Source organism: Gobius niger (genome assembly GCF_951799975.1).
Source record: "Gobius niger genome assembly, chromosome: 11".
Taxonomy (NCBI): Eukaryota; Metazoa; Chordata; class Actinopteri; order Gobiiformes; family Gobiidae; genus Gobius; species Gobius niger.
The window spans coordinates 21377933-21440707 of record NC_136862.1 but is presented as its reverse complement, the minus strand read 5'-3'; the positions used below and the strand labels follow the sequence as shown (position 1 = coordinate 21440707).

The following is a 62775-nucleotide window of genomic DNA, read 5'->3' as shown; positions in this document are numbered from 1 at the left end:
GCGTTTGTGCCCTCTTCAGACCGACCTGGACAGTGATTTCTGCCTGTACAAACAGGAGATGAACACAGACTGATTGAAGTCTGACATAGATATTAATATTCAAAGGGAGCACCATGCAATGAAGGATTTACATACAGTGTACTGCAGGTAATGTCTCCGGTGCTTTGGATTGAACCAGAGCTGCACAATACTAGGAACTCATGCATTTCACAGTAAGGCCGTTGAATATTGTAAATACATAATCTATCACACACACACAGTAAAGACAATGATGTTACTGTGAGGAAAGAATGAAAAGGTTTTGGTACTAAAGCTCATTTTCTTCTTTCATTAACAGTGTGGGTGTCAACATTAAGCCTTTTAACATGGAGAGGGGAAAGGACATTCGATAAAACACACACACACAAATACAAAGGAAAATAAGCAATTTTGTTTTCCACAAATATAAAAAATTCATGTTGTTTTAGGGCAAGCCAAGTGTTAAAATGTGCTTTCCTGAAACTGTGCTCAATTCGTTTTCACTGGGCAGTTTTTACAGCAGAGTACATTTGGCCTTTTTTCCCCTCATCCCAATATATGCAAATACAATGTTTGTTTCTTTTGTAGCCTTTTGAGGACACATTATCAAAAAGATTGAGTTCAACTTTCATGTTTTTCTAATATTGTGCAGCTCCTCAGTAGCCGTGTCCTATTTTCTGTGTTTATGTGGAAAAAACAGCGTGTTAATCCCGCAGGTCTCCAAGACTTGTTCATCCCTGTAAAGCGCGGCTGCTCCCCGTGTCCCATAAACCCTCTCCTGCCTCAGACACATGAGGCTTCTCAGCAGTCACCTTCAGCCCACAGCTCTCTGACAGCTCTGTGAGTTATGACGCAGCAAAACAAATGCTTTCACATTTGTTTTGGTCGCTCATTGATCCTCAGCAAACCACCAAGCACACATCAAAGCCAGAGGCGACTTGAATACTCAGTACATCTACTTGAGCGATTATAAACAAACTGTACTTCTTAAAATTAAAGCAGTACTGAGTAACTTGTTTGCTTTAATAAATCCTTTAGTCCTTCTGGGGGTAATAGGGGTAAGTGTTAATGGGATGATTGGAGGGCCTTTCATCTCCCCCTGGTGTCTCTTGCCAGAAAACCACACTTGCAGTTTTCCCTGCACCGGGCCGGAGGCACAATACACACTAATGGAATCACGAAGAAGAAGCTAACAGGCTAACGGGCAAAGCTAACTGCGGGCTAGCGCCACTTAAACAGTATTTACATCCAAGTTTGAGTGAAAAATATAATCTTCATTGTGTAATTGGATGTACAATATCCCTCTCTCCCTTTGTCTTTTCTGTCAGTGTAGTATTTACTCTCACGGACAATTAATGAGTAAAAAAAAACGCAACATACTACAATACTTGTAGTGGCGCTTATGGCCTCTAGGGGCATGAGTTACTTAGTACTGCTTTAAGTAACAATTAGCTAAGTAAGATAACTTTTTAGTTACTTCATGAGTTAGAATTATGCACTTCATTGTCATCTTATAAAGTTAATATTTGAACACTAGAATTGTACATCAATAGCCTACTAAAATCAATCATTATCCGAACAAATACTTGAATTAAAATTTCATCAAAACATTTTTATCTGCTAAGTAAATATTCTTAGATTTATATTGATCTATTCGTGTATTTTATTTTAAGTGGTCTCTCGTCACATCTCCGCTCAAAGCTTTAAAGCTCGTGGGGGGGAAAAACAAATCATGTCAATACAATCATTTGAACTGCACTTCCTTTGGTGGCCACTAGACCGCGCTCTTCACCATTTCTGCACACCAACAGTCACAGCTCTACATTAGATCCCTGAAAATACTGTATCTCACTAGTTTCTACTCGTTATACATTCGCCCATAGAGAGGAGTAATACATCACACAGTAGGCTAAATAGTGCTATATTTACAATGGGGGTCCAGGAAAATGGTCTCGTTCGTATTGTCTTACTGTGGCAGTGTGTTCTCTGGCATGCTTGTGTGTGTGTGTGTGTGTGTGTGTGTGTGTGTGCGTGTGGCCTATATTCACCACATAAGGGCAGTATTGCAATGGAGATATAAATAAAACATACCCCCCACCGGTTCAAATGCAGTCATTTATCTCAGTCCATCGCCCCCCAAACCATTTCACACCATATCGCTGGAGTGTACTTCAACCTGATTGATATGGACGGCCCCTACAATAACACACATGGTGGATGCAGTATTGGGCAAAAGTATTCAGTGGATTTTTAAGAATTGTGTCAATGTACATCGTCCATCACTATACAGCACAGTAATAGCATGATGTCCTAGTCATTTACAGTCTGTGTACTGAGCTCATGAATAATCATGGAATAAAGTGTGTGCACGGTTTTCATGTGATTACCAGAATTAGCATTTTGTTGAAAAATTTGGCACACAATCATGCTGTACGGTGCTGTAAAGTAGTGCTACCCGTTTTATTTCTTCTATCACTTATGGACTGAAATAAAGCACCCGGCAGGACTTTGATCATAACTAAGTTCACCCACTCAAACTTTGGCGCAGTACTGCATTGTCTCTAAGCTATATCCGCTCTCGGGACATTTTGATTACTCTCCAGTGGTCCCCCCCCCCCCCCCCCCCTCCCACTCTGAGTGTTAACTTGTGCTCCTTGTACATAAAAAATTCATACGCCCCGAGATTATTAGAGGGCAGCTCCAAGGATGCAGACATTCAACAGATAAACGTGGGTGCGGTGGTTACAAATGCCTTACGTTGCTGTGTCCGACATTCAGAAGGAACTCACATTCACAGACGAGTTATGAAAGCGTTTGGAGCGGTTCGTCGTGTGCACGGTTTACCGTTGGAAATTAGCTCAAAGCACCTGATGTTACACACGTTTTAGGTAAAAATCAAGGTTAAAGGGTGGTCTCTGTCTTTGCAGCAAAAACAGCAAGTTATACCCCTTACAATAGATACAAAATGTCCCTTTTTTAAAGTTTTCTTTTTTTAGTCCAGATCACTACGTTAGACTGCCAAAGCTACATCAATGAGTTGCAGTACGGTGGAAGAGTCGAGGGAATGTGATGCCGCCACCAGGGGTCACGGGGTGCACACATCAGGAAGGCCATCTAGTACAAACCCTACATGAATGAGTTTCACTTCCATTTGTAAGACTTCTGTTCTGAACACACCAATGGACCAAATCAATATGGACTCATATGGATCAGCTCTGGACTATAGTTTTTTGGGGGAGGTCCTTGCAATCACTATGATATAAACAGATAAAAACACAATGACAACTACCATAATAAACATTCCCAAAGTAACAGCTTGCCTCATTCATTTCTACTGCGATTTTAGCAACAGTATGTCTGGTTCACCTCTGCTCATTTCTTGGACAATGTTGGGCAGACACTGACTGCAGAGAAGGAGCCTCCCACAGAGCTACAGCTTTAAACATGGTCTGACCAAGATGTCTAGCACCAATTTAGCTCTGAAATTGGCTACTTTCTCATCTGCTTCTAGTTTGTATAGATGTTCACCCGGCATGTAATAGACCCATGGCAAATACGATCCCTCCGCTCTTCCACCAACGTCTAACTCATTGACGCCCCCGCCTTGGAACAGTGACATCTTGGAACAAAAAACAGACTCACGTCACATGCCGCTAAAGTCCAAATGAAAGTGTTACACAAAGCAGTGGTGGCTGGACAAGTGCTCGGGCTTTGGCCTGTTTGAGAGTCAGGGTGAAAGTGAGGTTCATGGCTCCTGCAGGGTCCCGTCCCAGTTATATGCTCACAGTGCAAGTGGTTACTACGGCGACTACTCCATGCCGTTCCGGAGCATCTGATTGGCCGCGATGAGCATGACACTGATGATGAACGCCATGGCGAAGGCGCAGATCAGGCTCTTCCGCACGCACGTCTGACGGTTCTTCTTCTTGGGGTGAACTGAAAACGCACAAGAACAAGGCAAGAGTTTATTTAGGAAATGATATACAGTGTGAGCGATATATTAGCAATCGGGCATGCAAAGAGTGTCTCCCATGAGGCATTTGAAACAGATCCCCGCGTCATCCTAGCTGGAGATCTGTGGTCATGACCCAGAACTCATCGTTGTAGATAAGAAGGAGATTGTATTAAAAGGAGAGGAGTAATACACCCATGCACTGGTTCAAAGAATAACGATCCGAAGAAGGAAACTGGGGCGTTACCTAATAAAGTATCTCTGACATCTGCGATATGAGTGTGCAATGTTGATGATGAACCAGTAAATTAAGTGCTTCTTCTTCTTCTCCGCAACTACAGGCTAACAATCGAACAGAGACCAAAACCTGGCTCTAAATACAAATTGCAAACACAGAGTAAGTACTAGCCTCCTGTGTGGTTAATGGACCACATTTTTGAGAACGCTGTATCAACCAATCAAAACCGTCAAGTTATGCTTATTGTAGAGGGAGACAAATACTTATGCAGTACTTGGGTATGTAATGAATTATGAATGTACACGGAATGTAATGAACGTTTTAACAATTACAGACAGCGTAGAATACATTTATAATGATGAATACCACCCAGGATTTTATACAGTATCAGCTCTATGTCACGCTTGGGGCAATGTCGTGCAGGTGTAACATGGGGAGGACATGCAGATCCTACTCAGAGAGAACACAGACAATCCTTTCTTCAACCGGAAAATTCCCTCTGTGGGATAGAAGCGCCAATTTCATTTTTTGTCTTTAAGGCAGGTTTAAGATTTTGACGTTTTGGTTTTAGTTCAAAGTGTAATCCGCAATATTCCACATGAGTAAGCACTGGGCGCTGGTAAAAAGGGAAAAAAGAGAAAAGCTTTTAAACAGCTAGACCCCCAACTCCAAGTGAGTCACCATCTGCTTTCAACTGTTTGGTTCAAAGACACGACACCCATTCTTGTGTTTGTGTAGAAGTGAGCGCTGACTCTGACAGGTGATGCTAATGCTTTGTTCAAGCATTATATTGAAGATGAATCTTTAGCTTGTTAAATTACGCAACTCAATGAAAGTCTTGATTTTTTTCTCCCCACAGTCAATAATCTTTTTTTCTTTTTTGTCTCCTGTACAATGTGAGCTCAGGTAATTGACCCGAGTCCGGCTCTATCTACTCTTCTTTTGTTCAGAGGTGGGGTGTCAGTGTAATAATGTCAGCAGCACTTTTTGTTTCTGCTCTTTGACGCACTTTTTAAAAATCAGCGTGTATGTTATGATAGTTTCCTTCCCTAAATCCCCCTGCAGTGGATTCATATGTGTAAACTTTGCGGCTGTGAGCCCCTATAATCTCTGGAGAAGTGGATGTAGGAGGTGAGCCAGATGCGTCCTTCAGTAATCCTTGCTGCGAAGACAACAGCACAGCCTTCTCCTCTGCTGTCAACCCTCTCTGTCTCTCTGTTAAAATCACAGGACGCATCAATAAATCACGTCTGAGCTGCCAGGATCTGAAAGAAGAGAAGAAAAAAGGGAGAGAAGGTCCCACTGGAGGAGGAAAGGAGGAGGCATGAAAGGAGTGTGGGAAATTGCGGGACGGGGTTAACTGCAGGGAAGGGATGATCTGTATCTCCTGGTCCTCTCTGGTTTCTTTCATGTCTTTAAATATTTGGGGGAGGGCAAAGAGGAAGGAAGGTTTGTTCAAACGTTGGAGAGCTTAAAGAGTTTTTTTTATATATATATTTTTCTTAGCATGACTTAGTTTGATGGGTTAATGCCTGTAATAAGTATAAATGTGCGCAAATATTGGCTACAATCCGGCATGGCGTGTTTACATGCTTGTCTCATGTGTGTTCATCAATACTGTCCCATCCAAAGAAAAAAAATCAACACAATGAATAAATCTTTACACCACTGAAGAAGCATATTCATGAGGAAAGGTAAATCGAAAGAGAATTGTAAGAATGGAGCAGAACTAATACCAAGGGGGGCATTAAAAACAAATTAAACCAGGGCTAGCCCGCAGTTAGCTTTGCCCGTTAGCCTGTTAGCTTCTTCCTCGTGATTCCATTAGTATGCATTGCGCTATTCACCTTATTCCGCCCCGCCCACTTTTGCCACTTTTTGCTTTGTCTCGGCACTTCCATTGTGCACACACTTCCGGTCGAGCGCGAAGCCCGTTCATTTAAACGGAGAACGAGGGAAAATATTCTCCACTCAAATCTGATGTTTAGTAGATTGATTTGTGTAAAATGTCCAATGATTATTTGCACCAACATGTCAACACTGCAGCGTTTCTCAGCGCGGCCTAAAAACGGCTTTGTTTTTCGTGTAGTAGCTGATTTATCTGGACTTCTCCAGTCCTATGTTAACAGATAGGAGAAAAGGGGCGGGCACATTTCATGGCGGCGCCCACACCAACTTCCGGAATAAGGTGAATAGAGTTCGGGAATGTGACGTCATATCGCTAAGCATTATAGGATTAGCAGCAATTGTAAACTAAAGGAGATTTTATTGTTCACATTAAAACACTTGAACACTCCAGTGTGTGTAACTCAGCAGCTAACAGAGTTGTTCCATGGCTATTTTTCCTCCACTTTTTGTACTGTTTTTAGCTAATTGTAGTCAATGGAAATGTATGCTAACAGCTGCAAAGATGGCGGATCTCCATGGTAACTGTAGAATTTCCCGAACTCTATAGACTATGGTACGGAGGTCTGGATGGAGGGAGTTCCAGAGTTGGAGATGAGGGGCATTGCGTTAAAAAGAGGTCAAATAAGTGCTGGAGAATAAGCCTGAGGGGTCTTTAATTTGGATGTGTCCCATGTGAGGTGCTTTGGGAAGAGAGGGACGCCTCCACAGGGGCAAAGCTTCTCTGTATTTCCATGTATTAAGCGTCTGGGGAGAAGAAAGTGCGTAATCTGCAGCCTCCAAAACACAGCTATGTAGATAAGAGGATTCATCATTTTTACTTGATGGACTGGCAATAAACTGACATAAAACCTTTTAAATAAACATGCTAACGACACCAAACATGCAGCAGTGAGTTACCAAAAAATTAAGCATTTGGAAACAACACATAACTGGATTAAAGCTCTGCAGTCAAAGCAAAGCAGTTACATCTGCAAGGAGAGCGGTTAGTGAGGTTTTGCTCCCAGGTCTGAGGAGAGGGAGCCATGCAGCTCACGGTACAAATGCACTTTTTTGAAGTAATGTTTCACCAACAAAAACACACGCAATGTAACAGAGGCTTGCATTTGTTCTATTTTTAGGGTGAAATGTTATGCAGTGTCTTTAATGAAGGAATTTGTGAACAAACGATGCTGTAAACAACAGAGCTACTGAGCACTTAAAAGTTTTGGTCAGTCACATTAACATCTATTGAATATTAAAGTAAAAACACTCACATTGGCTTTTATATTTATTATCATAATCTGCACAAATCACCGAGGTGTGTTGCAAACTTCCCTGCCTAACCATCCCCACTTAAGACAAAATGCCCAACAAAACCAGGCAATCAAAACATCCAACAACAATCTCCCAAAGGTGTTGTGTGTGAAAAGGGAAAGATACTAATGCGTGTCCAGTCCATAGTGCTGGTCTCTTCCCTCTGGATTCATTATAAAGCACAAGTTTGGTCTCTTTTTTACCTCTGTCCTGTCACACCAGGGGAAAGATGTCCCGATATCCCTGACTCTATAGCTTTAGGTGTAGCTCTCGGTCTCAACTGGAGCAGCAGAGGTTCACAAACTTCAAATCCAAATGAAACAAGTATTGGATTTTCAAAGCACCGCATTTAATGAACTAACTGGATTTATAAATAACACGGTCTATCGCCAACCTTGAACTATTGGACTTGCACTAGGGATGTCAAAAAAAGTCAATATTCAGATTGAAACTCAACCTTGTATTGTATTGATCTTTCTCAGGAGGAGAGAAATTCTGTTTAATTTTGTAATGAAAATGAGCTGAAAAGAGATGGTAAAAGAAAGACCCACACTGTACAGGACTAATGTACTCTCATCACAAGCTCTGAAGTACTGCTGATGCGTTGTTGGGAAGTGGTGGTAGTGGTGAAATGTGCTTTGCTAGTGTGCTTTAATATGGGATACCTGTATTATTCCATATTAAAAACAGATATATCCTTTGCAAAAGTGGTGCCCGAATCTACGACTTTGAAGATAATAATTAAAATTGATTCACAACCTTGAAAAGAACAGACTCACGTGTTAAATTGTGTCTCTGCTACAAAGTTCTGATAAATATTCAACTTCATTTGCAGATGAAAGTCGAAGCAAAGTCCTTGGTCAGTCATGTTTAATGGGCTCTGATGGTGTCTATGATGATGCAGATTTGCTTTTCCATTTTACTAAAGTAAGAAAGATTATGGACGTTTGACTTTGTCAGGTCTAAGCCTCATCTTGGTCTAATAAAGAGGAAAGAAAAAAGAAAAACACTATACAAGGTCTAAATTAATTGCCGAAGTAAAATAGGACCAAATCTAAACCAAGCTAAAAAAAAAAAAACAACAACAACAAAAAACAACAAGAATCAAACAAGGTAGTGTCCAAACCAGAGCTATGTCTAAATCAAGTTAAATAAGGTGTCGACCTGGAGGTGCACATTTCGAGTTGAGCGTCCCACAATGCTAAACAATGGCCCCATTGAGTTGTTCCCTCGCCTGTCTCTCCATTCCTTCTTGATGCATTTAAACTTTTATTTTACGAAAACTCAATCAGGGGCTTTGTTGGACAGCCTCACTGTCATTGTTTAAATGTTTCAGCTTTTTGAAATATTGTGAATACAGGCATAACATAGAGTGTATTAGTAAAATACACAATAACAGAACACCACTCGGGTTCAGATCGGGGAGGCCGTTCCTCCCAATCACTCCCTCCCAGGTCTCACTGTCGTTACCCACGTGGGCGTTGAAGTCCCCCAGGAGAACAATGGAGTCCCCAGTCGGAGCACTATCTAGTACCCCTCCCAGGGACTCCAAGAAGGCCGGGTACTCTGCACCGATGTTGGGCCCGTAGGCCGAGACAACGGTGAGAGACCTGTCCCCGACCCGAAGGCGTAGGGACGCGACCCTCTCGTCCACCGGGGTGAACTCCAACACGTGACGGCTGAGCTGGGGGGATATGAGCAAACCCACCCCAGCCCGCCGTCTCTCCCCGCAGGCAACTCCAGAAAAATGGAGAGTCCAGCCTCTCTCCAGGAGTTGGGATCCGGAACCCAAGCTGTGTGTGGAGGTGAGCCCGACTATATCTAGTCGGTATCTCTCAACCTCCCGCACAAGCTCAGGCTCCTTCCCCCCCAGCGAGGTGACGTTCCATGTCCCGAACGCCAGAAGCTGTGCATGTGGACCAGGTCGTCGAGGCACCCGGCCTCGACTGCCACCCAGTCCTCTTAGCACCTGTGCTAGTCACGGTTTGTCCATAACGAACACCATGTTCGAGCACAAGGGTGTCCATAAGTGCACGTGGCACCAGGACACCCTAGGCAGGAGGTCGATGATCGACTTTGTAGTTGTGTCATCTGACCTCCGGCCGCGTGTCTCGGACACTCGGGTGAAGAGAGGGGCGGAGCTGTCAACCGATCACCACCTGGTGGTGAGCTGGATCCGCTGGCAGGGGAGGAAGCCGGTCAGACCTGGCAGGCCCAAGCGTGTTGTGAGGGTCTGCTGGGAACGACTGGCGGATCCCTCTGTCAGTGGGGTCTTCAACTCCCACCTCCGGAAGAGCTTCACCCAGATTCCGGGGGAGGCGGGGGACATGGAGTCCGAGTGGACTCTGTTCTCCTCCTCCATTGTTGATGCGGCTGCTCGTAGTTGTGGCCGTAAGGTCTCTGGTGCCTGTCGCGGCGGCAATCCCCGAACCCGGTGGTGGCGCCCGGAAGTAAGGGATGCCGTCAAGCTGAAGAAGGAGTCCTACCTGGCCTTGTTGGCTTGTGGGACTCCTGAGGCAGCTGAGAGGTACCGGCAGGCCAAGCGTGCTGCAGCTCGTGCGGTCGCAGAGGCAAAAACTCGTGTCTGGGAGGAGTTCGGGGAGGCCATGGAGGAAGACTATCGGTCGGCCTCGAAGAAATTCTGGCAAACCATCCGGCGCCTCAGGAGGGGGAAGCAGTGCTTCACCAACACTGTGTACAGTGCGGGTGGGGGGCTGCTGACCTCGACTGGGGATGTCGTCGGACGGTGGAAGGAGTACTTCGAGGACCTCCTCAATCCCGCCGTCACGTCTTCCGATGAGGAAGCAGAGGCTGGGGACTTGGGGGTGGGCTCGCCCATCACCGGGGCTGAAGTCACCGAGGTGGTGAGAAAGCTCCTCGGTGGCAAGGCTCCGGGGGTGGATGAGATTCGCCCTGAGTACCTTAAGTCTCTGGATGTTGTAGGACTGTCTTGGCTGACACGTCTCTGCAACATCGCGTGGCGGTCGGGGACAGTGCCCCTGGATTGGCAGACCGGGGTGGTGGTCCCTCTCTTTAAGAAGGGGGATCGGAGGGTGTGTTCCAACTACAGAGGAATCACCCTCCTTAGCCTCCCCGGTAAGGTCTACTCCAGGGTGCTGGAGAGGAGGATCCGGCCGATAGTTGAACCTCGGATTCAGGAGGAACAATGCGGTTTTCGTCCTGGTCGTGGCACACTGGACCAGCTCTATACCCTCCGTCGGGTGCTCGAGGGTTCGTGGGAGTTCGCCCAACCAGTCCACATGTGTTTTGTGGACTTGGAGAAAGCGTTCGACCGCGTCCCTCGTGGTGCCCTGTGGGGGGTGCTCCGGGAGTATGGGGTCCGGGGCCCTCTGCTAAGGGCTGTCCGCTCCCTGTATGACCGCAGCAGGAGCTTGGTTCGCATTGCCGGCAGTAAGTCAGACCTGTTCCCGGTGCGTGTTGGTCTCCGCCAGGGCTGCCCTTTGTCACCGGTTCTGTTCATTACTTTTATGGACAGAATTTCTCGGCGCAGCCAGGGGCCGGAGGGTGTCCGGTTTGGGAGCCTCAGAGTCTCATCTCTGCTGTTTGCAGATGATGTTGTTCTGATGGCTTCAACGAACCAGGACCTTCAGCACGCACTGGGGCGGTTTGCAGCCGAGTGTGTAGCGGCTGGGATGAGGATCAGCACCTCCAAATCCGAGGCCATGGTTCTCCACCGGAAAAAGGTGGTTTCCCCTCTCCAGGTCGGTGGGGAGTCCTTACCTCAAGTGAAGGAGTTCAAGTATCTCGGGGTCTTGTTCACGAGTGAGGGACGGATGGAGCGTGAGATCGACAGACGGATCGGTGCAGCGTCAGCAGTGATGCGGTCGCTGTATCGGTCTGTCGTGGTGAAGAGGGAGCTGAGTCGGAGGGCAAAGCTCTCGATTTACCGATCGATCTACGTTCCCACCCTCACCTATGGTCATGAGATTTGGGTAATGACCGAAAGGACAAGATCGCGAATACAAGCGGCCGAAATGAGTTTCCTTCGCAGGGTGGCTGGGCGCACCCTCCGAGATCGGGTGAGGAGCTCAGCTACCCGGGAGGAGCTCGGAGTAGAGTCGCTGCTCCTCCACGTCGAAAGGAGCCAGCTGAGGTGGCTCGGGCATCTGTTTCGGATGCCTCCTGGTCGCCTCCCGCGGGAGGTGTTCCAGGCATGTCCTAGTGGGACAAGGCCTCGTGGAAGACCCAGGACACGGTGGTGGGACTATGTCTCCGAGCTGGCCTGGTGTCGCCTCGGGGTCCCCCCAGAACAGCTGGAGGAAGTGTGTGTGGATCGGGAAGTTTGGGCATCTCTGCTGAGACTGCTGCCCCCGCGACCCGGCCCCGGATAAAGCGGAAGAAAATGGATGGATGGATGGATGGTATTAGTAAAATTATCAATGAAGGGTAGGATTTTTGGACGGTGCAGTATATATTCATTCAATTGTTTTCTGCTGCATAAAACATAATTTGAAAAGTCAACTTTATACTGCAAGAGTACTATATAAGAGTACAGTGCAAGTGTAAGATGCCTTTGATTGGGATGCTCAGTTTGATGGCTGAGGCATGTGCATGATGTGCTGTAGTGCTGCAAAGCTCCATAATGGTGCACGTTTCCATAGAACGCTGGACAAAACCAGCACAAAACCAAGACTACAAAGTCAGTCAACAAAGATAGGTTTAATACAGTTGAAAACCGGGCTAAACCATGATTGACTTATTACTGACCAGCGTCATGACCAAGACCAGATCTAAACCAGGACCAAACTTTGGTCTGAATCGGGGCAGGAGTGTTTATTAGACCATGATGTTGGTCTGAGCTAAAGATGTATTTAATCATTTCCGCTTTCACTAAAAGTGATTATAGCTCTTTCTCTTGTTGGAACATAGATCAATTTTACATTAGTCTGAGTATTTCCTTATGCACGGTGCCCTTATTAACTCAACTTATTTGATGAATCTTGCCGTTCTGCTGCATTTCACAGTCTCTCTCTCTACAGACAATGCCCTATTCAAACTGTGCTCCGACTCTGTCAACAGCTCGACCGCCATATCACGGTCTTAACAAAACATTTTAATTCTGTTAAAAGAAGCTGAATAAATGACGAGTCAAATGAAGAAACATTTGCCTTTGAGAGCTAATTGGTTTTTACAGTAGTCAGTGAAGCAAAGAGGCAAAACTAGATTGGAAAGTTTTTGTCTCGGCTTTAAGAGACAGAAGCCGATATATTTTACATGGATGTGATAGAGAAACACTCACAGGAGATAGAGAAAGTAACAAAACCCACTTCTACAAAACTGCTAATGGTGTTGCAACTCCTCCATATAATCACGAAGCTCATAAAAGTACTGTCAAACTTTTATTTAATCATACATTTGTTTAATTCAGTGGCATCATTGCTGAATGTGATCATAACAGATGGGGTGAAGCAAACAGGAAAACAAATGCTCAGCTGTTTGTAGACATTGTTTCAACTAAAATTTACAATATTTTATAGCAAGATAAACTATGACTGTTTGTGTTGCTTTGTGGAGAAATCAAATGGCTCTTCATTGTTATTCATTGTAAGCAGACATATAAGTTTTGGATAATGCTGTTGGATGCTGAGTGTTAAACATTTGAATTTGGTCCTGGAAGATTCATTATGCATTATTTAGTCTCATGATAATAGCCATCGCATTACACTTTAATGTTCAGATTGCGATAAATAATGATATCTGTGGCAGTTTGCGCGGCTGTAGCCACACAGCTATTATGCCAACGTGTCCATTTGGCCTAATGTGCTCTTTGTCTTTGCCTAAAGCTGATATTATCACCACACATTCATTTAGCTGAATACAGCAGTATTTCAGACGGTGGACAACTTTCCCAATATTCATTATTATGCAGCTTTTTCTATAGAATAATAGATTGATTTCACTTATGAGTGACTTCAGTAATAAATGTTTATTTAAATATCACAATTCACAACTGTGTGGGAGCCTCTCCCTGTCCCTGGAAAAGGCTGTTTGTTGACATAAAGTAAAACCCAGCGTGCAATGTTTTCAAAAGATTTCTTAATTAATTAGCCCCTTGATGAAATGCCTTTAAGAGAAAATGTTAATAACCCAGAGAATTTTGATACCTTGTTTTTTCTTTTCTGTCATAAAACACCAAAGAGCTCCTTTGTCAGAGAACAATTATTGGACGAAAACTCCAGAGCACTTTAAAATTTAACTTTTTTGACTGCTCCGTAATAACTTTGAGATAGTATATCTGTGTCCAATGGAGAATGGGCTCGCAATAGTGTTTCAAAAAACAATATCAAACTGCTATAAATCCTTTTAAAACTATTTAACTGTCAAAGCCAAACTGAGGTCTGTGAAAGTGCTTTGGAGACCGCATTGCAGTGGAGTTTGGGACAAACTGGAGATGCGTTAAAATGATTGTGGACGAGTTTCCGTTCAATGCACTGGGAAGTTTAATCGTGCTATAATGTGTGAAGTGAACGCACCTCCCTCGTACTCCGGGCAGTTCCCTGACTGCTCGTTGAGGCTCTCCTCCTCTGTGATGATGATGTTCTCGATGTCCTTCATAGTCAGGTGGTCTCTGAAGGCGTGGAACAGGACCTGCTTGAGCTCGTCCAGAGACAGCTGCTGCATGTCGAACTGCGGAGGGAAAACACACAGACACAACAACGGCGGAGTTTTATTCACAATGGGAGCATTATTGACACCATGATGAGTGGGAATGAGATCCTGAAGTCACTTTCACTCTGATGGATAGAGAGTACTACAGATCTGGGGGGATTGTTCTTTTTCTTTTCTTCTATCTTTTCTTATCCTCATAATATGCAGTCACAGCACTTGGCAGAACAGGACTGTCCAGACCTTTATAACTGGAGTGGTTCGGTGGGGGCACAACCTGCAGTGATTCAACAGTGGCATCAGAACAGGCCCACATCTTTATTTTTTACACATTTTTTTTGGTTTACAACAATGAAAGAGGGAGGGAAGTGTAAACGGTTAGATGCGTCTAAGCACTTTTCCAACATTACTTACTGCATCAACTAAACATGTTGATCGTACAAATAGGGAGATGTATTGCGCGTGTGTTTGCATATGCATCACGGCTATTTTTGGAGCTTGAATCAGTATGCCAGTCTGCTGCGTGCATCGATATAGGTCCTTAAACGTATGCATGAACAATGTGCAGTGAGGACTGGCCGCGTGAAAATGAGAATACCCTGAATATCCACTAGCCTGCACATGATGATATTGGGCTGTGTGTGATTGTTTTACATGATTTATTATGAAGCGAAGACCAATCAGCTGTTGAGGGCGCACTGTCCTCCTCTGTGCGCCCTTCCCAAACAACACGTCCTCCTTATGGCGCCACAGGACGTCCTTTTTAAGATGAAGACACACACACACCTCCACTTGTCCCCTGAATCTAATTACATTACTGACATGATTGTCCCTGGACTATCCCAGCAGTAAAGAGTCTCTGGCTGATGTCATGCGCTGAACAGGCTGAACAAAATGACCATCTTCGCCATAGTATTCATCACAAATAATTGTAATAATACTACTACTTTTACAGTATAGCTTTTCCAAGATACTCAAGGCTCTCTCTCTACTCACTCCTTAGTCGCGCTCATTGTTTCTATAGCAACAGCAACCCTAAAAGGCAGACGGACAGAAACGTGGCTGCCAATCCGAGCCAACGGCCTGTTCAACCAGCACCAATCGCTTGCTCAAACACTACATTCATGCGACAAATTGGTGAAACATCTTGCCCAAAAACATGAGAGTAGTACTATGTACTGGCTGGAACAAAGGTCTTTTGCCACCAACATTTTGGTTATGAGATGATCGCTGTGCCACCTGAGCTGTCGCCCTACAGCAAAGAGATGTATGTGTTCAGAAATCAACATGTTTTGTAAGCCAACCGGATCATGTGCTCAGAGTCCACAAGAACAGCAACAACAGCAAAGATTCACTGATGACAAATCGATCTTAAATGTTTTTTGTTGGTGGTACTTGGGATTTTCTCTGTTCTGCGAAGGATCCTGGTGTGAACTCATGATTTAAGCTAGACAGTGGTTTATCCTAATTCAAATGTTAATAGCACCACACAGGGTTTCTTAGACTATTTGTACAGGCCATTGCAAAACAGGAACACCCACAAGAGCAGCAGTTTTGTAAATACCACTTCGTCAAAGAGATGATCTCTTTGACGAAGTGGTATACGATTGTTGAGGAAGAAATTGAATGGTCAGCCTTATAATCAAAGCTTGAACCAACAGAAGAAGGAAATATTGTAAAAAACTTGAACCAACAGACGAAGGAAATATTGTATTTTGATATTGGATACATTATAACAGACTGAAAGTACACATTTTTTTTCCAGTAGAAGTCTAAATGATCTTATTTTGTCATGATATGCTATGCATGGGTTACAAAGCTACAACAGGTGACAATCACTTGTGTTCCATAAACTCACTCAAATCCTTTTTCTTTCACATTTCAACTGCTTTTCACACATCATTGGGAGTGAAATGTGGATCGCCCTGAAAAAGGCCCATGAAGAGGCAATCTGCATAATTCACTTCCTGGCAGTGGTCAAAATGTTCTGCCTGATTGGTGTATGACATCATAATAAAGCGACAGGTTGTCTCTCGCAGCATCTGCGTCTCTATAATGTCTCAAATACAGCGCGATGGTTGGCTTAGCACGGCAGATGGACATATTCTGAGCAAAATGGGGGCTTGATGTGGAGAGAAAGAGTGACGTCCTGGTGGGCAAGACGACATTATGGTGAGGTCGGGGGGAAAGGAGGAAGTAATGGAGGACACAGATGGGAAGACAAAGCTGACAGACGATGATGCTGAAGCTACGAGTCGTACGAGATGCTCATTTCAATAAGGGACAGGAATTCTCTTCATCCATTCTAATCATGGGCAATACTGTGTACAAAGAAATCACAGCCAAGTTCTTTCCTTTTTGAATATCAATTCTTTTTTACCCTGATTACAATATAGGTTTAGGGATATATACGTTTGCATGTAAAGGGCCTATGTTCTGTCAAACCTTTAACATTTTTCATCCTTTGTGTTTTTAAAAGTCCAGATACTTTCTACAGACTCGTTCTGATATTAGCCATTTGGACATTATCGGCCTGTGTTTTTAGTGCATTCAAAATTAGGTTCGTTTTTGCTGTGTTTCCAGATAAAGATTAGCACCCCCTCCTGGTGTTTTGTATAATTACATTTCCAATCACAGTCCCAGATTTGTTTTCTGGACACGTTAATACAGCTACGAATACAAAGGGTAACATTTTAAAAGCGCACATACAGTGATAATGAATACAGTGACAATACTTTTTTCCCCCACTGTACAACACAAAAGGCAGTTGAAACATTAAGAAAAATGCTTTGCTTCAGCTGCAGTCTCATTGCATGCTCCGTTCAGTAAAAAGCCAATTTTTTCTCTGTGGTGCCCGTGTTATGTATGTGTCCCCTGAAGGATGCTGGAAAATAAGACTCTTTGGACTGTGGGACAGACAACATGACAGCTCGGGACGGGAGCACCCAAAACCTACAATGTTCCTGTCAGTCTGCGCTAAAGTTGAAAGACACGAGGGAACTGCGACTTGTTAGGGACCCAGTGTGGCTCCTGAAGGGCGCCGGCTCAGAGGGAAGACATGGAGAGGTTTCCACATTTTTAAGTGCTTTTCAGCCATAACATTAGGACCACTTGAATATAGTGGAACCTAAAATGCAATCCAAAGCACAAAAACTTTGCATTGTGTCTGTTTCATCTGTGGCCTTCTGCTAAAAAAAAGAATTGTAGTGTGTTTTGAACAAATTTTGAACCCACACCGCAAAATCCAATGAGCCAGACACAGAGCCACAGACATTAGAAGCGCAGTATCTTCACTGCATGGCGCCATTTGGTCACGTTTTGGAGTTTTACATTTAGATGGTGTTGTGCCATGGTATCTTTTCAAGAAATAAAGTCTGCTTTGACTCAAAAAAGGTTCAAAATTGCAAAAATAATTCAGATCTGTGTTTCCCAAGCAGCTACCAAACCCAGATTTCAGTGGATTTATAATTATAACAGTTGCCGTACACTGTATCTATCTCTTGAATGCAAAAGTCCAAACAAATGGCTTCCATAACGGGGAAAAGTCATGTGACAGAAACCCATGATTAGACAGTGGAGTAAGATGCATAGGTCTATACAGGTTTAGTGGATCGAAAACAATAGAATGTGTGCGGGCTCTGTTTCAATCGAACAGCCCTATTAAACGCACAGAGGCAGCGAAGATGAAGTGAGACTCGGAGGGACACTAAGCTGCTTGACAATAAGGGGTAATGGGGAGAGGTGACCAATATGAGGATACTGGGCATAAAGGAACGAGCACAAAAGAGGGAGGGAGATTCATGAAGGTTATATAGACACTCAGTCTCCCCGCTGATTTAAAACCTCCCACAAAGAAACACAACACGCAGAGGCACACCACGACAATGCTTTCAGGGGGAAGAGGAACTGCTCCTGTGCGATCATAATGAGATAATGTGCTCTCTGCAGGGACAGTTTCAAGGAAATCAAAGGAAGCGGGAATTTGGAAACCGTTATATTGCGATAATGGTAATTCGAGGCGTGTAATTGATAGAAATCGAAAGTAAATTGGAATCTCAACTTCGGTCAGTCTCAATTATCGTCAGGGGATTTTTAATCATCAGGTCTACAGCTAACTCTGTGGCAGAAACAGCACCTTTGTAGTTTGGAGGACGACAATGGGAGATTTTGGGGGAGATGCAAGTTGGTCATTTTATGGTCATATGTATTGGTCATGTACCTTCTATATTAACCTTGTGCATGACGGCAATTCGGACCCGAAGTAACAACTTGACAGGATTTTAGAGGCAGCTGTGGTGAACAGGTCTGGGCTCATTCTACACAATAGGACATGGCTGAAACATGAAGGGGGAGGAAAATACTTAGTTTTAACATTTTTAAACTCTGTATAGTCCCTTTAAGTGTGGTCTTGAACACTTGACTGGTTATAATAAGGGTACAATATTTGGAAAATGAGAAGGATAATACAGAAGTGTCCTATAATGAAATGATCACATTGCTTCATAATGAAAAAAAATGATACCGTAATGGTCATTCATTGTTGAGTGAACGTAAAAAGTGCAAAAGAAGTCTTCAATGAAAAGAGAATTCATCTTTATTAAATGATCCCGCCCGCTCGGCAGGCACTGGCGTCCAGAACAACAAACCACAGTCACGTCGTATCATGAAATAACGTGATTTTTATATTGTACGAACATGAAATCATCTTGAAATAATGTGATACCAGCGAAGAAATAACATAAGTGAGACCAGGACACTTCCGAAAGAAAATTACAAAATTCTGAAGCAGTAAATGTTTTGGTGACTTACTTAATGTGAATCAAATATTAGGTTTTGTCAAAATGAATATTGTATTTTGCATTCTATAAAGATCTAGCCTTATACCAAATTCAAAAACATTTGGCATGGGATTCTACTGGCTAAGGATGCAAAATTAATATGACTGCTTTTTCATTTATTTTTTGTGACTAACTGAAAACAGAAATTGTTTTCAAGACATTTTGTTTTGTAAATTCACTGTCATAGGCGCGATAAGCTTTAGCTTCTGCCTATTCCATTTCAGACTTTATGCATTTAAATATTTCCTTTCTTCATCTGTTAAATGTTTAACTGCCTGAATAAATTAAATCTGAATCTAATTACATCAGAACAAGCAGGAGAATGAGCGTGGCCTTAGTTTTCACTCTCCACTGCTGTGCTTTGTTGTCAAAATAAGAAAAAATAGATTTAACCCCAGGCTAAGCTCTGACTAAGCCAGGACGTTTTAATTGGTCATTATCATGCAAGTCCTGCATGAATATTTCCAAATGCTGAAAACAATAGTCTGCAACATGGACAATTTCAACTGTTAGTGATGACACGAAGTGGACCACGCTATAACCCCAGTACATTTTATAAAATAGTAAACGACACATTGGAGAGAGGAAGAGGTTTGCAGAGCTTGATTTCAACACAAAAGAAAAAAGTGGCGCAAATGTATTCAGCACATTTACTTAATTGCTCTATTAATAATAATAATAATGCATTGGTTTTATATAGCGTTTTTTCTGGACACTCAAAGACACTTTACATTGCACTATTCATTCACTCCATACTTGGTGGTGGTAAACTACTATTGTAGCCACAGCTGCCCTGGGGTAGACTGACGGAAGCAAGGCAACCAGTCTGCGCCATCGGCCCCTCCGACCACCACCAACCACTCACTCACTCACTACATTCGCTAGGCTTCCTGGTGTTCCCAAACGGTCTCCCATCCAAGTACCGACCAGGCCCTTCCCTGCTAGCTTCCAAGGTCGGACGGGATTGGACATAGCAAGAACTGATTAAGACATGTTTGGGTAAAGGCTTAATTATGGATCTAGTTATGTTTAGCTGAAATATCTGGACAGCATGAGCACTTTTCTGATGATCTCTGAAGGGAAATCGTGCGGAGACTCAGAGATCTGCTTGGAAAATACCCTGACTCGAGTCACCACATTTCTGCTGACAGTCACTAAATTAGATTTGGAAGAAAGAGAAGCACCCAGCCTTCCATCGCAAATGAAGCCACAGCGCCTACAGATAAAGTCATTTTCTGCTGAGTTAAAAACAACTGCGCCCATCTCTCCACTTTGTTCAGGGGCGGTGAAAGATGGATTTCTACTTTAGCAAAACAGTTGTGTATAGACAAAGTAATCCAACAAAACACACGTGTCAAACAGGAAGTGATTATTGAATTTCCGATTGTTGCACACATCAATGACGACGACAGTGGGAGGAAAATGTACGTAAGTGAACGCTTTGCAATTTCTCGCATTTGTGCCTAAATTGGTCATAAAATAAGTAAACAGTGTCTGCTTGAACTAATACCACCCAAACAATTACATGTTATCATATTATTTACTGGCCATAACATGTAAACATTCACAATACAGCGTGAACACCCAGAAATCTCGCTGAACTGTAGCAGTTTGTAAAGAGGAATGGTCCAAGATTCATCCTGATCATTGTGAATCTGCAACTACAGAAAAGCAGTTATTGCTGATAAAGAAGGATCAGCAGCTATTTAATACAAGGGTTCACTTACTTATTCACACACTATTGTGAATTTCTCAGGTCTTTCTGCAAAATATCTTGATAAACTTGTCAATTCGTTTTCTTATTGATGATAGCGTTCAACTTTGGGTTAATCAATCCACAGTATTTTTTTCCAGTAGTGCTGTAGAGCATCCAAGAGCTCATTCGCAAACCAAAGTTGAATTGTTTGGGAGGAACACACAAGTATGTGAAGTATGGAGGAGGAGAATCATGGTGTGGGGCTGTCTGGACAACGTGCTATCATCAATGGAAGAATTAATTCACCAGTTTATCACGATATTTTGCAGAAAAACCTGAGAAATTCACAACAGCATGAAATAAGTAAGTGAACCCCTGCACTAAACAGCTGGCTGATCCGTCTCTTGTAGCAATAACTGCTTTCGACGTTCACAACGCTCAGGATGAATCTTGGAGCATTCCTCTTCACAAAACTGCTGCAGTTCAGTGAGATTCCTGGGTTCACTTACTTCTTCCTCCCTGTCCTGTGAATGTTTACATGTTATGGCCAATAAAAATACGCTAAAATGTAAATGTTTGTGTGGTATTAGTTTAAGTAGACATTGTTAATTCATTATTATGAGTAATTTTGATCAGACCACATTTTATGACCAATTTAGGCAGAAACGTGAGAAATTCTAAAGCGTTCACATACTTTTTCTCCCACTATAAAAACTCTGTGAAGAAGAAACTACAATCAGCAAAAAAGAAAGATTTAAATATAGTGTTGCATATTTGTTCAAAGTTTCATCATCATCATCATACTAACGTTTATACAACGTAAATGAAAGACCATTTAATGTAAAGCCAAATTATATAACATTTCCCTAAAAAAAAGCTGGATTACCTGCATGTCAAGGCTTTAACCACTTTTTGAGTCCTCACTTTATGACAGGTTTGTAGACCCACTTCGGTTCGGCTACTGACTAACTGCTGCTTTTTCTATTGTCTTTCTTTTGTCTCCTCAGTTTTCGATTCACAGAACCACTGCACAATACAATCCTTGCAATGCAAATGTGTTTTTAACCTGCACGCACCTTCTCATTTTCACTGACTCGTCCCAAAAGTTTCTCCCTCTTTCACTCATACTCCATAATGCAAAGAACATCACCATTACGACTGCACTTTGTATTATTGCAGTACCTCTCAGGCAAAAAACACCCTTCCCCGAGTGCAACCGAGTACCAATTTTGAAAAGTAAACAAGTTCAAAAGCATCTAGAAGAGCTGGGAGACTTTTTCATCAACCAAGCAGCCAAATGTGGACACTTGAAAGAACCTAAATCAAATGTATGTCCATTTTCCCGCATCTCCTGAATCATTATTATGGAAATACCGCCTGCATTTGCGCACACGTACGGTAACACGCTTAACAAGCTCCGCGTCCAGCCTCTCTTAGAGCTAAAAGGAAAGAGTGGTTTGTCAGAGGAAGAAGCAGGCGGGGGGTCTGGAGAGGGGATTTAGATACGTGTGTGGCCTGTGCTTATGTGGGGTACTATTTGTGTGGTTTGTGCTTGAAATATCCTTATTTAGCCTTTGCTATGCCAACGGGAAAGGAAAGTTTCATTCTGGATTTGTAACCTTAAACAACCTGTATGGAAAAGTTGTCAATGCTCTTTGTGCATGATGCAAGATTTGCCATTTTGAATACACGAGGCCCTCATTTATCAACATTGCGCACAGAATCATGCATATTTTGGTGTATTTTGATCATACGCTGGAGGGCGTGTGGCATTTATGAACCTGTGCGTAATGCTCCAATCCTGCTGTGCACACAAGCAGCTCATGAGAAGTAAATCAGCTGAAAACCAACGTCATTTGAAAGAAACGCCCCATGTTCATCTATCAGGAGGCCTCTCCTATGGATTTCATGGCATGAACTTACGAAGCATGACATAACCAGGAAATAATAAATAAGATAATAAACATGTTATTTTTTGCACAGGAAAATGTTTGACTAGCCCACATTAACCTTATAGCTTATCCAAGATGCTAAATTAAAAAAGTTAAATTTGACCAATAAAAATGCACTGGCTTTAAAAGGTTTAAAAAAATGTTTGTGCCCAAACATTTTTTCCACTATAAAAGTGTCTTTAAAGCGTATGGGAGAAATAGCGTGTATACAAAGCTGCTGGCTGGGCATAGTTGGACCAAGATCTGAAAAACTAGCCTGGGGACCAGACTCACCGCTGTAGCAGCATTTCCCACAGCGGTGCATACGCAAGCAAACAGGAAGCGAAGTCAACCAATCAGCGAAGGGCGGGCGTCTGCCGTTGATGTGGTGTTATTAGCAGTTTTGTGTTAATATAGGATTATGAATAAATGAATCTGATTGCACAGGCCCGTTTTGATTTTTCTGATGCCGCCAACAGCGGCGGGAGGTCCAGACTGAGCCCCTCTGTATAAAAAATATAGAGGAGAATCATTCTGGTCTCACCAGGCTAGCGGAAAACAGCTGTGGTCAGCCCTTTGGACTCAGCGCTGGACCCTCGAGAGGGAACAGGTGAGTACATAGCACATAACCTGCACTCTGACCTGATCAACCCATCCGGACTGTGTAGTGTGACGACAGGTTTCTATGCCACCACTGCCTACTGCTGCTGCTGCCCAGGACAGAGTCTCTGGTTGGGGCTGCACTCGGACTTGTGACTGGGAGGAGCATGTGGATGCAGTGTGTAACAAAGTCTGTCCATGAATATATAGCCTAGTTTTATGCTTAAAGCATCGATAGTGAATATATGGATTATGGCAATGCATTTCATGCTGTTACAAACTGTTTCTCATACCAATACAGTGTTCAATTGAAATGGAAGTATATGTACACCACCTCTTGACCTGTCATAGGGTTTGAGCGCAACATACACCCACGTCCACATTCATAATGCCAACACAGACATTTTTGTGTTTTGTTTTTAATTCATTGTACAGATACTTCTACTTACTATTACTTGTTTGCACATTTTTTAGACTCCTCCTGGTTGTTTCTTGAGAGCTGATGTAACAAGTGAATTTCTCATTGTGAGATCAATAAAGGCTTATCTTATTTGAAAGCTTGTGCCGAACTCCACTCTTTGCATACTGTCCTTGACCCTTGAGCAATACACTTCCACCTTCCCTATAAATGAATGTTCTGTGTGAGAGTTATTGGTGGGTATGGTCATTCTGCCTCATGGCAACTGTGACTCCAAATTGTAGCTTTCCACCATGGAGCGTACAGAGTGAATGCACGCATTATATTGGACTGCATTTTACCCAAAACGAGCCAATGCAAACATTGTGTTACCTGCCAGAAGATGTTGTCGATGGTGTTGCCAAGGAAACCTTCTCTGTTGTCCGAAGATAGAAGTTTGGGCCCAAGTATCGTCATGAATTCCTCGAAATCCACCTGCCCATCGCCTGTGCAAATGAAGAAATGAAATGAAATGTATAACAAGGCAAATATGTAGCTGAGATATTTTTACTGGTAAAAAAACAACCACATGACAGTATTACTTCAGAACAAGCTTCAAGTGACAGAAAATAATCCGAAGAATGCACACAGCTGGGGCAAACATCTTATGAAAAGTGTTTCCATCAGTAATATAGAATAATGTACAGTAAGTTTAACTTTTCCCATCTCTTAGTTAGTCCTTCCTTATCTTCCTTGCACTGACATCATTTTGAATTAACACTTCGCCGGTTTTGCTTTTCATCTCAAACATGAGCCGAGACACGCAGTGAAAGCTGATTTTCTTGCCTGAATGACAGAAATGCCTCGACAAATGCAGGTGCTCTCATCCGTGACAAGTACTTATGAGAAAGAATTCACCCTTGGATCGAAGTCAGCGCGCGGAGTCTTTTATTGTGAAGTAACTGCTCAATTCAGATTCAAAAAGAACAAGTGGCGTTTGCATTAGGCATTCAGCCGCCTTGCGTTGTTGGAGATTGGAATCAGGAGCCAGCGTGCCGTGGAATTAGTACTCGCTCGACATGTTGATGCTTCAGCGCCCCATAAACCGGTTAGAGCACAATGTATTACAATATATTTACCAACAATACGGCGGTACGTTTGCATATTTGCAGCAACACCAAAGCACAACCTGTAACAGTGGTGGAGTGCGGCCAGGAGGACTTTACCCCAACAACTATGGGTCTTAAAAGGGCTACACAAAGTAAAGGCAAGGGTAGAGACAGTGCATTTTGAGGTACTGTAACTAAAGCGGGGTTACAAAACAGATCTGAAAATGACAAACGCTGAACAACAACAGGTTTTAGAGACTTAATTTTCCTAATTTTGCTTCATTCTGTGTTTTTTCTTGTTTTTGGTTTGTTTGATTAATCTTAACACTTTGGGTCCATCCAAAACCTCAAATACGTAGCTTCTGTGTCTTGATCCTAGCTCCTGATCCTTAACCTTTCAGGGGGTGAACTGATCTCTATGCAGCTAGTGAACTAGAGCTTCAGCAGCATTTGCCCAATACGACTGTCCTTACCCAGGACGGAAAACAACAGGGGAAGTGACATCAACAACAGCTGTTTCAGGAAAAACTACATTACCCATATAGTATTGGACTACAAAAACACTCCCACTACTGGAAAACTGACTTTAATGACTCAAACATGAACCACAATAACGATATGAAGCCACACAGTAAACAGAAAAAAGCTGTTTCAGATGTACTTTACACACTTGCAGCTTCATCACTTTTATAAAGTTTGGCTTGAGCAAAATCGTATGGCACATAGCTCCTAATCGCTGGTGAGTTCGCACCAGACGTTCCTATACTAAAGTAGCTACAGTGGGGAAAAAAAGTATTTAGCCAAAATCCAATAGAATGTCTATGTGCAACTGACCAAATACTTTTTTCCCCACCTTATATAATAGTTACATACAGGCTCCTTTCCCAAACTCCTTCCAAACTGATAGCACAATTCAGACGCTTCTTACTCTATTATTATTTGGATTTTCGGATGGGGCCATAGAGAAGTCAAATATCACAATCGTAATGGCAATCATTAACCTCTTAACCCCAACCTTAAAGGGGCTAGATGCAAGTTTGCCATTTTATACTCACTACTGCCATCTCAGGCCATACGTGTAACTGCACCTTCTATATTAAGCTTGTGCATGACGGCACTTCAGACCCGAATTAACACCTTTTTGAGTGACAGTGCAGGATTTTAGAGGCAGTTGTGGTGAACAGGTCTGGGCTCATTCTACACATTGGGACATGGCTGGAACATGTAGGGGGAGGAAAATACTTAATTTTAACATTTTTAAACACCGTATAATCCCTTTAAAGCAGAACTAAGTATAACTCATGCCCCAAGAGGCCATAAGCACCACTGCGGGTGTTGTAGCATTTTTTTAACTCATTAATTGTCCATGAGAGTAAATACTATGCTGACAGAAAAGACAAAGGGAGAGAGGGATATTGTACATTGTGCAACTCAATTACACAATGGAGATGCTTTTTTTCACTCAAACTTGGCTGTAAGTACTGCCAAAGTGGCGCTAGCCCGCAGTTAGCTTTGCCCGTTAGCTTCTTCTTCGTGATTCCATTAGTGTGTATTTCCCCCTTAGACCCAGAGGCAGGGAATTTGCAAGTGTGGTTTTCTGGCCAGAGACACCAGGGGGAGATGAAAGACCCCCTAATCATCCCATCAACACTTGTATTACCCCCAGAGGGACTACAAAAAGGATTTATAAAGGTCAACAAGTTACTTAGTTCTTCTTTAACTGAGCGCATTTTCCCCAGTTGGTCGTCTTTTGTTGGTCATTTTAAATCTAAACCCAAACATATGGATATTTTATAACATTTTTGTGTGTAAACCAGGTGCAGGATTCTCTGTCTGTCTGCATTCATAGAGAATAGATCTAACATTATGAAACTTGTACCGTAACTCGAGCCTTACCCGGCCCTGTGTTACTGATGAGCTGCTTCAGTGCTGCTGCTCTGTTGTGTTCCTTCTGACACTCACTTCTAATTAATTGCCGAGAGCTTTTGTGAAATCTGGAGTAAACAAAGGCAGTAAATTACCATCAGTGCTTTAGTCGTTTTTGGAAATGCCGTGGAAGAACACGTTTAAATGATTGTTTCTTTTCATCTGAACACAGGAGATTTAACACAGGCGCTTCAGCCTCATGATAATGTAATCTTTTACAGCAGTGGTTCACCTTCTACATCCTTTGGGCTTGATACTGACTCACATTAATATTATTTTTTAAATAAATTTCACCACAGCTGCGGCCATTATTACCATATTCTATTCAACCGTGGCTCCACCAGGGCTTAACTAAAAACTGGACTGAAGCATCAAAACTAGGGCTACACAGACCTTGTCTGAAACAAAAATACAGACGTAGTTGGAAAATTGATTTGATTGTATAATTTCCATGAAAACCATCATTGTGCACCAAGTGTTGTTGTAAACGTCTTGGTATGTGAATCTTTGTACCAGGCTCAGGTGTCCCCCATGGGAAAACGTATACAAAGATGACCCGTTGACCTGTAGTGTTTATGATTTTCTCATCAGGCTTGACCAGTGTCTTCTCTCCCAGCTTGCTGTTCTAGGAGGAGGGTCGACAAAGGAAGTATAACTGAGAGTGAAGTTGTTTGAACCTTCAGACTTGACTTGACTTCTCAGACTTCTCTTTCAGTCTCCCTCATTTGTTTACATATGTTTTATCATTTATTCATTTGTTTTTCACAAATTATCATTTGCTACCGCTCTTAATAAATCACCAAAAGACAACTGTTTGATTTCCCTTATTGGTAATTTCTGCAATTACACAGGGTTACATAAAAATGTGCAAACGCATCCATTTTAGTTACCATTAGTTTTTCTTTATTTAGTATTTTTGTCTTGTTTTGACTCAATTAGGAAATGAAAAAAAAAACACACACATTTCGTACAGTTTGTATTTGATTTTGTTGGACTGTGCTGAAATTGTTAAAAAAGTTAAGTGATTTGAAACATTGGAACAATATCATTTTTGAAATATTCAAGTTATCGAATATTATTTATAGTAGGGCTCAAAACCAATTTGGTAAAAAAATATAAGTAATAAAGTAGTTTAAGTAACTTGTTTACCTTAATAAATCCTTTTCGTAGTCCCTCTGGGGATAATACAAGTGTTAATGGGGTGACTGGGGAGTCTTTCATCTCCCTCTGGTGTCTCTGGCCAGAAAACCACAATTGCAACTTCACTGCACCGGGTCGGTGCAAACACACCAATAGAATCAGCTAACTGGCTAACGGGAAAAGCTACTTCGGGCTAGCACCACTTAAGCAGTGTTTACAGCCAAGTTTGAGTGAAAAAAAGTATCTCCACTGTGTAATTGGATGTACAATATCCCTCTCTCCCTTTGTCTTTTCTGTCAGTTTAGTATTAACTCTCACGGACAATTAAAAAAAACATGCTACGACACCTGCAGTGGCGCTTATGGCCTCTAGGGGCAAGAGTTACTTAGTAGTGCTTTAATATTTTTGTCACATCATACAGTAATGAAATCAAAACCATATAATGCAGAAATGCAACTAGGTAAAATCAAAGGAGCATGACCCCACATGTACCCAGCGATACCTGTACCACAGTTTGAGTGCCTGTCTCGACTGGTTTTCAAGCGAGCGCTGAGCGAGTCTACAAATTATCACACGTTCGTGAAAGAAAAAGCTTTTACTTTTGACCTTTGAAATGTAGCTCCAGTCTGCACTGTAGCTTCAATCACTGGAGTGAAGAGGCAGATGAGATGTTGTTGTGAAGCAGGAGCTGTTTGTAATCGTTGCTTCTGTACAGATTTACAAGTGTTGTTTGAAGAAAAGGTTGTGCCTTCACTGTCTCCAGGGGATTTTATCTGTGACAGGGACCCACCTGCTGCACAATGTGTGGAGATTTTGGATGACGTCCTGGCTCAAGCTGCCATTTGGCACCGCTTAACTCCCGAGTAATTTCACAGTAGTATTTGTGACACAGGCAACATTTGGGCTTGGCTTATGATGGAAAATAAACCAAGGCGCTCTTGATAATTAACCAAGCTCAAGATCTGGAGAAGACTCCCTGGGCACTGAATTTTTATGATAAATAACTGTGGAGAAGAGAATAAATTTGGCTCTAATATTTTTGGGGGTTATTTGATTATTTTTTTCTGGTATTTGGGTATAATTTCAAACACATCTTGTTCATTATTTTACGTTTAGTTTGTTTATTGCTCTAAAGCGGCCTGTTCTAAAGTCCCCCGGTGATTTCCGTTGTGAACACGCATGAAAGTCCCTTCCTTCCTCCCTCGCTCCTCATCCATCCCTGGATGTAGCCATTGTGACATACTGTATTGGCGTTAGAATCACAAGGTGCTACTGTGTGTTGTTCTGCAAGACTCCAGTTTCTGTTTCTTGTTGCTCTGCGGACGTGGGGATATCTGTGCTGCTGATCGGGAACTCATCCCAGTGATTACCTCGTGTCGCAGGATGGGCCACAGATGAGCTGGGTGGCTTTGTCTCGCCAGACAGATGCCGCAAGAGTGTTTAGAGATTACTCAAGAATGTGTGACTCAAAACACAACGGTGGGTATGTTTGTAAAGAGGGAATTATAATTTCTAATTTCTAAATAATAACCCATATTACTGTCGAGCAGCTGGAGTTAAATCGATGACTCTGATTTTCTCACCATCCATGTCCAGCCGCTGCATAATAATGGCCAGCTCCACCTCTGAGGGCATGTATCCCAGCGAGCGCATGGCCATCCCCAGCTCCTGTTTAGAGATGAATCCATTCCCATCGCGGTCCAGGACCCGAAATGCCTCCCGGATCTCTGCAATGTACACACAAACACAGCATGTCACTGTAGTCAACGCAATATGTGGACAATATTCATGCGCCACATTCCTCTTTGCCACGGAGAATGATTATATGAAATGCCATTGTTTTTCTGCAAGTCATTTGTGTCAGAAATATGCAGTACAGTTAACTCCGGTGTCGTTTGGTTATGCAAATGTAATATTTCTGTGTTATGCTGACTGCTCTTCTTTATGCTCGAGGAAACAGTGTTTGCTGTGTGGGCTCCTGTTAAGCTTGTGCGGACTTCAAAAGCTCACAGTGGATATGCAGAAGAATATACTACATTTGAGGTGACATAGCTGCAAACGGGTGGCTCTTCTTTTCTCTGTAAAGTCTAAACTTCTTCAACTTTTGACAACAATAAATAGTATCCTGGGTATATCCTGGACTGAGGCCAACAGAAACAATCATAGACAAATGTCAAATACAGTTCTGGCTACATTCAAATAATAATAGTGCACGAACAAGACCAAATAAACCTCTAATTCTCCCAACAATTCAATAACCATTCCATTTTATTTGTTCAACATCACAACAGCAGTTGCCTCACAAGGTTTTGCAAAGATTTGATTTGCTTAAACAGAGAAACTGTCTGAATATCAACAACAAGACAAATGTCGGTGAAGCAGACGAGCAAATGTACAAACGCACCTGAGGATGAGAGAAAGGATTTGTGGTCATTGCAGTTTTGTGAATGTGTAACATTAATCAGTTTGTTCCCTTTGCACTGAGGGAACAAGCTTGGTACAAAACCGTACATTTAATTGTAAACGGTAGCAAATTAAAAATAGGTCAACATCAACATGTCCGATGTATAGACCCTTTGATTAACATCGCCTCCTGAGAAAACACAGGAGTGTGATCGAAACTAACATTTGTATTGGAGGTAACTGTATAAAGTAATGAAAATATTTTGAGCAAAATTACTTTAATACCTGCAAACAAATAAATAGCTTAAATTGCAGCAAATTTTGAAATATGGACGATGCCTCGACTGTAGTGACTAATACGTGTAATACATAAGCCCTATTTTCTGGAAAACTAATTTGTCTTGGTGATATTGTTTACTTGGTGCACAGAGATAGTCTTTACTCTCCATTTGTCTGTGCGACTGAGGGTTGTGATCATCTGTTTGCTTTTGCTCTGTCCCTGTTATTACTGCATTTGTCAGACATTGATGGGTTTAGAGCAGGACAGCAGCTTTTCACACACTGGACCAAAATACTGATTTATGTCTGGTTTAAGAGAAGGGACGCAGCCGTGCACCAATGACAAGCACAAACCCAGTTTTATTTAGCTTCATGATGCCCACAGGCTTCAAAGAGAAGTATTGGCAGTGCACAAGAAACACTACTAGTATAGGAGTAGTAGCCAAGTAGTAGCAATAGCAGCCATAGTAGTAAACAAAAAATCTGTCTCCTACTATTATGTGAAGAGTTCTATTGCAAAAACAAAATTTAGCCACAAAGCGGCGATTATTGGCCTTGTCGTGTCGTTTGATTTTGTGACGTTTCACAAAAAAGCGGTTTCTGACACGTTTACTTTCTTCATTGCTACAGGATGTTTTTAGTTGTTCTTAGCAGAGCCTTGCAATTTCCTCCACAGCCGGGGACAAGGGCTTATCCATGGGCCGTAGTCCGAGCAGATTGCTCTCCTTCGTGCGGCCGGCAGTATCCTTGGCCAGCCCGTGGTCGCGGGCTGTCACACCCCCGCGGTAAGAGCCACCTCCTTGGGCATCTGAGAGCTACTTCCCGCACGTCATGTTGATCTTACGACTACCCCAGACTGGCCTTAAAAGCTACACTCGGGTGTAGGGCACAGAGGCTTAGGTTTGAGTGGCCACAGGTAGTAAGAGTGAGACATTAGAGTATGTAAGAGGCGCACATGCAGCTGGTGCACTCATCTCCAGCAGGTTTAGGGAGCTCGCAAACCTAACGATAATGCTGAAGAAGAGAACTTATCCAGCAGTGCAAGAGCATGATTTGTCCACATGACTGTGCTGGTTGCTTTTAAGGTAGCTCGAGGGTTTTTTCTGACTGGTGTTGTAGTTGTAGCGTCCTCTTAGTTGCATGGCTTTAATAAATTCTCTCAATGCACATTATTACCTATTTTTGCCTCAATCTGGAAGATTGGAATTGTAGCACAAAATGTCATTAACACGCACTTCTTATGACATGTAGGTAAAATAGAAAATAGGTAAACCCTCATTTGTCACATATTGACCATTCACAGCACCAACACATCAGGGCCCCTGCAAACTTCCTGATTTCCCCCCAAATTACTACTTTTGCAAAGAAAGAAAAGAATGTCAGGATTCAGGGTTTGTAAGCATGATTTAGCTGCACGCTTTGAAATAACCATATTTTTACCTCCTATTTCTGCATTTGGGAGATTGCTCCGTTTAGATTTTTGGGAGCTGTTTATTGTTTGCTAAATCACTGTATTTGTAGCTTTTGTTACATTACAGCAAGAAGCACAGATGTACAGTGCCTCTCGAAAGTACTAATACACCTTGAACTTTTGCACATTTTGTCAGGTTTTAACCATAAACATAAAGATTTTATTTTGAATTTTTTACTGAAAGTTCACACACAATTAACAGACAACTGTGAAGTGAAAGCAAAATGATACGATTCTGTTATTTTTCAAAAAATAATGCATAAGTATTTATACAGCATGAATGAATACTTTGTGGAACCCCCCTTTGCTGCAATAACAGCTGCAAGTCTTCTGGGGTTTGATTCTACAAGATTTGCACATTGAGACATTTTAGCCCATTCTTCTTGAACAAACAACTCAAGCTCTGTCAAATTAGAAGGAGAGCGTTTGTGAACAGCAGTTTTCAGATCTTTCCACAGATTTTCAATAGGACAGGACTTTGACTGGGCCATTCTAACACATTAATAGTTTCTTTTCTTTTTTTTAACCATTCCATTGTAGATTTATCTTTGTGTTTAGGGTCATTGTCCTGCTGGAAGGTGAATCTCCGCCCCAGCCTCAGTTCTCTTTCTGACTCCAGCAGATTTTCTTCCAAAATGTCCCTGTATTTGGCTCCATCCATCTTCCCAACTATTCTTACAATCTCCCCAGTCCCCGCTGAGGAAAAGCAGCCCCACAGCATGATTCTCCCCCCGTATATTTGACACTGGGGATGGTGCACTCAGGACGATGAATAGTGTCAGGTTTACTCCATACATAATATTTTGCATTTGGGCCAAAAAGTTAAATTCTTGTCTCATCTGACCAAAGCTCCTTCTTCCACATGGAGCTGTGTCCTCCATATGACTTCTAGCAAACTTCAAACAGGATTTCTTCACAGCTCCTCCAGCTCCACAACTTTATCCCTGACCTCTCTGGTGCTCCTTGGCCTTCATGATGTTGTTTAGTGACCAATACATGCCGACCGTAGCTCTGAGGCCCTCACAGAACAGCTGTAATTATAATGAGAGTAGATTACACCCTCTATTTAATAGTTAGGGCAAGGTGTGAACATTCTGGAGTCATTAGGAATGTTATAAAGGCAATTTAATGCACTTAGAAAAATGCTGTATGAATACTTATGCACGCCCCACTTTTCACTTTTCTATTTTTTGAAAAATAACAGAATCGTATCATTTTGCTTTCACTTCACAGTTGTCTGTTGCTTGTGTGTGAACTTTCAGTAAAAAATTTGAAATAAAATCTTCATGCTTGTAAACATGACAAAATGTGCAAAAGTTCAAGGCGTATTAGTACTTTCGAGAGGCACTGTATAACTTAATAATGTGTGGAGAACTTTTAAAATGTCACACAAAACTCTTTCACCAAAAGTCCAGCGTCAGGGCATGCATTCAATATTTTACTCTCTCATTACTTTATTCCCTGTCATAAAGGGCAGTCGGCTTCAGGACAGAGAAGAGACAAACTACATGTACTAAAAGATACAAGTAGTCGACAGTGGTGCAGGTGGGTCGGCGGTTCAAATTCTGCAGGTACACACTGTTGTTGTGTCCTTGGGCAAGACATTTCACGCTCCTTGCCTCCAGTGTCTGTCACTGGTGAATGAATGAGAATCTGAATGGGTGAGTTGTTTCTTGATGTAAAATGCTTTATGTACATAAATAAGTATACAATATAATTTAATATACTATAATTTAAGTATATAAATGTTACCATTTACAAGTATTTCAATATAGGGACAATATGCTATAACTCGATGAATGAAAATGCAATTATGAGCATGAAACTGTTTTGTCTATTAATACATTTGAAATAGATTGTTTGATATTCAGTCTTCACCCCATGATTCTCCTGTGATTCCAAAAAGAGCAGTCCAGATTTGATTTTTGGCTCTGGCCGTCTGCTCCATGGTAAATCTCTCTCCCTCTCCCTAAATTTTCCGCTGTGTCTGCCCATTAACATGCCCAAAATAACAACACACAGCCTGGTGGCCATAGTTACAACTGGTCTTGAATCAAACTACCATATAAAAATGTCACTATCAGAATCCAAAGTATAAGTGCATAATGATGCAACAGGGATGTATGAGCTCGAGGTCCATCCAACCAACTTGATGGACCCATACCACACTCATGATCTGTTCCCTCGTCTGTGAGTCGCACTGGGGCAGTGGTGACAGTTTTTTATCGTGCCATGCACATAATCTTGACCTTGACAAAATCAAGGACAGGACAAAATAATAAGATAAGATAAGATAAGCCTTTATTGAACTCACATTGTTACATTCAGCTATATACAATGATGACCAAGAACTTTATGTGGACAAAAAGTATAGATTGTAATAGAATAAACAGACATAACCAAAAAATGTCTGTATATGCAGTGCTGGTTTACAGCCATAGTGCAAGAGGTTGATAAAGTGATGCAGATAAAGTGACGTAAATACAGAGGTTATTGCATGTATATTTTTGCAATGGGGTTATTTACTTTACAGTCTTGTTGTAAGATAAGATAAGATAAGATGATACTTTATTGATCTCACAGATGGAGAAATTGCATTCGATGAGAGAGCATCCGGCAGCAGCACCCATTCAGTGCGCACCACTCTTATACTTATACTCTTATACTCTTGTAAAGTCTGATGCCATAATAATGCACATCGCAACACGATGCATCTAAAACATTAAGGCCAATACTGCCAAACTACTGTGTGGCTGTCATCACCTAAACAACATACAAGCCATGAAACATTGCCTTTCTTTATGTCAGTGATAAGAACACTGTTCTTTTTAGCCAATGTTTTTTTTGCTTGGTCATGTTTTTTGCCCCCCGGGCCTCTAAATTTAGTAATACACTCTTGCATACACACAAAGCCAGCTTATTCTAGATAATTTTCCTTTTGGCAATTATCTCCGCACTTTATACTTTGGACAATTATCTTCTCTTTTGTTATTGCATATATCGATTTCCCTATTGCTGCCAATGCATCGCAGGAGTACAGACACTAATGCCTTGCGTTTCCATTGTAAGACAGTGCTAATGACTTGATTAATGCTTGTATCCAGTGCGTGACTACAAACGACCCTTTTATCATTTTATTGTTGATTTTTATAAATGGCAACTATTAAGAACAGTTCTGACTCGATAAATGCCCTCAGCCAAACACCAGACGGCTGTAAAGCTGTATTAGGTGCACTGATGCGTAAGATTACATTAGAATTGCCTCTGTTGTGCTGATACCAGGATTCATATTAGCCACTTGCTATCAGGCAAATTAAAGCTAGGTTGATCCTTTTATCTCACCGTATTTCTTATCCCCATCTCACTTTTTTTTTCTTTTTCATAGACTCTTTGTTTTGTCTTTACAAAGCCCCAGGGATGACTACTACCATGCTTCGCTAACACACCCGCACAATAACTCTCACATTTTGAAGAGACAGACACAGAAGATTTGAACAAGTGAATTGGTCCATTTAAAGTCCCGAGAGGTTTTACAAAATACTCAAGTCAGCGCGCGTCTAATTGCCTGTCAATCAATCGGGTCTGTTCGGAAACGGGGAGAGAGGAGAGGGTGGGGAAATGTAGTAAACCAGCTCAAAAATATTCAGCTTTTTGACAATAGATCAACTGAAAAGGTGAATTCCATAAGACAATAATTACAATAGCATTAAATCTGGTGCTATCAGGTTACAGTGGCAATTAGTTTGAATCTAAAAGGCCTATAGGGAATGAATGTCTGCCTGAACAGCCTTGGTATGTTTCTGTGAGTCTTGTATCAGGTCCAGGATGTTCCCCTCCTAAAGCCCGTACAATTCATATAAGATAACCACGCATTGATTAAGTTAGAATATGATATAATCTTTGGCCATAGCTTATTCAAACGTGAGACCGAAAGAACTGTTGTGAAATGTTCAAATAGGTCCATTTACCAGGACTCTAAATGCTAAAATATAACTAGAAGCTCCCACTTGTCCCTGCGCCACAGTTTGAGAAGCACTAAACAGTCATATTGTAATACTCTTTTCACACACTCAGCTTTCCTCTCTGTGAGTTTCTGTTGGTGGGCGATGGTGTCAGATCTCTGCTGCAGTCACATAATTGGAGACAAGGGGTGGACAAATCTCACTTTGCCTAAATCCCTTTTCTTAACTCCAAACAATGAATTTTACATGAAGTTCATCTGCATCTCTGCTTCATAATTATTCTCCTCACGTGTCTTACACAGTGTAATAGGACTATCTGGGTGCTGTGATAGTGAAAAGTTCATCCCCTTTTGTTCAGACCTCCAAATATCCTCTGATCCGGAAAACTAGATATGAGCTAAATTTTTCTGACTTTGTTAGCCACACGTGATTATAATTTACACAAAAAATGATTATGCTGGTGCTTGATATAAAAACAACAACATTGTCACCAGGTAAAGTAAGCGTGCACTGTAGAAATCAACTGGACCATTCTGTCAAGTGCTTAAGGTCGATCAGCACTGAGGTGTCTGTCAGGTCCCACTTCCTTTCAGTTTAAGCACAGTTTCAAGCCAGTACATGGTTTAATAGAAAAATCGATTTACTGTTTCCCTTGTGGCACCTTGGGACTGATATCTTTCACAAACTACACACCAGTACATTGATAATTCAGGTACATTGATAATTCATTAATTTAATCAATTAATTAAATTCATTACAGGCCAGTGGTTTTCAACCTTTTGGGGACGCGACCCCCATTATAACAATTAATGGAGTTCATGACCCTGCCCGAATGTATGTATTTTATTTATTCCCGCTGTTGGGTCACACTGGGAACATTATGTCATTCTTAAAACACAAAGGGAAAAAACAAATGGCTGAATAAAATAACTCAAATTAAAGGAGCAGGCCACCATTTTTACATACTGAGACATGTTCTTAACTGAGCTTAGACAAGTTGATATGTACCTGGCTGGTCTTTGTGCGTGCCCTCAGTCACGCAAAATGACCAAAGATGTTGTTAGCATTTGGCCTCTCCCAGTATATTCGTATGGCTCCAAGTGGGGGTGAAGTTAGAAGCTACCACACTCTTCCACGGGCACGCACAAAGATCAGACAGGTATGTATCAACTCGTCTAAGCTCAAGAACATATCTCAGTATGGAAGAACGGTGGCCTGTTCCTTTAATCTTTTATATTGTGTGTTTTTTCCTTCATGCATAGTACTGTTGCGCTATACTGCATTCAGTCGTGTTCTGAAAAGCCCAAACAGTTCATACACCTTTACTTGGAACTCAAATTGCCTTCACTAGAAGCATGTCTTCAAAACAGCAATGATATATTTTTTATAGCCATATTCAAACTGCTTTGTGACAACAAGTGTGCTGGCAACAAGTGTTTTAGCTAGAAGTAGATTAAGGCTGAAATTTCAAATCATGTTGAATATTAGGCTTCTGCCTAAAGTGCCTTTAAGTCGTAAGTTTTTAATTTTAATATCAAATCACTGCACAAAATATCCCTGTTTGCACTTGAAACTGAAAAGATCCAGGCCTTCAGCAAGACATGTCACTCTCCGCTTCAGAGCACCTCATCTGACATAGAGGCTTGCGATATTCATGAACTTAAGTGTTAAAAGTTCGCTCTCATCCTTTTTATCCAATGCTGCCAATCTCCTCAGAGGCCGATGATCACCAGGCTGGTGCCACTACAGCGCTCTCATTTTCTCTTCTCGCTAAATAAAGTGTGAATGAGCCGCGGTCGGGGGAAAAGCGGGATCTCGAATCTCGCTGCCTCTCCAAAACAAAGTGAGGCATATTTGTATGCACCATAAGACTGGAATGGGCTTCTCTCTCTCTGATGCATGTGCCTCTTGTGTGGACGTGTGGAGGACCCCCAGGTCTCGACTCGCCTTTTCAGTGATAGATGAAATGTCTCAAAACTTCAGGAGAAAAAGAACAGAGGAAGACCAAACGTTGTGGTGATTAACTCTCTTTCTATCAGTTGGAACAAATCACCCAGGACCGACCCAGGGCTTCTCTGTGAGGGGGATTAGGAGGAGCGCACACTGCCACCGATCCACTCTTCATCTCTCACTCCCTGTGGATACACTGAACTGAGAAGGCCTGGATAATGTCTAATCAGGTCTCTATTGACTACTGTTGCTACTACTAGTACTACATCTGTTACCACTACTATACCTCGATATGACACACTGAAACCGCTTTTTATAATTAATAAAACAAAACATATACACACATAGGTTTCCACATTTATTCCTCTTTATCTCTGCAGTTTACAGGGGGCAGGATGGTTGATAAGCACCAATCGCTAGCACGGAAGAGTCTAAAGCAGCACAATATTGTTCTATGGTGGTTCAGTTGTAAATACTACTAAATTGTGCATGTACTGTAATTAGTGAACCGCCGGGATGTGTGAGAGGCATTGTAAGAGCTAGAAATGAGTTAGAGCAGCAGCTAAGAGATGATGCTCAGCTTTACAGCATGAAAATGGGGGGGAAAACAGGTAGTGCAGCTTTAATACCACACTTTATATACATTTTTGTTTATATTTAAAAAGAAAACAAACCCTACCTAAAGACAAATTGAGCACTGCAGAGAAAGAAGACAGTAAAAGATAATTGTATGAGTATTATTATTCTAATGGTCGTAATCAGCAAATTGCTATTGGTCCAGGATATAATTATTACTGAAACATGGTCTGAAATGCATGTAATTCTCGCACACTCTCAGATGCTCAGCACCTGGACGTGTTTAAAAGGCTCACTGTGAACTGAATATAAAAATATCACACATGTAATCTCCATCTTTTCCACACAACAGATATTTTCTTTCTAAGCAGACAATCTCACAAAACAATTGGGCTTTGGTGGGTCTGTCTGGTGGGTGAGAGAAAAGAGTGGCGCTTGAGGAGGGCCAATATGAGTTCATCTTTTATGAAGCTTAATATGTTTCTTGAGAAAAAATCCTGGCACAGATCGTTAAATGAGTTTGCCATGGAGAAATGAAGAACTTGAATGTACATTTAGATACATGTAGCCATGAAGAGAGTGCAATCTATAGCCTTAAGAACATAGTAGTTCTACACTCAGTGCACCGATATACTGTACTACTAAGCCTCCTTAAGTCACGCTGCTGATTTGATTTTCCACTGAAACATAATTGGAAAGCAATGCAGCCAGTCAAGCAGTGAGTGATCGGCTAAATGGAATAACCTCTCCCCACGGGAATTGGACTATTGTAACGGCATTGTTCTAGCAGCGAAACATTAATTGCCGGTTCCTCCCTAACACTGTTCAGGCCCTCCTTCTTCCACTCACACAGGACAGGGGGACAGGTTAGCGGACTCACCTCCCAGCTCCTCTGTGGAGATACTGGTGAGCTGAAAGGCTTCGTTGCCCTCGGCCAGGGAGGTGGTCAGGTAGTTGTCTGGATAGAGCAGGCCCGCCCGCACATGGTGGAACGGCATCTTCTCCCTATGGACACAACGCAAACAAAAACATTTATATCAAGAACACATTGAACCGTGTGCACTTCTCTACTTGGGGCAAAGTAGAACATTTGTTTTCTGTTTAGTTGACAGGAGTAAGATGTTGCATTGCCATAATGTTAACACACGGCGTTAGATATTTGACCTCACATGAAAAACCTGTAATGACACCTGGGGACACGATGTCACAAGCTAATGTACCACACTTTTTCCAAGCCTGGATAAAAGGCAGAGCTGGTTCAGGAAAAGAATCCAATCCATCATATTTGCATTTGGCTTTACTTACTCCAAGGGTCTCCAACCTTTTTCCTACAGGAGCTTACAACTTTAAACTTCAGAAATCTACTTGAGAATACTTGAGAAAGTTTGGTACTTAGGCAGAAAACACCACAGACAGTTATGGCTGAGATAATGTTTCAACATAAATGAATATATTATTTCTTTGTATAACTACTTAAATGAATCTATAAATATGACTTAAAGGTGGGGTATTGTGTTTTTTTCAGATTTTTTTTGGTGTGATTTTGCCTCTGTGTCTTTAAGAAACTTCGAGCCTGTCTGGCACGTCCATGAGCACTCCCCCTTCAGTACGCTGTTGTTGTTTTTTAAATTTCTTCTTTTCTTTATGCAAATGAGTACAGACAAAGAAAGCCAGGGGTTTCTTACAAAAATATTTAAAATAGATAGATTAAAAGCTAAGTCTGCAGGGGCGGGTGCTGTGGGCTGAACTGAGAAAGAGAACATGGGAGGGGCCTCGTCCCCTCCAGCAAAACAGCAAGAAAATGGCTGCTGGCAGGAGATTCAAAGATTACTCAAAAATACGTGAATCAATCTGAGCAACACTGGAGGCATGTTTTTCAGGAGGGAATGACACACTAACATGATAAAAAGCTTGATTTTTACATAATGCCCCCCCTTTAATACATTTCTCCCATTTCTCTACCATTACTTCAACACATGCTGAATTATGAATATATTTTCCAACTAAATAAAGATACAGAGACATGGAGAGGAGCAAAGTGGTTCAACAGCCCATAAATACTTAAAAAAGCGGACAATGCTAACCAGGAGATTACATTAGCTTCATGCTACATATGCTAACGTTAGCAATGAGAGGCAGTTTTTACTACTGGACAATTTTCTGTGAGAAGACATCCACATGGATCCAATTTTGGCTTGACTTTGTTTGTGTGTGATAAATATGTTCATTGTCCGCCAGACAACAGCTAAAAAATGGGAAAAGTTGTGATTTCCGTGAGCTGTCTACTTTCTTGGAGCCTGGATCACGATTCATGTGCACGACTGCACGTAGTATGTTTATTATGCCGACTGCTGAGTTCACAGTGCACTGCAATTTAGCCGGCTTGTCACTCACTCAGTGCATGGCGAGATGGTTCGACAGGAGGAGAAAAGCGACTGTTCAAGCATAGACCTGCATTACACTGAATCATAATTTGAGAATTTCTCCAAACTGGCAGACTATCAGAAAGATCGGATTCAAATTATCACCATACTTTGGCGGAGGTGGAGCTCACTGGTATAGTTTTGGTATAATTCAGACTCCTAAGATTCCAATTAGCCATTTTATTACCAACAAACACACCGTATAACTGCAGTCCTCCAATCAAACATGTCAGTCTGTAGCAATACATCTCAACATCATTATAACCGCACTTGTTTTATCCAGACAATATCCTGTTGCAAACACGACTATAAACTCTGGTGCCACATGAAGCCTCTCTGCTCTTACGCCTGTATGCCTGAGCGAGTGTGTGTCAAATCCCTGGTCGGAGTCTGAAGGAGCCGCTTTTAGAAACTTGCACATTGTCTCTTCTTTCTTCTTCCGCTCATTTCTGGGAGAATCTGCCACCGTCTCCCCGTGCCACTCTGACAAATTATGTAAGCGCTTCATAATTCAGGCGCTGTCTCATAAAAATATATTCCACTGTTATTGTTCGGATAAATAGCAGGCTGTTCAATCACGGAGCTTCATCGAACGATCCTTCTTGCGGTTGCGGTTTTGATATGGGGTCGCTGTGAATGTATCCGTGGACATTGTGTGGTGTCAAAAGCTACATCATCCATCAGCAACTGCCTCTCAAACACCAGTCTTTCTCAGTGATTTATTCAAATATATACTGTACATTCACATTTCTAGACAAGGATCGTGTTTTTGTTTTTGTTTTCATCTTTCATACACACTCACTCAGAAAAACGACTGTGATAGAATATAACAGAATGGCTGGGACAGTGCATATAGTAATGCATTTTTACAACATCTTACAAACAGTGGGAGGAAAATGTATGTGAACGCTTTGAATTTCTCACATTTCTGCCTAAATCCGTCGCTAAATGTGGTCTGATCTTCATCAACAGTGTCTGCTTAAACTAACAACACCCGGCCATTTACATTTTATCATATTTTTCATGGCCATAACATGTAAACATTCATAGGACAGGGAAGAATAAGTAAGTGAACACCCAGAAATCTAGCTGAACTGTAACAGGTTTGTAAAGAGGACTGGAAGATTCATCCTGATCGTTTTGAGTGTCTCTAATCTGCAACTATAGAAAAGCAGTTATTTCTGCAAAAGAAGGATCAGACAGCTATTTCATACAAGGGTTCACTTACTTATTCCATGCATGTTGTGAATGTCTTGGGTTTTTCTGCAAAAAGTCTTGATAAATTTGTGAATTAATTGTTCCATTGATGATCGCACATTGTCCAGGCCCTGAGGCAACAAAACAGGCCCACACCATGATTCTCCAGCACCTTACTTCACAGTAAGGATAGGGTTTTGATGTTGGTGTGCTGTTCCATTTCTCCTCCACACATGACGTGTGTTTCTCCCAAACCATTCAACTTTGGTTTGTGAAAGAGCACTTGGATGCTCCACAGCACTACAGGACTGTTGGACCAAAAGTTGAATAGTTTGGGAGGAACACACAACGTCATGTGTGGAGGAAAAATGGAACAGCACATCAACATCAAAACCCTGTCCTTACTGTGAAGTACGGAGCAGGGAAAATTATGATGAGACTGTTTTGTTGCCTCAAGGCCTGGACAACTTGCTTATAGAACAATTCATTCACAAGTTTATCAAGATATGTTGTGGAAAAACCTGAGACATTCACAACAGCGTGGAATCCCTTGTATTATAGCTGGCTGACTCTTCTTCTGCAGCAATAGTTTACTCTAGTTGCAGATTAGACGCTCACAACGACTATTCCTCTTCACAAAACTGCTGCTGTTCAGCGAGATTCCTGGGTTCACTTACTTTTCCCTCCCTGTCCTGTGTTATGGCCAATAAAAAGTGTTGTTTAAGCAAGCACTGTTTGATGTGAATGAATTTGATGAAGATCAGACCGCATTTTATGACCAATTTAGGCAGAAATTTGAGAAATTCCAAAGCGTTCACATACATTTTCCTCCCACTGTATCGCAGTCAATATCGTCTGTAAAATCTCTCTTGAAATTAAACAACAAAGCGTTGCTACTCCATCATGCAACGTGTAGAGCCGTCTGCATATGCACATACTCTGCAGCTTGGGCTAATTTCTCCAGGTAGAATGCTTTGTGGTCCACATTATAGTCTCGGATCCATTTGGGTAAACACTGCTCCACACCCAGTTTTGTTGAGTAAAAATTGTTCAATATTCCAGTGCACAGTGAGCTGAGGTGAGGCGAGGTGAGAAGATAGAGACAGCAAAGAAAATCCCCTGAGAATTGCGCAGAGAAAGGAAGGAATCAGAAAAATCTATGGATGTTTCCTGGAGCATCCGCACTTAGAGGCAGGGTGTAATGTTTTGTAGTATGTGGCGAAAATAGCTCAGTTGCCCATGCTAAAGCTGTCTCTGAATAAGCTTTTGTCAATTTCAGCTGGATTTTCAGATAAAACAACAAATGAATACAAATTAGACACAAGGGTGGTTTCGCTGTTAGGAAATGGAGGAGAGGTAATGAACAGTAAATAAAGTGCTTTGGAGTGGCTACATTTAGAAAAGCGGAACATAAAATTCACACTTGGTTGAGTTGGACTGATTAAAGTTACAACAAATGTAGCACGTAGGTAAAAAAACAATTGCTCCACTGAAGAAGAGGAACGTTGGCAATCTCACATGAAGCCATTTGCTTTCTATTTCTGTACTTTCACACATACCCTTTCCAATGTCCACTATAGAGTTCTATGTTGAATGAAATACATATAACTATTCGATAAAGCGTCTGTGCTCTGTAAATCTCCAAGCGTTGTATCATTACATGTTCGTCTAAATAGGATTGGTCACACCACGATAATTACATTTTATCAAGCCAGACAAAACAATTAACTCCAGCTCAGTTAGCGTGTTTGTCCATTTCACCACATGCAAAGCACATTGTGTTACTCTCAAAGCAAAAACAATCAATATCACAAGTTTAAAGGCCTGTATAAGCAGTGAGAGGAGGAGGGAGAGTTCAGCTTCCTGAAAGCCAGGTGGGTAAAGCTGTTCTTTAGTCAGTTGGACTAGCCTGGTGTTATCATACCCTCGTACTCAGTTCGTTTCGAATAAGGGTCTGAATCTTCACAATTGAAGGGGTGGGAGGGGTGAACTCCTTTGAAACGATTGTACCTGATTTTTGCTAGTGTTTGGTCATGACATATGAAATGCACTCCAGTGTGTGAATAAAACTATTATAACTCTTGGGGGCATTCCTTATTTGGGAGCCGAGCCAGAACGGATTGAAGAGCTTCCATTAATTTTAGTCAGTGATATTTTTGACGACTAAAATTGGACTAAAACTAAATTAAAAGTTTTTCATGAGACTAAAACTATGACTAAAATGTCCAGATATTTTAGTCGACTAAAATAAGACTAAATAAAAACTAAGACTAAAATCATCCAAACTTCTACTAACAGTCTGAAAGAGCCTCAGATCATGTACATTCACTGCCAAAGGATCAGCTCTGAGCTTTGTTCATGTGGGAGAAGCTCCATGAAGCAGAGGAGCTGATTAAATATGATTATAATGAACATTATAAATGCAAAGTCGACTAAATTTGTCTTAAATTTAGTCGACTAAATTTACTTGCAATTTTAGTCGACTAAAACTAGACTAAAATTGAATTACATTTTCATCAAAAGAATAAGACTAAAACTAAATTAAAATATATTGTCAAAATTAACACTGTTTCGTATCCGCCGCCATTGCCCAACTACAACCAGCAAATGCGGCGCAAATGCTTGACGTCCCCGACAACCCCCGCCTCCCCCGCTCGCTGAATGGTAGGTTGAAATTCAACTGATGTTACGCGGCCACTGAGATCAGACCCAGACGTACATGTAGGGAAACAATAATTGACCGGAGTTTACGGACGGCTAAGGCCAGGCTACAGTTGGACTTGTCACAGATTGAAACTCTGCACTCTCCTCCCTCAGGAAAGTCACTGTTGAGTCAAAACACAGCCTCACACAGTCACAGAGAAGAGCGCCGTCCAGTTGATATCTAAACAACATCAGGCCACTTCAACAGATCACATCAGCAGATTTGCATAACTGTTCATCAAGAGCTTCGTTTACTGTGCTTCCCAAAAAATCCCCAAAACTTAGAGACACACAAAAACATACCATTAACAAGAAAAACAGCAGAAACACAGAAACACCTCAGTTTTAGAAGAGGGAACCCTCATCAACTTCATGTGACGCCACGTTTCCTCCGTTGCCAAGGAGAAGCTAATGAAACGCATTATCCATCTCTAGATGCAGCGAGTTGATATGACTTTGACTTCACTGCGATATGTCACTGATTTCTAATGACTTCTGTGACCGGCACCCTCCTGTGTATCCTGTTTTTTTAAGCTTCTGGAGGAATTGCCGAGGCCATAACTCTGCACCAAACTTAATAGATCATTTTCTGTTTTGGCGTGACCTAGAGGGACAGAAGTTTGCTGCTTTCTGTCAAGGCTGAAACTAATCAACACCGCCCTCTTAAGTATGTGGTTTGAGTCCTTGGTGAAATCGGCGGCGAGGGAACAGCAGTCACATACAGTCTAAAAGGTTCGGGCCCCTGTGGCTGGAGTCAGCCTTGTTTCTGTGGTCTGCAGGGGATGTCAGGTGTGAAAAAGCCTCTTTGTGAGTGTGTGTATAGACAGATGAGAGCAAACAGAGGCGGTGTGTACGTGACTTTCAGAGGAAATATATTCTTCGGTCCATCTGCCAGTGGCCCTGCACTTGTCCCATCTGTGCATTGAAAACACTTAGGTCATTGCTGCAACACACTTTGACGCAGAGACAAGGAGAGAGAACTTATGACGCATCTGCTTTAAGTACAATTTAATGTTCGGATTATGTCTTTTGGTGCCAGGCTTCTTTTTCTGTCAATATATTCAAACATAACCCTCTCTGTTGGACCCTGCCCAACAGCTCAAGCTCTTTAAAACTTCAAACTGTTTTCATAAATGTTAGGCAGCGATGTAAGATATACGAAAAAAGATTTCCAAAAGGTCAAAACACAGTAGATGTTCTTTGTGTGGTGCTGGGAAATAACACTGCACACCATTTCATCTGCTAAGTCATGAATGGTTAGGGTTAGGAGAAGGCTTTGAACAAGTGAGCTCTACACATTAACATTATTGGGAGTGTAATGTAAAAAAATGACTGGAAATTACCCACTTGTATTGCGTGGAGTTGAGTCACGAGGGGACCTCTCATCTGAGCTTGGCAGAATCTAAGAGAAGTGGTGTACAGCGAGACCCCTCAATGGAACAGGTAACACATGCAACAGCAAATTCACATTCTTTATACCACAAGATAGCATTAAGAGAAACCATTCCTCCTTAAATATTGTAAAAATGTCATATCATTGCAGAAGCAGGTGCTTACTTTGCTCGGGGCAAACTCAAGACTTATATTGATGTTACCATGGCAACACTCAGTCATTTCTACCAACAGAAGGAAATGGCACATAATTTTGGTGTGCTCAAAAGAGACAATGACAATGGAAAGTAAACACTGCCGGATGGAAAATAAACCTCAAAAACAACATGATCTGTCTTTGGAAAATCTGTATTGTGATTTGTAGCCTTAGTTCACTGTCCATAAGGTGGAGTAGTTGGTAAAGCAAATGTCAAAAGGTTGATAGAACAAAGCACAGCCATCCAACTATCTGTGTGATATTAGGATAGCTGTGAAGCCTTTATACTGGGGTGGCCAAAGTGTGGCCCGGGAGCCAAATGCGGCCCTCAGACACATTATTGGTGGCCCTCATGGTGTGAAGGTGGGACGAGGAAAATAAAACCCAAAATGCAAGACTGCAACAAAACTGTGGATGTTTAATATGTATATAAATAACGAAAACCAAAATAACAAAATCCAGCAAAGACAAAACTCACACAGACAAAGGATAAGGGAAACACAGGGATATAAATACCCAAGGAAACAGGGCACAGGTGAAACACATGAGGGCGGGGCAGGCAATTAACACAAGAGAGGTAAAGCAAAATCACAAGGAGCACACGTCAAAATGAAACACAGGACTAGACCAAAACAAGAAACACGAATGTACAAATAAAGTCAATTAAGCCACCATATAAAGCAACCGAAGAGGGAGCTGAGTCAGGGGGCAAAGCTCTCGATCTTCGTTCCCACCCTCACCTATGGTCATGAGATTTGGGTAATGACCGAAAGGACAAGATCGCGAATACAAGCGGCCAAAATGAGTTTCCTTCGCAGGGTGGCTGGGCGCACCCTTCGAGATAGGGTGAGGAGCTCAGTTACCCGGGAGGAGCTCGGAGTAGAGTCGCTGCTCCTTCACGTCGAAAGGAGCCAGCTGAGGTGGCTCGGGCATCTGTTTCGGATGCCTCCTGGTCGCCTCCCGCGGGAGGTGTTCCAGGCATGTCCTAGTGGGACAAGGCCTCGTGGAAGACCCAGGACACGGTGGTGGGACTATGTCTCCGAGCTGGCCTGGTGTCGCCTCGGGGTCCCCCCAGAACAGCTGGAGGAGGTGTGTGTGGATCGGGAAGTTTGGGCATCTCTGCTGAGACTGCTGCCCCCGCGACCCGGCCCCGGATAAAGCGGAAGAAAATGGATGGATGGATGGATAAAGCAACCGTTTAACAATGTTCACACACTGAGCCGGGATTGTTGATTTTGAAGTTTATTGCTCACATTTTATCCACAACGGGTGGTAGTCGATCAGTTTTCTCCTGGAGCTAGCTGCTTAGCAGCAAACAGCAGGCTCGTATCGATCCCGTGAAAACAAGTATTATGCACCTATAACGTCAATATAGCGGATAACTACATAAAGCAGCCTTTATGATGATCACACACTGAGTGGGGCTTGACGCATTTGTGGTTTATTGCACACTTTTAATCAACAATGAGCTGTAGGCGATTGTAACAGGCTAACCGGGCTAACCTAGCCTATAGCGACTTGCCACCGGCACAAACACTGTCCCTCTATTCAAGTGTATGGGCTGGATATAGGCTTAAATACTGGGGAGATCCTAGACCATGGAGGTATAGTTAAAGATCCATAAGACATGGCAGTAGCAAAGAGGGATTTTTTTTCAGGCAAGAGCAGCTAAGCTTCAGAACACACTCTGAGCTGACGTGCCTCCAGAGCGTCTTGACGCTCGGTGACATTGTGACAAGCGTCTGTCCTCAATAAGCACGAGCGTCCAACTAGGGGCTATGGGTGCGTTTTTAACACCCGAAAAGCGTGTGGTCTGGACACACCATCAGGGTTCTTGTTGAATTGGCACACATTGTGAGAGATGGTACTTTTTACGACAAGTTTCATAATTCTACACAATTATACCTCAAAAATGAACCTTTTTATTGAGGGGAAAAGCTGGTTTTAACGTTCCAAGGCTAAATAAAGGTGTGGGTCACGGCTTAAAACTCCGCTAAACACAAAGTTTTCACTGCATTGCTAACACACAGGAGCTAAATCTATGGTCGCGTAGGACATATTTGTTTAAAATAGAGACCCGTCAGATGATTTTGTCATGTGACTGGTAAATACATGATTGATATAGCGTGTGTTGACCATGTGCTAATATCGGCAACCTCCGCAATGGCCACGTGCTTTCTTTTTAAGGCGAGGTATGTTTTGTCTTTTTCACAACATTTATGTAGTTTCTGTGGTTTCTTTATCATGAACATCTTACAAGATGATGTTTAGTGACCCATTGATCTAATACACAAGGATTAGCCGGTTATCCATTCAGCCCCATTCATAGTAAAAATCCCATGTGGCCTATAAAATTAACATGGCTATGAAGCCTGTTCCTTAAAAGGGCAAAAAAGGCAGGAAGCCGCGCACTCGCGGGGCTCCACAGTGAAGAAGAGCTTTATTTGTATAGTGCCTTTCACAGAGATGGTCACAAAACCAGAACCTTCTAGCTGTGAAGCATGAGCGCTAACCAATGGGCGCTGGCTGCTCTGCTTTATGACCACGACACTGGGGGCCGGCATTGCTCCGCCATTCCTGTAGTACCTCCATATCGCCGCTAGTGCCCCCATTGAAAAGCATTGGAGTTTAGACACTTTAAAACAACTTTAACGCCTGGTTTCAATTTTTTCAACATTAGACTAGGCTATATATTCCTCCTGAGATAACGCTGGGTTAGTCACAATTTATGAAACCAGGCTGGTTTTCGTAAGAAGAATTTTAGAAATCTCGTACTTAATGAGGGTCGGACTGTCAGCATTGGAGCAGCGCGAGCTACACGTCACGCAAGGGCGGTGAAGATCGGTGAAGATCCCGCCCGTATGCCCTTTTTAGGAACATGCTTCGTCAGAGCTGGGGAGGGGGAGTCTGTAAATCCGCCATGAATTCCCCCCCTCGACCGTGGTCATTATGGTAAACGGGGAGGAGTGAGCAGAAGACGTCCATTATTTTTTACAGTCTCTGTCTTTACTGTATGGAATGCATCCCTAATGTAAAGTACAGGGGTGTATTTACCAAATGTTGTTCCACAGCTCGCTTTACTATATTACACTGTTTGGACCCTATAAATCTATGAATGTTGGTAAATGCATGCTCACAGCAAACATGGCACATTTTGGCCATAAGGTTTAATTTCTAAACTCTATATGCACCAAAGATTAGTCCTGATTTTATGAGAAACTATATATGTTACAAAATGCAAACAATTAATCCATCATTCCATAGGGAAGAAGACTGTATCAGTAGAATAGACTACAACTAACCGGGGCTAAGTGAGGACTCAGGCCAAGAGCTAAATCGAGCCAAAAACAGCACGAGGTTTTGACAAAGTACTACTCATCCTCACCTGTCAAAACCTCTGACTGTGTCAGAAACATGGCTGTACTAAACTCTGATCTCAATCGTCTAAACCACATCAATAACATCTCCAAAACCTCATTGTACCATCTTCGAAACATATCAAAAGTCAGTTGTCCCATATCCCTCTCCTTCTCTTCAGAAGCTTGTTCACACATTCATCTCTAGCCGGATCATTGTAACTCTTTATTCACAGGTCAACAAATCAATAAACAATCTCGTAAAAACGCGGCCCAACCAAAACCAAACCAGCACATCCACTGTGTCATCTCTCCACTGGTTACCCATCAAACTAAAGATAGACTTCTTAAAATAACCTTGTGCCCACCTACCTCACAGAAAATACTTACAGTAAACCATCCACCACGTGCTCTTTGAGCCTGACTGAAAAGTCTTCTCAGTCCCAAGAATCGGCACAAGGTTTGCCTATGGTGTCTTCAACACAATTGCTCTTAATCATATTTTAAAAGCACCTCTCTAAAACACATTTAGGTGCACAGGCTTTTATTTAGTACAATTTTAATTTACACCATTACATTAATACAGTAACCTTTTAGCTATGACTGTAGCTTCTGTTGGGGCAATGTGCGCCTGGACCAAAGCTCTCACTAAATGAAAATTGCGTGTCTTTCAACATCACAGAGCGCAGATTGCTGCGATTCTGACTCCCTGTTTTCTCACGTCAAGTCCAAATAATCTCGATGCTGAAATGTCTGATCTGACTCTGCTCTATTGGACACGGGCGATCTGAGGCCAATTGAAACATAGATTTCATTAATAAACGTGTCTGTGACCTTTGGCTTCATTTTTCGACGGTTTAAATCTAGCCTGACTAATGAATTATATAAACACATGCGTTATCTTTGTTTGATGTGGCAAGAAGCCATAATGAACTTACTACACAACCTACTTTTTAATAATTTGTGGTTTTCTCACATAAAGAGTAGAATAGTAAGTGCTAAGATGCAACACTTAAAAGTTGTACTTTTTACCAAGTTTCCTTAACAAAAAGCAAATTGGAGGGTTAAGCATGATTTACTCGCTCTATGGAGTCCAGCATCTGAATGTGCAGTGGGAGAGCGTTCCAAAGCCCCGGTGCTGAGCGGCTGAAGGCCTTAGCGGTCAGTTTGACAGAGAGTGTGAACAACAGGGAGCGAGATGAGGAGCGCAGTGAGCGTGATGGGGTGTGCGGCTGAATCAGGTTGTAGATGTATGAGGGTGCCAGGTTATAGAGAGCTTTGAAGGTTAGTGGGAAGAGTTTGTATTGAATTTGTTGCTGGACTGAAATTGGAAATGATGGAGGATTGGTGTGGTGTGATCTGAAGACCGGGTGCGGGTGATGAATCTCGCAGCTGAGTTCTGGATGTGTTATAGGCAGCGACTGTGTTAATAATGTATAAAAAATCTCCGCTTTACAGAAAACTTAGTGTCACTGCTCTGTTAGATTACCCCAGATTGTTTACTGACATGGGCAAAGATAGCAATAAAACCTCAAAATGTGCCATACCCCAAAACAAAAAAACACATAAACGCTTCCTTCAAAATGGACTTTGTGCATCATGCACTGGGCCACAATCTACTAAAGAGCACCTCCCAATGATTATTGTTCAGACAAAAAATAGATAAAAGGTGTTTTACTGTTGCTCTAATGATTGCAACACCGAACACAATCCCGACTCTGGCATTATCACACTGATGTCTGGCCCAAAAAACATTTTGCATTGGCCTCCACTGAGTTTGAAAGGGCCTGACCATTTTCTGAAAATTGCTGGAAGCACTGATGGCTTAAAAGGACTATACGGAGTTTAAAAATGTTAAAATTATTATGTGCATTATTGTGTATTTTTCTTCCCCTACATGATCCAGAAATGTCCTAATGTGTAGAATGAGCCCAGACCTGTTCACCACACCTTGTTGTGGTGAAGTTGTTACTTCGGGTCTGAAGTGCCGTCATGCACAAGCTTAATATAGAAGGTGCAATTATACGTATGACCTGAGGTGGCAGTAGTGAGTATAAAATGACCAACTTGCATTGAACCCTTTTAAGCCATCATCTATACTGGGTTCTTTTAGAGGAGCTGATGTTTCGCCTCTCACTTCGAGTGACTTCTGAGCAACTAATGACATTTCAGCTGAACATATATCAAAATAGTAGGAAGGTTTATTGGAACCACAATACGTCTTCATTCTAAAAATCTCATACTTATAATAACAATATTTATTTATTTATAAAGCACTTTTCTAAACACTGTTTCAAGGTGCTTTGCAGTGCAGTTAAAAGCATTTTGACCCAACAATATAGTTAAAACAACAAGAATAGAAAGTAACTGAACATAACAATAAAACTTCTTCCAAACCATATCTTCTCTTTGGCTAAAATGTATCTGCGATGCAAAAAAAATGCCAGTTCAAGCAAAAGAGAAAAACATACATATAATCTAAGAGCACGATGAACATGATAAATCAATGCTCATTGTCTTATTAGCACGCTTTAAAGAGGGGGTATTATGCTTTTTTAAATCACATAGCACCAGTCTATATCACACTACAATGATGACGAAACCTTCTGTTGGTCTGTAAATGCAGTAAATTAGTATAACTGCCTTGTATAAAATTGCTCCCTCAAAATGGCTGTTGAGAATGTCTTGAAATAGGCCTCTGTCACTTTAAGAACCTCTGACCCTTTCCGACACGCCCCCTCCACATGCTGTCTGTGGCATCAGTGGGGAGGGGGTTCTGTTGAGGAGCAGTGGTTGGTTACTCGGCTGGTGACGAAAGCTCGGAGGCGTCTCCAGGAGGTGGGGGCGTTCCTAGGAGGACTCAGGCAAACCTGTCCCTAAAATGGCCGCCATCAGAGTTTTTACAGATTACTCAAAAATACGTGAATGTGCCAAGGCAACACTTCAGGCATGTTTTTAATGAGGGAATGACATAATAACATGATGTAAAGCTTGAAAAAATCGATTTTGCATAATACCCCCCTTTAAGGACAAAAATCTGTTGTCAAAAATGACATGGAGCTAATTCCAGAGGCAGCATTCAGGTTTGTTAATAGATTTAATGACTATTCTTGTGTGGGACTGAAGCTATAACTGTCACTTAATGATAGTGTCACGGTTCAGCGGCAGCCTGTGCTGATATAATGAAATATGATTTCAGAGTCACCTGTTATATCACGTTTCTGGATATTTCTCCACTGGGAGGTTATTGGCGACTAACTGGGCCACACTTCCCATACCTCACGCCTGATATGCATTTTAATGATTCTGTGTTGAAACCATTGGCTCACAGCCCTTCAGTAATGCGCGCATGTACAACCACTTGGGCAAAAATGTTGGGAATATGTAAATGTATCGACAGTACTCGTGTTCCCATACATTCTTGCTAAATGATCATGAATACATTACGGAAATGTGTCAAATTCTGGGCTGCAATAGTGATTACGATGTAATTAAACGACTGTGGTGGGATGAAACACATCCATTTCTTTGCTCTCTGACAAATGTAAGTAACAATTATTGAATCAGTGGAGAAATTAATAGGACATATGATAGAAAATTAACACGGGAACACATTTTAACAGTCCATCTGCTCACGCTATTGTTCCCATGAGAGAGACACTCGCTTCACGCCAAAGCTAACTAATAACTAATCTAATCCAAGCACGTGCATCTGTAATAATCCTGAGTCGAGTGTTTTGCTTTCTTGGTTATTCGTTAGTCTGTTAAGAAGCTCAATTCAATATAAACAATTACTTTGTTACTTAATCAGCACTGGCTCAAGATAAATGTAGTTCAGAAACAACTTTGTGATGACACTGGAGCAACATGGACAAAGTGCACCCTGGAAAGAACATATTTCAATTCAGAGGAAAATGGATTAATACCCTACTATAATTTTGTCTATTTTCAAATTGTATTTCATATGTTTTTCAATCACACTGTGAACAAAAAATGCATCTATAAATATGGATTGAAGCGTAATGAGTTGATCCGCCAAGACTGAAATCAAGCGTGACTCATAAAGCTAATATATAAAGCCTTTAGAGCTATTCTTATGGCTCCTCAATTATCGACATGTGGGTCCTGTGGTAGTAATGTGAAAATGTGAGATACAGGAAGAGATAGGTCAGTAAAGAAGCACTGATTAGATAGAAGTAGCTTCAGACACTGAGTATTTGTTCCAAAGAGAACAAGCAGAGTAAGCATCTCAGTATCATTCAGCATCATAGAGCTACATTGTAAACACGTCATTTGAGAAAGAAAAACAGACCATGTGCTCATGGTTCTCCAGTGCAAGGGAGTCAGAAGTGAACATTAGCACGGTGTTAGCATTGGCGGTCCGCCTCGATCATGTCTCAATCGGTCCGATGAAGACACGTGACCAACGGCTCCGCTGGAGGTCGTTGTTTAGGCTGCATGTCACATGACACCTGTCAATCGCTGTGTTGATTGGTTTGCAGCACGGAAAGAGAAGGAAACCATTGCTCCCCACGGGTGAGATCCAGGCTAACTGCCGTCCTGTTAATTTGCTCAACCTGGCTTCTTTTCCACCTGGGAAACCTATAGAAATGTAGGTTCCGTGTATTTTTTGGTCCAAATTGCTATAGCAACCTTTCACACAACAATTGCACGATAGCTGATAGCTAATGTCAATAATCACTCAGCACTCAGCTTCCCACCATGACGTCTACCCTCCACAATTGGGCGCTCCAGAGCCGAATGTGACGCCACCATTCTTACGAGACGAGCTTCACTCAAGTGAACAATCGGAATACACGGGAGGGTTTGTGAGAGCGAGAAACGCATTTAGGCAACAGCTGAGAGGTTTTACTCTACATATCAATGAGATCAATAAAGGTTTATCTTATCTTATCTTATATGACTTTCACGGTTTGACAATGGAGTTTTTCAGGTAGTGCAGCTTTAAAAGACTTTATAAGACTCTTCAAATACACAAAACATTGTACTGCAGTGGCCTATTACTCATGACCAGGTTCCCCAGCAGCATTGAGGAGCTACAGTAGATAAGATCTGTCAGAGAATATGAATTTCAGCTTCAAGTAATCAGTTAAGAACCTGAAATATAAGACTTTGTGATGACATGAATTATACATGCACCGTTGGATATCCCCAGTGTCCTACTAACAACCTCTTAGCTTCTCTCTATATTTTGGGAATTTCTGCACATAAAAAACAATCCGTCATCAAAAGAACATATACTGGAGCCGACAAGGACAAGCTTTGGCGGAAAAAACTCCACACGATAAAGCCCGGAGCGGGAACTGCAGTTGCCACAGACGATATACAGATAGGCAGGTAGTGAGTGGGAGGAGAGGTGGAGGAGTGAAGGAGAGATAAAAGCAAGCGGCGATCGAGGTGTGACTGGGGCTGTTTGAACCCAGGGGTCAAAGCGGCCCCAGGAGGCCCGGTTTAAGGTCTATGCTGAAAGACCACAACCAACGAGATGAAGAGAGACGAGCTATCGCCAGAAGCCACTGTCAGGGACCACATGGAGTGAAGCCTGTTCCTGACCAACGTTTACTCTTGGTCTTCTTACCCAAGTCCTCTTTTAGTCCTAATTACTCATTACTACTTGTAGGTTGTATATTTTAGGCGTGTTTGTCCACTTTTTGCAAATTTTGGAAGATATAGACAGAGTTGGTGAAATTCCAGTGATGTCATCGGCCCTCAGCAGACATGAGCGACTTCGGTTCCATCTGTCGCGCACCTTGGAGAGAGCCGTTTGGAGAATGGTTTGGCTCCAGGACATGTCTGGGGCCCACTAGAGTCAGGCGGTCTCTGGTGCAAAGAGCAAGCACCAGAGGCTGACTGACTGACTGACTGACTGACTGATTGACTGGCAATGTGCCAATTTTAAGATTCAGTGTCGTCAATATTACAAACCGACATTACTACATTCCCATAGTTTGATCCAAACCTTTGCATTCAGACATTTGTATATAGATGCGTTACTGCTCGAATGGTGCGATGTGACTTAAAAAAAAAAACTGTGGTTGCTTGTTGTGTCCCTGTCAGAGTGATGCTGCCCTCACACCAGACGAACTGTTAGGATCGTGGTGTTGTTTCCTCACCTCTCTCTGTCCCCACAGACCTAAACGCATTAGCAGCACCACGCACACAGCCAAAAGTAACACACTTTAACATTTTATTCCTTTATCTCCCGAAACCACACATGCACAAGACTGACATCACAAAACGGTCATGATAAAACAACAGCACCAAGCTTCATCCAATTCCTAAAACTAAAAAAGAAAAAAGAAAAACTAAAAACAGTTGCTCGCGGTCCAAATATGCAAAACTGACTCAACTTCTTCCAAGGACTTCCTGAATCGGGTTTGTTGCTTTGAGATCAAATGACAAATTCTTTTCCTTTTTTTGTTTTGCTTTTTGGAGGTAAAACTAGGACTTGTGGCGATGCCAGCGAAAGTCAATGGCAGACCACCAGCAAAGAGTACATCTGTTCTATTTGATCAGTTCAAAGCCCCTCATGTCCAATTTACATCCACAATACTAACACATTCGCATCCACACACAGGACACATGCCTCTCTGATCAGCGCAGACGAGCGACAATGGAGCGGCACATGTTGCAATATCACATTTAGCGGCTAAAACTAATCATAAATGTCATTGGGTTGATTGAAATAGCCCCCCTGTCCTTTCAAATGAGCTCAAACAGCGTGACATTGCCTCAGTCACCTTGGGCATGCATGCACCGCACAGCCCCCCACCCCGCCACTCTTCCCCTGCTATCTCTGTCTCTCTTACCTGCCACATCTGGACTCCAAAAACAACTCCTCCAGCGCATCCATAGAGGTCGCTTTAGGTCAGGAGCACCTTCAAATGGGAAATCGGGGAGAGACGGTGACGCTCCTCGGACGGTCCACAAAAAAACTCTGAAGGATTTAGTAGCGGCTCGCGTTTGATGTCAAAAAGTACTGGCCACCCATGAAGTCTGTGTCTGCAGAGGAAGGGAGCGCACAGCTGTACCCGCCTGCTGCTCCTGAGCTCATAAACATATCCGAGCCCGAGCACCAGACGTTAGCGCTGTCTAGTTTTACAAAGACGGACCGCTGCCTCCCTCGGAAATGGTGTGGGGTGTCGCGGCTTTGTGAGTGTGTGTGTGTGTGTGAGCGCGTGTGTGCGTGCGCATGTGCGTGCGCGGATGACTCGGACATTGGTTTATAGCTGTGAAGTTTTGGAGCATGTGGTGATGAGAACTAACACAATCGCAGCTTGATACCAGCCCAGAGCCCATTTATCAAGAGCCATATGCACCCCGCTGCAGCAGAGAGGGGCTGTGTCTACAGATATTTGACAGCTTAATGTATGCAAACTTTGGATCGAAATGTTTGAAAATGCCGTGAAGCTCAAAGTTTTTAATAATACTTCCCTGTGTAAGTTATATATAAGCACTTATTTTCTTACATTTCCGCTGTTCCCATCTGGTGCAGCAACAGTGACTCATCGGTCCCTGAGCTTTCAATGAATCATGTATGATTTGGCGGCATAGGTTTTACACAGATGCCCTTCCTTACCTTTAAGACTAGAACAAATTATGTGCAATTATGAGCTTTTCTGGGACACATTTTATGCGCATAGCATTATGAACTTGACATTTACTGTACCCATTATGGTAAAAACAAAAATGAAAGCAATAGAGGAATAATGTACCATTTTAAGGATAGTCTCAATTATATTGAACTGTTACATTGGAACAGGAAAGGTGCTTAAGTTGGGGTGGCTTGGAATCCACTAGAGGCCAGTGTTCAACAAATTCAATTTGCAATATTTGACTTTCAGAAATTTCTTTTTGAGGGGTTTGTTTGAGGTTTACATTAAAACTGTGGCATGTATTTATCTGAATCTATCTGTTTAATATAGGCTATAACATACATTATGTTACTCAATCACTCACTCAAATTATTTTAATAAGTGTAAAACTTTATTTAAGTTGGTACATCCAAAAGTTCCAATGTTAAGTGTTTATTAATGAGTATTTGTCATTTTGGGGGTAACACATCAGGATCTAAAGACTTTTGGGCCGTTTAACTGGGTTATTCTTCCAGTTGCCGCATGGTTAAAAATAAAGAAGGGACGTTGTTTTCTGATTGTCAAGCCACGTACCATTTGGATTTCCAATTATGACATTTTAGTCCTAACTCATAGCCTGACTCTGGATGCAGGATCACAGAGCTGATGCTGGAGAGTTGAGCCTCCTGCTGCGTGTTGAGCCAATTATCTGTCATTACCCTTATAGCACCGAGATATGGACCTATAATCACCAATAATCACACCCACTCACAGCACACCTGCCGCTCAACAACAAGGCCACTTTCAAAATACAGCGGCGTAGACTTTTGAGTCTGAAATGAATTTCCAATACCTCAGTGCATATATGGGCAGTTATACCCCTATAGTTTTAAGCTATACTGTCTATCGAGGGAGGTCTGTCTGGTGCTCACAGGCAGAAAGGCAGCAGATATTCACTTAAATCTCATTTGCCACATTGTGTCCAGGCAACAATAGGGCTCTTAGCACATATTTAGGGACTTTGAAGTGTCTTGCCCAAAGCAGCCTATTCAAAATGGATCAGCAAGGGTTATGTCCTCATGCCAGCATGCGCACAAAACACCCAGAAACCCACTGGAGACATTTGATGTTTTTTTTATGAATGCAAATGACCAAATGTTATGTTGTCAGCCATTACTGAAGCACACAGCTCACAGAGGCTCAAGGCTCAACAATGTTATTCACCCACCACGCACTCTCCCTCTCACACCTCCGCCAGTCACAACAGGTGCAGCAGCGGCAATGCGTTACCTGGCTGCGGTGAAATGCCCCGCTCCTCGCCGCCCCTGCCTCCGCCGCCGCCGCCTCCTCCTGCGCCGCTACTGCTGGGGGGATGCTTCACAAGAAGAGGCGCACCGGCCGAGACGCCAATCGGGCTGTCCGCTTCAGCTGTGCAGGGCTGCGGGGTCCGTTTGCATGCGTCCTCCGGGTCTTTACGGGGGTAGGAGTCGCGGCCAGAGACGGACTCATTCAGTCAGCGGCGCGCGTCGAAGACTTCACCGCGGTGTCATGCGCTTCTCACTTTTTACCGACTTGCCTCTCCCCCCCCACCCAAAAAAAAAAAAAGAAAAAATATCAACTGGTTAGGCGAGGTGGAGAGTGGTCCAGGAGGTAAAAGTGCAAGCGGTTCTGTGTGTACATGAACGCACACCCGTTCGTTGTTTGCTATATTTCACTTCCAAACGCCATGCCTTGTATTTTTTGGGCTTAAAATTCTCCGCCTTTAGCTCACCCAGACGGACGCCACCCAGCCGCCCACGGGTCTGGCTCCCCAAAATCCGCTTCTGCCGCTTCCACTCGCCTTACATAAAAGCATAAATCACAGGGTTGAGTGGAGTTTTCTATGTCGAATCAACAGCGCATAAGAATATGAAGCAATAGCCAAGAAAGAGGAGGAGGAGGCGGAGGAGGTGGTGGTGATGTCCGGTTTGACTGAAAGCGCATTAGTCATTTGGAAGAAGACACTGAAAAGGCAAGGAATCACCCGACGTCTTTTTTAACTACACTATCGCGGCTTTTCCCGGAGTTAACCCATGTATCTGTGCAGGGAGGGGCCACGCGCGCGGGGGCCACTGGCGGTGGATGTGGGATATGCGACGTTCGGACCACGGCGTTAATGGGAGACGCTCCTCTCTTTCTCTCTCTCTCTCTCTCTCTCTCTCCCTCGGTCAGGTGTGCCCAAGAGAGTGAGGTGAGAGAGAGAGAGAGAGAGAGAGAGAGAGAGAGAGAGAGAGAGACAGATAGAGAGAGAGAGAGAGAGAGAGAGAGAGAGAGAATTTGGGATGCAACATGTCCCCCGGGGAAATGTGAAAAATCCCGCGCGCTCCAAAACGGACTGCATCGAGTTCCATTCAGTAAAACGTAAAGTCTGCACGCTTTCATACCGAGTGTTAAACAATGCAGAGTGAACGCTTCAGATGGTTGTATTTGGGTCAGCGCGAAATGCAGACATTTCATCATTTAAAATACAATAAAGCAACAGTTTAAGCAGACCAGCCAATGATTGCAACTCCACTTAATCAAAACACCCTGATACAATAACATCATCTATAGCTATAGGTCCCATTACAGTCGTTCTATTGAAAAAGGAAATGATACATCCTACTATATCATGAGAAATGTCCTCATGTCGATCAGCCTTTAGTTTTCACAAGAAGTTAATTTTTCATAACTTTGCTCCCGTGAGATTAGCCAGTTTTCGATTTGCGAATTCAGGTGGGAGTAGAGCAAGGGCGTGCAGGGGAGGGAGAGAGTTCAGCTGCCAGTATAGATTTTGATATGTGCTGTCCGTAACTCTGAAATGTGCATGAGTCCTATACTTGGCATACAGTAGATCCATCTGCGGCTGTCATTTCTATCCTGGTTGAGGCTCCACGTGGTCCGTATTGCGTTTAAAGGGAGCTGTCCATGGTTCTGAAACGTGCAACAAACTCGATCATTATAATCCGAGAACGGAGTCTTTCCTTTGTGGCTGCGGCGGTGATTTGGGGATGGGAGCTGTCCGCGGTGCTGAAAAACAGTCGCGCCGAGTTGCGCAAGTTGCTTAGTGGTCGCTTTGTTTTGAGACATGGAAACATTTCCTTTTGTCTATAAAAATGTAAATTCATAGAGGTGTGGAGTTGGGTTTTCAGTAGCAGTCTATACTTTCCAGCACAGGGAATAGGATGGAAACGGCATGGTGATTGTGGGGGAATAATGCATTTCGCAGCCATTTCCATTAACTGGAAATGTATGCTGTGTTAGGGCCATGGTTATTATCTCTATTATGCACTATGATTACAATGCTATGACACTTTTACATTCCATGCTCTAATTCCAACCTATTACCATATTATTACAAGATCTTTCTAACAATGTCAGCTTAGTTAATTAATGTTCAGGGCGTTGGACTTAAAATCAAACTTCTAAGAGTTCTAAGAGCATTGTACTGCCTATGAGCTTGTTGTCCCCATTCAGCCATTTTCCGCTGATGACCAATTACAGGCGTTGGAGATGACATAAGCAGTTGATGTAAACGCTGCACAATCCTCAACATTAACAGCATCCCAAGCTTTCGACACTACAGCGCCACGTTGCTCTTTTACGTGTCATCTTTTCCCTTTCTGTGCCAGTGATTGCAGCAGCCTCTATGTATGCTTCCCCCATTTACAACATCTCCTCATACACTAATTATGCAATATCAGAATCTCGTGTTCTTCGCCTGTGGGACCTTACCAGGCAGCGGGCTCAAACGCGCTGATGAAACGCGTGTCTCTCAAAAAAAAAAAAAAAAAACGCTGCCTCCACCAGTGAATCTTATAATTAAAACTGGTTAGCGCAGCTTATTTACCCCTCCCGCAAAGTTTAAAGGGTTAATACACGAAGAAAAGGCCATTGGGGAGCTCAGCCTGCGAGTGCTGGGCTATAATGGACCACTGGTTTCTTATACGAGGTATTAAAGATACCACAAGTGGGCCGTGTTTAACTCAGGCTCATGCTGTAATAGGGCGGAAAAAGGGATTTCAGAGCATGTAAAATGTCTAAATCTCTGATAAGCCCTCATTAAGGGTTTAAGTCAGACATATCTCATCAAATGAGCTGAGTCTATTACAAAATCAACTATTTTGAACATGTTGTAGTGCTATCTTTTTCTAGCATTCATGTCGCACACATTTTTATTTTACTTGGAAGCTCGATTTGTTGTCCTTGTGTCGAGTGAAATCTTAATAAATTCATGTTCAGCTGAAGTAAAATACACACTGTACATTCAGCAGGTTTCTGTGTGAGCTCTCCATGGTGCTGGATCAGCTCATTAAATATAATAAACCTCTTTTTCACTTTCATAAATGTGTCTCATGTTTAGCCATGTACATAATCTATACATCTTTCATCATTACACCAATCTTCACATGCTGCTGCTTTACTTCTCTGTCCAGAGAGTATTTGGGTTGATTATGTGTTCGCGATGAAACTATAATCTCACAAAAATGCAAAAAGGAAACAAAGCAAATTAATCGCATTTGTGTTTCCTGAGATATATATTGTTGTAGTTCTCCGTGGTGCTAAACAAGAAGAATACATGTACATGTACATGTACATATACAGTATATAAATACTGCACAATAGGTTCATCCTCCAGTCAGGTGATTCTGACCATTAGCCTGGCTACACATCTGGAGTGCAATGCAGCTACTCACTCTCTCTCAAACCCTTAGTGCAAAAAAGTAGTAAGGTAGCGTTATAATAGCGCATATTATCAAATAAATAAAATTTGGCTCATTTAGAGTCTGAGTCTTTTACACAGTTTTTACTCACACAGAAACTCTTAGATGTCAGATTTGGAGCCCTAAAACTGTAATACAGGTCATTTCAAAGGGTAAATGAAAGCAGAACTAAGTAACTCATGCCCCTAGAGGCCATAAGCGCCGCTGCAGGTGTCGCGTTTTTTTACTCATTAATTGTCCATGAGAGTAAATACTACGCTCACAGAAAAGACAAGGGGAGAGAGGGATATTGTACACACAGTTGCACAATGGAGATGATTTTTTTTCACTCAAAGTTGCGGCTAGCTTTGCCCGTTAGCCTGTTAGCTTCTTCTTCGTGATTCCATTAGTGTGCATTGATGGCTCCAACCCGGAGGCAGGAAAGTTGCAATTGTGATTTTCTTGCCAGACACACCAGGGTGAGATGAAAGACCCTCCAATCATCCCATCAACACTTGTATTATTGCTGTTTTCCTCTCAGGCATCATCCAGAATTGTGTGCTCTGCGGTGCACTCTGTGGTGCTGAAGGACTTCCCTGTTGCCGCTGCAGACAGGACGGGTGAAGGTGAAGCACGGCGCCTCGTGTCAGCAAACAACTTAACCTCAATGACTTCAAATTAGATTTGAGTTTGTACAAAGGCACGCGGATTATCTTCAGAGACCAGAGCCATTTCTTTTATTACCCACTCCTCAGTCGTTTGACATTGACAATTATCAGCGATATGGATGAGGTCGATGGCTTCGTGTTTCCGGACATTAGTTTAATACCTAGAGCAAGCAAAGCAATATTTATCGCTACTTAATCCATACTAATCTT

General features: G+C 42.4%; 1 protein-coding gene across 2 annotated transcripts; it reads right to left on the bottom strand.

Annotated features, from left to right (window-relative positions):
- Positions 1–3267: 3267 nt before the first annotated feature.
- Positions 3268–59356, bottom strand: caln2 (calneuron 2). 2 transcript variants are annotated; one of them, XM_079566044.1, is made up of 6 exons: positions 58467–59356; positions 39195–39319; positions 29257–29400; positions 23892–24004; positions 13904–14057; positions 3268–3954 (listed from the first exon to the last, which is right to left on the bottom strand). In XM_079566044.1, exons 2-6 carry the CDS (start codon positions 39310–39312, stop codon positions 3827–3829), a joined length of 657 nt encoding a protein of 218 aa, XP_079422170.1. In that variant the 5' UTR covers positions 39313–39319; positions 58467–59356; the 3' UTR covers positions 3268–3826. The 2 variants fall into 2 exon arrangements, with proteins under 2 accessions (XP_079422170.1, XP_079422169.1); XM_079566043.1 differs by lacking the exon at positions 58467–59356 and adding an exon at positions 56412–56717.
- Positions 59357–62775: the final 3419 nt, after the last annotated feature.

What these genes read in the sequence shown, in the direction of transcription:
- caln2 (XM_079566043.1), bottom strand. Translation starts at nt 56,455, where the DNA reads ATGGATGCGCTGGAGGAGTTGTTTTTGGAGTCCAGATGTGGCAG. An exon ending in TTGGAGTCCAGATGTGGCAG is followed by an intron (nt 39,320 to 56,411) that starts GTAAGAGAGACA and finishes TTGTGTCCATAG; the next exon opens with GGAGAAGATGCCGTTCCACC. An exon ending in CTGCCCGGAGTACGAGGGAG is followed by an intron (nt 3,955 to 13,903) that starts GTGCGTTCACTT and finishes GTGCGTTTTCAG; the next exon opens with TTCACCCCAAGAAGAAGAAC.